Raw genomic sequence first — 72089 nt, forward strand, 5'->3', positions numbered from 1 at the left:
GACGAAAAGGAAGAGGGAAGTGTAGGGATAAGTCTGGAACAACAGGGAAGGGCGGCGGGGAAATTTCAGGAAATACAAAACTCAAGGTAGGGGGTGACAAACCGGAATGCCTGTTGCAGAAAGGCAGGTCATGTCAATGGGTAAAGCCAGCCTGAAGCAATAAACAGGAAGTGGCAGGGCGGGACTGCGGTGACTGGCAGGGACAGGTTTCCTCTGAAAGAGAATGTTGTGGGGTGGGGTGGGGTGGGGTGATGCGGGGGTCCTTCGGTGCCATGCAGGACCGGGAGCACCGTGCAGCCAGACCTTGCCTTGTTTCCAGAAAAGCCAGAAATCGAGATCTTTTTCTGGAAGCTCCTGATTTTTAAATGTTGGTATTGAATTCACATTTTCGAAAGGCACGGCGTGAACCCACCAAAATATATCCACAAGCTGCCTTCGGTCTTTAGGCCACATGGCAACTTCTAACATGGCCATTTGCATACAAATTGTTTTAATTATTGACTAAATTAAGCCAGTAAATTCCAACGTAGTTATAGCAGGTATTTCTTCTACATAGGAGAAACCATTTTTAATATAATATTAAACCTGAAGCTTCTGTTTCCATATGAAGTCCTAATAGTCAAATACGGAAGAGTGAAAACAACGTAATAATATGTACAACGATCACTTGCCTTTTCAGATTTGTTCAAAAGGCAAGTTACTGATTTTTGGCACTCTTTGTGCACAAATCTTCTCAAATGAAAGTTGTCTACTTATGATCAAGTTGTCTAAGTATGATGTTGAATAAGGCAGAGTCATGTTCCGCTACTTCCAAAATAGGTTGACATTTTACAAGATTCTCCTGGAATTTCTTTTTCAGGGTGTTCGGCTTCAGAAATTATACAGGCTGACGGGAAAGAACTAGTTCTGGCTGGAATGAACAAGTGGAAGGAGAGATTTCCATTATGATTAAGGCTAGTCTTCACAGTTTTTCATAGTAACTCATTTTTCTCCATCATTCCATATAGACATTTTCACTGAAAAGCAAGAATATGGATGATTGAATAGATTTGGGGGATGCTTGAACTCAAGTCGTTTGGATCCTGTGATAACCTCTAAGCCTAGGAGAGTCTAAGCAGGCTGCTGGCCCCTTGTTCAGGGGCTGTGATTTGAGCAGGGGTCTGGGAAGAGTTCCGTCTTCCCGGGAACTTTCCTAAGAGACTCTTGCCTTATAGTGGCTTCATTTCTACTCCTACAAATAGATTTGGTGGCAGGGGGTGAGGGGGTGGGCAGAGAAGGAAAGTTTCCATTTATTTCTTTTTCTTTTTTTCTTTTCTCTCTCTTTTTAACATTTCTTTATTACTGAGAGACAGCCACAGAGCATGAGGAGGGAAGGGGCAGAGAGAGGGGGGAGACACAGAATCCGAAGCAGGCTCCGGGCTCCGAGCTGTCAGCACAGAGCCCGACGCGGGGCTTGAACTCACAAACCGCGAGATGGTGACCTGAGCTGAAGTCAGACGCTTAACCGACTGAGCCACCCAGGCTCCCCTCATTTTTTTTTTCTAAAATAATCAAGAGAGTGGATATCCCCAGAGTGGGGTAATATCTTAAAACACTTAACCAGCTAACACCTCAGGTAAGAGAGTGTCTTCTTCCCTCCTACTCCCCTAACAGAGGCAGCGAGCTAGGAAAGCAAGACCATAAGTAATGGCAGAGCTCCAGAAGTCTGGAAGGAGGAGGACGTGGAGGCATGAGGGTATCAGTAAGTTCTGCCTGGTGCTAGCTCCTGTTCCTAGGAGAGCAAGAGTGCCGCTGGAGTCTTCAAATCACTTTTCACCAGCAACAAATCAAAATGTCCTCAGGTTTTTGTTAGGGGATTAAGATAAAATCATCTATTGCTTGAGATGAAAGGGAAAAGCGACTTAGACTTTAGACAGAGGCATGACCATTTCAGTTAATTTCACCTACGCCCCCATCTTCTACATAATCCCCAATCCTTTCAGGAAAACTTTTCGTGACCAGGGACAAGATGCGTGGAAAGCCCTGGAAACAAGAAAGAGACTGGAAGAGCTGGGCTCAAGGGGAAGCTGACAGACCAACGTATCTTGGTCACTCACCCGTAAACCCAGATCCTACTTTGCGAACTGCGGAGCGATTTGCTGACATAGGTTAGGAGGGGTAAGCCCGAGGTCGGAAGCTGCTGTTGAAAAATGGGTGCCTTTGCACAAATAAGGAAGTTCTTAGTCTCGCTCTGGGTCCTGGTGCAAGTGTCAGCTAGCCACGTGTCTGCTCAGTGACTTCTTTGGCACTTTGTAAGACCTTGTCGCGTGTCAGGATAGTAGTGTTCCCCCCTGACCTACTCTTTGCCAACAGTCCCTTTAAGCACCCTTTGCTACCATTTAGTTCCATACGAGACTCCTTTTACTGAAGAAAAAAAAAAAAAAAACGGTGGGAAGAGGTGCCTTTCTCTTTTCCTTTGCCTTCTCGAAGTAAAGAATATTATCTCCTTCTAGAGGGGCATTGAATCCTCTTATTCTGGTCACATTTCATTCAGTCAGTTAATGAGATCTGACTGTGCTCACCACATACAACCCCTTGTTGCCTTCATCAAAAAAGTATGTTGATTTTTCATTTCTCAAGGACGAAAAACTCACCAAATACCGAGTCACAGACACTTCGGTTTTTTTCTTTTTTTTTTTTTTTCAACGTTTATTTTTATTTTTGGGACAGAGAGAGACAGAGCATGAACGGGGGAGGGGCAGAGAGAGAGGGAGACACAGAATCGGAAACAGGCTCCAGGCTCTGAGCCATCAGCCCAGAGCCCGACGCGGGGCTCGAACTCACGGACCGCGAGATCGTGACCTGGCTGAAGTCGGACGCTTAACCGACTGCGCCACCCAGGCGCCCCTCGGTTTTTTTCAAAGATCTGAAATAGACAGGAATTTCTTGCTGTTGGATAACCTTTCTCTACCAACTTAGATGACTAGTCAACATTCCCACTTACAAATATGTTGGTACTTGACTGAATCACATCAAGAACGTGGAATCCTGTCCCGGTTCACATACTTCAGAGATCATTTCTTTGCATACATTCCCTGGATCTTGCTTCCCCCTCCCCTCCCCGCCCCAGATGCTGTCTTAATAGCGCAGTAGTTAGAGGAAGCAATTCTGTTCAACACAGATAGGCACGTACAGAAAGGCAACATACGGGCTGAGCTGGAAAACAGCACCATGGAAACAGTACAGCAAATGAGGAAGAGACCCTAGATTTTGCTTGGGTTGAGCATGCTGATGTCAGGACTTCTGTGGAGGAGATTTCCCTTCCTTTCCACTCCCCAGCCATTGACGAGAATGCAGAAGTACCACTGTAGAAGGAGAAAACGGGGGCGCCTGGATGGTTCAGTCGATTAAATGTCCGACTCTTGATCTCGGCTCAGGTCTCGATCTCACAGTCTGTGGGATCGAGCCCCACGTCGGGCTCCGTGCTGACAGGGCAGAGCCTGCTTGAGATTCTCGCTCTCCCCCTCTCTCTGCCCATACCCCACTTGTGCTCTCACTCTCTCTCAAAAATAGATAAATAAACATTAAAAAAAGAAGAAGCAGAAGAAGCAGAAGATGCCACTGTCGGGTCAGATGGAATTGTGTGGGCATTCTTCATGCCCCAGAGCAGTCTGCAGATCGTTCTGGGTGGGTAAGAGTGAGCTTCGGCACCAGATTTCCCTGAATTCCCATCTGATTACGGCCCATCACTAACAAGTCACCGAACCATTTGCGGTCTCCGTCTTCTCTAAAATCAGAAAATAACATACCTGCCTCATTTGAGTGAGGTTTCAAGGACCCGGCGCAGGCAAAACAGCACAGAGCTTGACACGTAGCTCAAGGACAAAAACTGTCACAAAATTGTTTTCTCTGAAGTCCGCGTTGTAGGAAACGTTTGTCAGGTTCCTCACTCACCGTGGGTTAGGCAGAGAGGAAAGGAGAACAGAACACAAGTGTGGTGTGAGAGAGGGAGAGCACGCACAGGGCTCTCAGTGGAAAGAGGTGGTGAGCTCAGTTAGAAAGGTAAGCCATAGCTTTGTGTCTCCTGAGAACATCATCTGACTGAGCATTCTGGTCCTACTCCTGTTTTGTTTTCTCCCCTGCACCCCACGTGCAACCCGGCCTCAAACATTTCCTCCTGGTCCTTATAAAAATGTCTTCTTTTAAATATTTACAAGTGTTTATTTATTTTTGAAAGAGAGAGAGAGAGAGAGAGAGAGAGAGTGAGCACGAGTGGGGGAGGGGCAGAGAGACAGGGAGACAGAGAATCCCAAGCAGGCTCCTTGCTGTCAGCACGGAGGCCAGCGCGGGGCTCGAACTCACGAGCCATGAGATCATGACCCGAGCCGAAATCAAGAGTTGGACGCTCAACCGACTGAGCCACCCGGGCTCTCTCCTCACAAAAATTTCTGTAGAGTTCTTCCCACCTCTCTGCGTCTTGCTGTCTCCCCACCCCCATTTCCTTTCTCCTCTTTCTTACCGGTACCTCCACTATGACTGATCACTCTTCTGCTGTCGTGTGTTCAAGTGTTGCTGTCTGTAGCCTTTCAGCTGCTTTATTTCTGTTGTCCCTTCCCAGTCATGAGAAAACTATTTGTTCCTTTCCCAAAAAGCGATCCTCTTTTTACCGACAACTCCTTCTTAATCTCTTCTTTATGTATTTACATGTAAGTCGTTCATTACTTCCTGGGCCATTTTTATTTTTTGTGGCCTTTGGAAATGCCGATCGGGGGCCATTCACCTGCACCTGTGCTAAATGCACACCTTCGCCTACAGGCCTTTAGATTTTTTGTTTTTTGGGTTTTTTGTTTGTTTGTTTGTTTGTTTGTTTTTTGTATTTCAAACCTTCCCTAGAGAACATTGCTGTGTAAACAGTGGACTTGTCCAGCACCATCTGATGAGAAGTAACCAACAAGTACAATGCATTGTCTATAATGAAACTTCAAGTAGCTTTTCTTCAGTCAAAGCTATTTTTGACTACAAAAGTGTTCAAACTATCCAGGACTATTTAACAGTTACTCAGATTCATCCATCACCAAAAGTAATTTCTCTTACTTGCGCAGAGCTAATTGAAAACAAACAAACAAACAAACAAACAAACAAAACTGAGTTTGGGGCTTAGATTATCCGGGGAGTATTTATACTATCTTCATGAGCAAGCACACTGTCAACCCCTTTAACCTGAATAAGAGTGTGGCTATTTGTAAAAGCATAATGTAATGAGCCATTGGCCCAGAGATCCGGGGTGGTCTAGATGGAGTGGCCAGCTTGGTAGAGAGGACTCCCTTCTACTGCCAAAGACTCCTTGTCTTTTCCATTTGCTCGAGGCAAAGGGGCCGATTTGCTACAATGGGTTAAACAGGAAATCATTCACTCGTGTTTGGACTTCTTGTGAATCCAGTAAAGTTAATTCTTTAAGCTGGGTGTTAGTAAAGACCGGACTCAAATCATTCCTGGAAATGTCAAAACAGGAATTTGCCCCCGAAGTCCTGAGAGATCACAACTTGTCCGTTTTGTGGTACCTGCTTTTTTTTTTTTAATTTTTTTTAAGGTTTTATTTATTTTTGAGACAGAGAGAGACAGAGCATGAACGGGGGAGGGGCAGAGAGGGAGGGAGACACAGAATCGGAAACAGGCTCCAGGCTCCGAGCCATCAGCCCAGAGCCCGACGCGGGGCTCGAACTCACGGACCGCGAGATCGTGACCCGAGCCGAAGTCGGACGCTCAACCGACTGAGCCACCCAGGTGCCCCTGTGGTACCTGCTTTTAGGGAATCCCCATCCCTTCATCTCTGAAATTAAGGGAATTTTATAATAATTTGGTTTGGAAAAGAGAGAAAAAATTGTTAGCAGTCAACAAACCTGGGCTCTGACCCTAATGCCTCCTCTGGCTTCACCTGTGGCTCCGGGGGTGCTACTCTGGGCTTCCCGTCTCACTGTTCCCATCTGTGAAGCACTTTGCCATGAGTAATGGGTCACTGAGAATGACCACAGCTGAAGGACCATATAAACCTCAAAGCCTTCTCTGAAAAGTTTATTTTGTGACATGAAATGTAATTGATGGTGATGATGAGATTGAGGCAATCGTGGTGGCGAGCTGGTAAAATCTCCACGTAGCGCTGAAAGCGGTCACCGCACAGATTCTACAGCCAGAATATCTGCCTTGTCACGTCTTAGCTGTGTGACCTTGGGCAAGTCATTTAACCTCTCGGTGCTTCAGTCTCCTCACCTTTAAAATGGCATAATAGCATCTGCTAGGCAGATGGTTGTGGAAATTATGTTAGTTCACACGGGTAAAGTTCTTGGAATACTACCTGGACGTGTGAACGTCTTCTACAACTATTAGCTATTATTTCGAGGCTGCTTAGGTAGCTAAGGTGTTGCCAATGGCACCATTATTCTTGGGGAAGTTCCCTTAGCCTTAGACCCAGTGCTGCATTCTTTCCAGCTAACTGAGGTCTTAGAAGCCCTCAGAACTGGAGTCAGTTTAGCATCTTTGGGTTTCTCTGATGAGCAAGAATATACTGAACCAAACTCTTCTGAACTTGCCCTATAACAAACCTACATCTGAGGGGGCCAAAAGTTGTGTCCCCAGACTTGGTCTGCGGAGGCCTGTAGCTAGAAGGTCCAAAGATGCAGGAACGGCTCATGCTTGCAAGGTGTAGGAGGCCTTCACGCTGAGGGCTACCTAGCAAACTGGAGCATGGCTGATTCCAGATCCTCTCCTCTCCGTCACCTCTTTATAATACCTCTTTAAAAGCAAGATAATGAAAGGAAGAGGGGAGCGTCTTCAGATTTTTGCATTTTCTTTTAGTGGCAGGTACCCCTTAGTCCGAATGTGTTAAACAGTCTGTACCCGACGTCGGTCAGAAGCCAGTGCATCAGTCCTCACAATAGATGGGACTCCAGCCAACGAAACTGGGCTCTGGAACACACTATTTGCTCCTCGTTTATGATAACTCATTCTCCCTGAGTGATCAACAAATCCTGTCTCCAGATTACTGGGCGGGGAGACGTGATGGGGGAATCTTTCTGGATTCCAGGTTTCCCTGACTTGTTACCTCCTAATTATGTCTCACTTTAGCTGATCATTTTTTTTTTTAACGTTTATTTATTTTTGAGACAGAGCATGAACGGGGGAGGGGCAGAGAGAGAGAGGGAGACACAGAATCGGAAGCAGGCTCCAGGCTCCGAGCCATCAGCCCAGGGCCTGACGCGGGGCTCGAACTCATGGACCGCGAGATCGTGACCTGGGCCGAAGTCGGACGCCCAACTGACTGAGCCACCCAGGCGCCGCTAGCTGATCATTTCAATAGGCGTCATTGCGAAATTCCTTGATAAGCAGCTTTAAGAATTCTGTATGCTTCTGAGACCCAAAGGTAGCAAGGAAAGCACGTGGTGCTTCCATTACCTTTGGCTTCCCCTTACTTTCAAGGCCCCTCTCCTGGGCTCTGGAGAGAGCATCCAAATAACCAGTATCTGCCCCAGGCTCCTTGTGCCACCCCCCTCAGCCATTTCCAGAAACCACCTCCCAACTGGTCTTTTCTGTTTCTACTCCCTCCCCCCACTCATGTCTCTCTAACACGGTGCAGCCAGATTGATCTACATTCCTTGCTAAGCACTTTCTCCAGGTCAACTCACTGCTCAGAAATCTCCAGTGGCCTTTGTTTCCATCCACGCCATGTGGAAACTCCTTTCTCTGGCTTTCGTGGCCATCAGTGACCTGGATGTGCCCCCCACCCTACGACCCTGCTGTTCCCTAGGCCTCCTCAGCAACCCTCTCTGCTCCAGAGGCTGCCGCTGCGCATGGTTCCATCGGGCCTGGGGAGCTTTTTCTTCTGCTTAAGACAAGTCTCATTTTCTGAGGCCCAGATCAAATTCTGCCTTCACCCGGAGTTCCCCTCTGATTCCTCTAAGCCCTGAGTCTCCTAGCCCTCTGGGGTTCTATGGCATTTAGATTCCATAACCTACACTCTATAGGATATACAATATATGTAAGTCCGTGTAAGTCTGTATACGTCAGGATCTGGCAGAAAAAAAACATGGCACAAAGAGTTTAATTAAAGGACTACCTACGTGAGGATGGATGGGATAAAGGGAAATAAGCGAGGGAAAAATCAAGCCCATAGAACTAGCAACAGCAGGAAACCTTTACCGCCCGTAGGTTTGAAGGGGCAAGGGGTGTGAACAGGGTCCAGAACTCTAAGGGAGTAGCTACAGCTGTAGGAAAGGGCTGCCGGACATGAGCGGAGGTCTTTGGTCACGGGCCATAGCCAATCTGTGGTGAGCTGGTGTGGGGAGAACCAGGGAGATAGTCCGACCTCACTGTCCTCAAGACATACCTAAGACACACCTTGGGTGTCTTGACAAGACCTTCCAATGGTTAAACCGAACTAGACGCTAATGGGCAGGGAAGACCACCAATGCCTTCCGTAAATCTTCCTGTGGCACCAAGCAGGGTGGAAGAATGGATCCAAAGAAGAAACAGGAAAATATAAAGTAGCTGCTCTTTACTGTGTTGCTGAATGTTTCCTGGAACGTGAGTCTTCTCCCAGGCTAGACTGAAAGTTCCTTGAAAAGAAGGCGTGTTTGTGTTTTGCCTTCCACAGTGCCTAGTACGGTATGAATTAGAAGAGCGGTAGAAATTCACATCCATTGAAGCAGGCTCCAAGCTCAGGACAGAGTCCCGCACAGGGCTCAATCCCACGAACTGCAAGATCATGACCTGAGCCAAAATCGAGAGTCGGGTGCTCAACCGACGGAGCCACCCAGGCGCCCCGAGTCCTGACAGTTTGAACGGTGGATGGTTTTCCTTATCCATGGCTAAAATAAATTCATTTCCATTCAGTGAAGCAAACCAGCGGCAATACCCAGTGTAACCCTCACGATGCTCATGAAACGGTCTTCTCCTTCCCACTTGTCCCTTCCTAGCTACTAGACGACACTACTTGTGGTTCCAGTGACACCAAAGATCCCACGACCTGGAATGTCACTGACCCTCCTGCTCTTGTCTGGGTTGCAGAATCACGCCGCTCTTTCTCTTCTCACAGAGCCCCTAGTAGAGTTGCTCTCAGAGTTTCTGTTGCCACTTTTTGCTGGAGCGGGGCCCAGCGTGATTCCAGGGCACCTGCTCCTGGCTGGTTGCTCCCAGCACAGCCTTCTCAGCCTGTCTCCAGAGGGCTGAGAAACACTGGCCTGCTCTGTGAGTTGTGCCAATAGCGTGGCCAGCTGGTGGGGACTCTGTCTGGTCGTGGCGCTCCTATCCTCTCGAAGCTCCTGGACACACTGGCCACCACTCTGTTTGCATTTGTCCTGTTGATGCCGAAGACGGAGTTACTCCCCACTTCCGGGATGTAGCTTTCTCTTTCCTTTGCTTACTGGTTTTCACGTTAACTCGGTCCTTAGGGTATAGTTGGGAAAAGCAGATGAACTATCCCCAAGAAATGCTGAACAATATCCTCAGCCTTTCTAGATACCTAGCTTGCTTTCGGGGCTCTCTCCCCAACTTAGGGTTAAGGAAATTGGCTCTGTAAGGACACTAAACAAAACATGACCAGCCTGCCCAGACACTTTGGATCACCAACTTTCCATTGGTGTGGAAATCTCTTCTTGTTTCCACACTGGCCATGGCCACAGAGTTGAGTGGAAATACCCAGTGACCATTAGCTTATGACATCCATGCCTCCTACATCTGAGGACGTTACATCATGGACTTTGGGTGATAAAGGTCATTCTTTTCTCTAAGTGGTCCTGGACCTTGGTGACGGACATATGGAAGGTAACCATCAGCAAAAAGCGTTCTACTGAGGGGAGTTAGGCCTGACTAACCCGCAAGCCTATCTTCTCCAAAATGAGTCAGTTCCGGGGCGCCTGGGTGGCGCAGTCGGTTAAGCGTCCGACTTCAGCCAGGTCACGATCTCACGGTCCGTGAGTTCGAGCCCCGCGTCAGGCTCTGGGCTGATGGCTCGGAGCCTGGAGCCTGTTTCCGATTCTGTGTCTCCCTCTCTCTCTGCCCCTCCCCCGTTCATGCTCTGTCTCTCTCTGTCCCAAAAATAAATAAACGTTGAAAAAAAATTTAAAAAAAAAACAAAAAAAACAAAATGAGTCAGTTCCTTGGTGATTTACCTGATTGCTTTAAAAGACCTTGTACCTTGTTTTCACATTTCCACAGCTGGTAAAACTTCAGATGATTCTTAACCTGCCTCTACCATCCATAACCCTGACCTCACGAAGGTGACAGTACCAACCGTTTCCCTGCCACTCCAGACTTCCTCTATTTTGAATTGCTGACCCTTCTCCCAGAATATGCTATGCTTTCTTATACCTTGGTACCTATGCACACCCTATTCCTTCTGCCTAGAATGTCCTAGCCCGGTTTGACTGGCAAACTCCCAAGCATCTTTAAAGCCTGGATGACGGGGCGCCTAGCTGACTCAGTCTGTTGGGCCTCCGACTCTTGGTTTTGGCTCGGGTCATGATCTCATGGTTCATGAGTTCGAGCCCCTCATTGGGCTCTGTGCTGACAGCGAGAAGCTTGCCTGGGATTCTCGCTCTCCCTCTCTCTCTGTCCCTTCCCTTCTCATGCTTTTTTTTTTCTCTCTCTCTTTCTCTCTCTCAAAATAAATAAACAGCAAAAAAATTTTAAACCTTCACTGAAGCACAGATTCTTGGATTCCAGTCACCACTTAGGTACAGTTCATCATTCCCTCTATGTGCCGCCATTGTACCTCCTACCCGCCTGGATTTCTGCCCCATCATGTCATTAAATGTCTTGTCGCCTCTCCTGGGCTGGGAGCTTCTTAATAACAATGACCAGAATCAGAGACTATTTATTTAACTTTGTGACCCCAGAACTAATAGTGTCAAAAATATGTTAGGTGCTTACTGTTTCTTGCTTAATTAGATAAAAGAATGAGATCCTAATAGATTGCCAGACCGAAGCCCAGCGCACCACATCTGATGATTCATCATATCCTGTAGGCCTTACACATACTAAATTCTTTGTAAATGTTTCTGGGACAAAGGGGTTCAATGAGGGAATGTGTTTCAGAACCAACAATTTTCTTGTTCATTTCCAGTTTCTCTGTGATCCATCACTATTTTTCCCACTGAAAACAACTTCCTTCCACAAGGCTCCATTCTGAGTTCCCCAAAGTTTCCTTCTTTCTAATCCAGCCCCATCCTACCTACCTACTTGTTACTTGAATCTGGATTTGACCAACATACAAAACAGATGGAATTTTTCCAACAGACAAGAATCAAAGAGCAGACACACTTAACAAAGGGACTTGAGCCCCCGGAGGAGATTACTATTAATTAACTGAGGGACTTGAGCCTCCGGAGGAGATTACTATTAACATCAACACAACTCTGGTCAGGTTGTGAGTTGTGAAGATGAAACATGAGGATATTTGTGAAAGAATTTTATAAAGAGGTAAATATTCAGGATAATTAATAAGCTTGAGGGTAATAACTCCTAGCATTAACCCAGTTCATTCTTCTTGAAAGCTCAAGGAGTTTGTCAAATACGTTTGCACATGTATTTGACGTTAATTCAGGCTGAACTCATCAATATTTAACATAATGAGAGAAATCCAAGAAACTGCAAATACTCATTTTGAGCTAAGTAAGAATATAAGTTTGAAAGGTGTACCATTTATAATTAAAACAGCCAATGATTAGACTAATTGCAAATTTTCCCTAAGACAAGAAACAACAAAAATATAAAATTGAAATTATACCTGATCTGTCATAAAACAATTTACTAGGAAAAGTTCCCCAAACATGTATCTTTTTCTTTCTTTGATTAAAGTTAATGATTCTTTGTGTCCTTCTATTACAAAAAAAAAAAGTCCTCCCTTTCCTCATGTTTAATGTGTAGATTAATATTACTAACTTGGATTTTACAAACCATGACTTCGAGTAGTTAGCATTTTCCTTCTTCATGAAAAAGCAGTGCCTATTTCCTATTCAAGTATTGCAAGAATGATTTAAGTGAAAGGGTGTCAGGTTATATTAAAATTGATTTTTTGCTTCAAATTTTTTATTTGAATATGAGTTATATGGAGTACTCATTTACAGAAAAAAAGGAATACAGTATGAAAATAATCGTTTTGAAATGGAAAGAAGGAAGGAGGTGTGAGTTTAAAAATCCACGGTGGTAATAGAAAGCATAGCGAAATTAGACCAGGAGCCTGGGAATGGGTTCTGGCTTCCTCTCTGCTACTAAGTAGCCCCTTTTCTTTCAGTTAATTCTTTTTTTAACTTTTTAAAAATGTTTATTTCTTTTTGAGAGAGAGAGAGAGAGACAGAGTGTGAGCAGAAGAGGAGCAAGAGAGAGGGAGACACAGAATCCAAAGTGGGCTCCAGGCTCGGAGCGGGCAGCCCGGAGCCCGTCTGGGGGCTCGAACCCTAGAGCCAGCCAGCCAGCCGTGAGATCATGACCCCAGCGAAGTCGGAGGCCCAACCGACTGAGCCACCCAGGCGCCCCTCTTTTAGTTAATTCTGAACACTGCATGTTTCCCCAAGTGAATCTGAATGGGAAGGTAGGCAAAAGGGAACAGTTCTTGCTGGGGTCAGATTAAGCATATTATTAAATTGATTATTTCACTGTGATTCTACTTGATTAGGCAAAGGCACCAAGAATTTTTTTTTTTTTTTTTTTTGGAGGGACATACCATTAGGCAAAATTCCACTCTGCCACCTGTTCCCTCTGCCAATGCTCCCTATCTTTAATGCCCTGGAGACTCTTACAGGGTCACATTGTATCTTTGAAACACTCCATGTTTTTGGCATTTGTATAAAGTGAGTGTGATCTCTCTGGGAGGTTGCTATGACAATTTGCAAACAGTAGGGGCGATGGGACTCCGCAGGAGGTGGCCTCTTTCGGATTTGAGTCTGCGCTAGTTCAGGCCTGCAAACTGGGTCCAGCCAGAGGCCCTGCAGGATACTGGAGGCAGAGCATAATGGACCCAGGTCTCCCCGAACTTCAGAGACTGGGTACTACTCCGTAAGGAAATGCCCACCCCCCCGCCCCCACAGCTTTCTGGCCTGTCGTCCGAGATTGCCGGGCTCTTTCCTCCTTCCTAACTGTTGAGGTGACAAAACCTGTGACCTCTGTACAAAGGATGTTCCACACACTACAGGACGCGGGTGTGTGACGGGCAAGCAGTTTTTTAGTCTGCAAGGGAATGAGAGGCTGTAGATGGCAAGTGAAAAGGGCAGGGAAATTCTCCACGTGTCTTGGAAGGGAAGCGGAGAGAGACTCGGCCCTGGGAATGAGAAGAATTAAAGGTGTCCCTCCGGACGGCGGAGAGCAGAAAGGAAGGTGTGTCTCTCCCAGTGGCCGCGCCGGGAAAAGGCTCGGAGTTGTAAGGAAATGGGAGGTGTCTCTGATGTTTATTTTTGCCTAGCAACCTACAGACAACTGCTTCCCCAGCAGCCATCCACGAGCGCCTCTCTGCCTCCCCTGTCCTAGAGACTGGCAAGCGGTCACTTGGTGTCAGTAAATCGGGGAGGGTGTGTGTCGTGGAGGTGGAGGTGGGAGGGCAGCCCCCTCCCTCGCCCACGCTCGGGGGGTTCACCAAGCTAAGCTGCGGCCCTCCTTCGGGCTTGACTTACCGAGGTGACCCTCGCACAACTAAGTTTTTTTTACATGATAAAATGGGGAGACGGGGTGGTTAAGCCACTGGGACCAGGAAAGGGGGGACAGTATTGTCTGTGAGCAGCCATTGGGTTCAGGAAGCTGCAAATGCATGTGTTTCGGGGCGCTCGTGGAAGGGGAGGGGTCTCTGCAGAGATTTCGGTGGAGGGAAGCAGTGGTAGGTTGCGCTGGGGGGAAAAAAGGCGGGGTGCTGCAGGGGCTGGAGGCCGCGGAGGGGAAAAGGTCGTTGGGAGGGGAGCCGAGCGGGGCCGAGGGGAGCCGAGGGGAGCCGCGCAGATGGCCGGAGGGGGAGGCGGAGGCCGAGCGGAGACTGCAGACTTTTCCGGGGAGTGGAGGGGTGGCTATGCAGATGACTGGGTGGGGTAGGGACTCCGGAGGGTGGCTGGGTGGGGGTGGGGTGTACGTGAGCGTGTGTGGCTAAGCCGGGGGTGGGGGGGGGGGGAGCCCGGGGGCGGGGCCTGCACCCGCGGCGGAGGGGAGCGGGGGCGGGGCTGCCCTCCCGGGCCGCGCCGCGCGCGGGCGCCAGTGCGAGTGTGCGCGGGGGCGCGCGCGCGCGAGCCCGGGAGGAGGCTCCCGAGCGAGTCGGTCCTGGCGGCGCAGCCCGCTCCCCCGCGCCCTGTGTGAGGGACTCGGGGAGGCCAGCGGCGCGCAGGGGAGGGCGAGGCATGTGCACGGGCCGGGGGGTGCTGCAGCCGCCCGAGGAAGAGGAGGACGGCGGCGGCGGCGGCGAGGAGGAGAGCGGGGGACTCGCGGCGGCGGGCCCGGGCCGCGGGGATGCAGCGGACTGTGTGTGTCTGGCTGTAGCTGACGCGAGGCGGCGAGGAAGCGCCGGAGACCCGCGAGAGGGGCGACCCGGAGGCGGCGGCGGCCGCGAGAAGTAGCAGCAGGACGGGCGGCGGCGGCGGAGACGGCAGCCCTGAAATGCATTTTCTTCTCCAGCGGCCATGTTAACCAGGAAACCTTCGGCCGCCGCTCCCGCCGCCTACCCGACCGGTAAGGAGGGCCTGGCCGCCACGCCGCCCCCGGCGCCGCCCCCGGCGGCACCCCGCGCGCCCCGGGTCCAGCCCTCGTGGCGCGGGCGCCCGCTGCCTGCGGGACCTCGAACAAAGTCTGCGCGGTGGCGGGGCCCCGGGGCGGACGGCGCGCCCTCGCCTCGGCTCCGCTCATTGTTGCACCCCGGCCCCGGGGCTCCTCCGAGTGGAGCCCTCCGACCCGGCCGGCGAGGGCCGTCCCGGGCCTGCCCCCTCCCGGGGCCCGGCGAGGCAGGCCGTCGCGCCCTTGTCGGCGGTCCAACCCCTTTCCCGGCCTGTGGCCGCTTGCAACGTGGGCCGCCCGGCCCCGGCCCAGCCCGGCCCCGCCGCGGGGTCGCGAACTCGAGCGCCGGCGCCCGACTTAACTTTGCAGCTGCCCGAGCCCCGCCTGGGGGTGCGCGCCGGGGATCCGTGACCCGGGCGCCCTTTCATTTCCCCGGACGCCCGTTTTTACCGTCCCGTCTCTCTCTCAGGGAGAGCGGGGTTAGCTACCCAGAGGGGTGGGGCGGGGCGACGGGTTCTGGGTGACTTTCTCCCCCCTGACCCTCTTTTGTCTCCTCCCGTGCGTGGCTCCCAGGCAGAGGAGGGGACAGCGCCGTTCGTCAGCTTCAGGCTTCCCCGGGGCTCGGTGCGGGGGCTCCCCGGAGCGGAGTGGGGACCGGCCCGCCCTCCCCGATCGCCCTGCCGCCTCTCCGGGCCAGCAACGCGGCCGCCGCAGCCCACACGGTGAGACCCAGCCCCGCGGGAGGCCGCGGGGGGGGGGGCAGGGGTGCGGGAGGGGCCCGGGGCATAAACACCCGGACTTGTGGGGTTCTGACGCCGGGAGAAGAGAGGTCGAAGTGCGAGTATCTCCACGCCCCTGGCTAGTGGCCTCTCCTGGACGCCACCCTATGCAACTTGGGCGAACCGAGAGCTGCAGCCACAAAGGAAGATTCGTGGCGTGGGCCCCTCACTTCCCCTCCGAAGCCCGCCCACCCCTGCGCTCCTCTTCCTCGGAACTTCCTCCTTGCTGCTTTCCTTCTTTTTTCCCTCCTTTTTCGTCGTTGCTTTCCAGAGCTCCTTTCCTTGACCGGGTAAACATCCCCCAGCCCCTCCCCTCCCCCCAACCACTGGGTAGTGGGTATTTATAGAACAGATATGTGTTAGGGGACAGTCAGGCTGTCCTGCCCGGAAAATCGATCCCCCAAAGAGCCTCCCAGGCCTGGCTCCAGCCAGCAGGGAGCACCGCCAATTGTCCCCCGCGTGTGGAAGCATGTTTTATGAGTGCTACAGGTTTGAGCACAACAGAAATTGTAATTAACATTAACAAAAATAAGAGCCACAGCAGCAGTCAAAACAACCAGCCACCCTTGTAGGATTCTGCATTTGGATATTATTCAAAAGGAAAGAGCTGGCTTTGCTTTGGAAGTGAGAAGGGAAGGGCACCCGGCAGGTGCTGCGGTCCCTCTGTAGGTGGAGAGGGAGGGGACAGCCCATCGTGGGACTAGTGGCTGCAGATTGGCAAACTGGATTTGACTTCAGCATGTACCTTTTCTCAGCTCCCAGAGATCGCCCTTGGAAGGTGACTGCCAGCTTAGAGAAGGTGTGCACTTCTGGAGGAGCTGACGGTTTCCCAGGTCTTATTTCCGATTGGATCCTCCATAGGAATGGCCTAAGTGGTTCTATGTGAGGGATGCTTGGTAGGGATATGGCTTCATTTGCCTAGCGAAAGTTGAGTTCTTGTAGAAAAAGGCCATTTCCAGCCTACAGAGATGCAGCTCTGAGGGTCATGTGTTATGGGGAAACTTCTTTATTAGAGGAGACTTTGTGAGAGGATGGCTCCAGTGGGGTATCTCCCCTTAGACCTGGACAGATGGGTACAAGTTTTATAGGAAACCGTTCTGTTAGAGATTCATTCTCTCCCTCCCTCCCTTCTCTCTCTTCCTTCTCCCTACCCTCCCCCCTCCAAACATGTGACCAGGGGCTGAGAATTCATTACACAGAAGTTAACTGATCTGTGTTGCACTGTTGATGGTGGAAGAGAATTTGTCAAGTAGGCTGGTTGATACCTTATGGTTGAACGTTCCTGTTATGGTGACGTTTTAGTTGAGGAATTGCCATTCGTTTTAGGGGTTTGGGTTGGTTGGTTTGTTTGGTTTGGAATCATCTGAGAATTTTAAAATAGAACATCCACTTTTTTCCGTGTGTGGATGTAATCACGTGACCTGATGTGACCTGGGAAGGAAGTACTAGGTTTTCATCTGGATTCCAAGAGTGGGCTTTCTTAGATCAGAGCCTTTTTCCAATAGAAATATGTAATCAGATTAGAGAAAACAAAAGGTGTCCACTGCAGGAACAGGCCGTGGTGCACCAGAGATGAAAAAATGTGACGTTCCTTCTCAGGACTCCCAGCAATGGATGCTTGTGTTTTGCTGTGGTATCTGGCTGATTTACCTGTTTTAAACTTCCAGTTGAAATCCCCGTGCTATTATTGATCGTTGGACACTTGGTTTGGAAAGTGTAGAGTTAGATTTTGATTGTGGCTTAGTTTTGATTTTATTTGCACAACATTGCAGATTTTGTGGAAAAGGAAAGTTTTTTTAAAAAAAACAACACAGTATTTTTCTGGTTCTACTCCTTCATTTTACAGATGAGGAAACAGTCTGACAGGTTAACTGGTTTGGTCAAGATTCCCTAGGCAGTTCCTATCAAGGCTGGAGCTAAAGCCAGGCCTTCCTGAGCCTAGCTTCTACCTCTTGCTTGACATCACTTCTCCTAGGAAGTTGTGTTCATTTCATTACAAATGCAGGAACTTTTGCAGAGCCATAGTCCCATGTGTCTTTCAGGTGCTTGTAAGTTTTTAGTTGTTTCTTCCACAGCAATTACACTTGGGTTTAGAATAAGGGGGAAAAGGGTATTAAGGAGAGAAAAATGATCTTGTCACAGGAACTTGTCCACATTTCCGCTTGTAAAGTATATACAGGAGGGTAAATATATGATTATAAAGAGTATGAACTTTGGAATTTATTTAGTCCATTGCCCTTTTGTTCCCTGTCTCCATGGATATATTATTGTATATGTAGTTGTTCTGTTTATTTCTGTTTGTCTGAATAGTGTACCCAGTCACTGTGTGGATTCCTATTAAGTTTTTTTTTTTTCTTTTGATGTTGTATTGGAAATAATAATATACTTTTCTTAATTCCCAAATATTAGTATTTTATCACTTTCATAACTGTTCTAATGTTTACAGCAGTCTCTAGTTACCAGCTTTACCTTTATAAAATAATTGGGATTAAAAAAAGAATGAGTATTCTCATTTAAAAAAATAGTAATATTTTGAAGAAGAAAAAGTAGGTATTTGACTCAGAGCCACACAGGCTCTCTGTGTTTGAGGAGGAGCCAAAATTCCAACCTTTTTGCACTCAATTCTGTTCCCATAACACTGTACAGCATTTCTAAGATGACCTCAGGGAAGTTTTCAAATGCTCCAAAATGTTAACACAGTCTCCTATTTTCTACTTTATTATTGGAAGAGATTAAGCTGGTTAGACTATTGTTCTTATATAATTTTTAATACTGAACTATTTTATGGTCAGAGAAGGCTTTTGTAGGTCTCTGTTTTAACCCCTACGTTGTACATATCTAACAATTGCATTCGCTCTGTGTATATTTTTAAATGTGACAACCATGCTAGATGAGCAGTGGCAAACAGGAATAAGCCACGTGCTCAGACCTCAAGAGGCTGAGAGTAAGGGGCTTTTAATATTCTTACGGTTATGTAGGCCTGGCATATGTGTTCTGGAAATACCGTGGCTCCTCTAAATCTCCCCCCACCTTTTGTTTTTAATAAATCAGCTAATTGCGCTTCTGAATTTCATTGTGATTTTCGAGTCCTACAGTATTTGAGATCAAAGACCTTCTTTTCTATAGCCTCTCAACAGAATCTCCTTAACGCTGGAAAGTTGTTAAGATTCCACACATTGCTTTTAGGTGTTTAACTGACCTGCTACAGGTACCTTTTAACTGGCTATCATTTGCCTTTAAGTCTCTGCTGATGCACTGTGAGCCTAATCTAATGTCTTGTGACTTGGATCGCTAGGGACATCCCTAATTCCCTGGGCATTAACTTCCTGTGTTCTTATGAAGGTACAAGAGTAGTTCCCAAATACAATTCAGAGAGGTATCAGTTAACAAGGATTTATTGACCTGTGTTCTTCCATTCAACAGATATTTACCGAGTGCTTACTGTATGTCTGGGTTTATGTTAATAGGGACTTACAAAGATAAGAGGTGACCCTGCCCTGGAATTGCTCACAGCCAGGTGGGTACATTAGGTGTTAAAACACTTACAATAAGATGAAATAGGTGTTAACAGTGGTCTGAAAGAGAGCAAGGAAAGGGGAAGTTTCACAGAAGAGGTGAGAGTTGAACTGGACCCTGAAGGCTGAGTGGGAGTTTGCCATGGAGACATAGTGAGGAAGGAGATTCCAAGCAGCCTTTGGGAAGGATGATAACAGCTCTTCTTTACTAAGCACTTTATACATTTTATTTAACGTATTTAATCCTATAGCTCTGATGAGGAGCTCTGTTGCCTTTTTACAGACAAGCCTACTGAGGTTCCGAGAGATGAATTGCCCAAGGTCGCACTTCTAGTAAGTGACAGAGCTAGGCTTCATCCCCCGTGTGTTTAATTGAATAGGCCTCGACTTGTAACCATTGTGAAACATGACCTCACCAAAAGCAGAGGAGCATAAGAGGACATGGTGTTTCCACAGGTCTTGGGGAACCCAGCTTTGTTACTCTCAGAATTGTAACAGTGGTAGATGACATTGGAAGGAAGGACTGAGGACATTTATGTGCTACATTTTAGAACCTGGTGTCCTGGCCTGTAAATTCTTGGGTTAATTGTGGAAATGGGGTGCAGATGTGGGCCTTGAGCAAAAGGGAGGTCAGTGTCAGATTGACACTTTTCAATGACAACTCTCTAAGTACTTTGGAGAAGGTGATTTGAGGAATTCTAGACTGAGAAGCACAGGGCCATGTGAGGAGTCTGCTTGGGTTGTCCCAGTGAGAGACCTCAGGAGTGGGCGGGTGGTGAGGCCTGGTCAGCGGAGAGGGAGTAGGATAGAGAGACAGCAACGCTTATTGGGGACTCAGAAGGATTTCCAGATGTTCAAGCTTGAGTGACTGTGTGGAAGAGAAGCCTTTTGTTTATCAGAAATTGAGGGTATGGGAGGAGGAAACAGTTTTGGAAGGAAAATCATGAGTTCAGTTTGAATTGCCTGTGGGGAAGGCGGCTGATCTGTCGTTGGACACAAGGGTCCTGGGCTCAGGAGACCAGATCAGGCAGGCCTGAGCTGGAAGTGGAGCTGTGAACTCGTCAGTCCTTGGGTGCTTGCTGAAGCCCTGGCTGTGGTCAGGATCAACTAAGGAGAATTATGGGAATTAAGAGGCCAGGGGAGTTGAGGCTTGAATGCTGAGGAACCCCTGAACCCACCCAAGGGTAAGTGAGCTAATAGTTGAGACAGCTGAGAAGACCGAGAGAAGGCAGTCGGAGAGACAGGAGTTGATAGTTAATTGTCAAGCCCTCTTTGGCTCTAGTAATTAAATTTGTGTGATTGTATTTTAATTGTGCAAAACATTAAGATTGCTGTTGGAAAAATTGGAGTGAATTTCTGATGCTCAAAATGCTTTACGTTGCTATCTTGTAGGAGTTCCTAAAGCCTCAAGGTTAATTTTGTCCCTAGTGAAGCCTCATGCTTTTTGTAGCGGGGTTTTTCTTTTGAAGCACTCTTTCCCGCCCTGAAGAGAATGGTTCTCTAGAAGAGAGGTATTTCAAATTTCAGATCTTTCTATTTCCTGGTGCTTGAAAGATCACGGTGGGGAGGAGGGGTGCAGAGAGTAGGACTTGGGAACGAAAGCTGTGGACAGGCCTGTACTACTTTTCTATATACTCATGAGTTCCTAATTCATTTTTATGGACTGTTCTGCTTTTGGCATAGAATGGGCGTAAAATAACCTGTCCAGCTACCCGACAAAAGATCACTTAGCATGAAATATCATCAATGACTTTAATAAAAGGGTTTGATCAGAAGTCTTCAAAAAATTGGCCTGAGTAGTAAAATCTCTCAATCTAGGAAATCACACCTCAGACAGGCCCAGGTACTATACAGTATTCTACTCTGTTTTATTAGAAGCAAGCAGAGAGAAAGCCCACTCCTTATATAGTCACTGTGCAGGCTACATGTCAGTTAAAGAAAATTCAAAGGTCTTGGTCGGCTGCTAAGGAGGACTTGAAATTTCAGTTTATAATCCGGGTGATTCTGAGCCATTTTTTGAATTGCTGTGTTACCTATACAGACTGTTTTTATTCTTTGGTAGTATATAGAGCCCAAAAGGTAGGATTCAGAAAGAAACTAACAGAAAAAATACTGTTGGCAAGTGATTTCGCCTAATGGATTATAAGCTCCTGAAGGGCAGGGACTCTGCCACTTCTGTGCCTAGACCTTAGCTAATACCGGTTGAGTGAATGAGATGGGTTGTGAATGACAAATTGATCTTTAAGATTTACACAGAAATCACCAAGCAGGATGCATTAAGACTTCTGGGTGGTTGCCTGAGGCTGGGAAGAATTCCTAACCAAGGGGATCCTGGCTGCTAGTGCTGTCCCACCCCTCACATCTTTGCAATAATAATACTTGAAGGAAATCCCAAGCAGATTCTTGGTAGAAGACTGGGGGCCCCTTGGCTTGCACCATCAGTTTTGTTTAGACAAGAATGTTCAGGGATGGTATGTGTGCCTGAAATAGAAGTCGCTGCTTTGTGTTCCTTGTTGGAAAGCTGAGTATCCCAGCAGCCCACAGAAATACACTGTTAAGAGAGTGGAGCCATTGACCAAAGGAAGGCCCCAAACTGTGGTGGTTGGTTTGTTGGGCTGAATGGCCTTAAATGGTCATCACAGTCTATGAAGCCCAGAAATTTTTTAAAAATAGATTAGGAGTTTACAAGATTCTACAATGCATATCCACATGGGAATCTTTCAAGCCTAAAAGTGCACATTTTTTTGTCAGTGGATCATACATCTTCCTAGGTGTAGTCGGTTTTTCAAGTAGTAGAGAAGATCAAGAATGGAAGACACTAGTGTTTTCAGAATCGAACTAGCTAGACGTGGGAGAGAGAGTAGTGAACAAGACAGCCATGGTCTCTGCCCTCGTGGTAATAGAGAATAAATGAAGTGTGAAAGGGGCTGTGATCTGGAGGAGGTGGAGCCAGCACAAAGATGACATGTTCCAGCTTTTTCTGTATCCTGTTTCATTTTACCTACGGGTTGAGTGGAACACCTGGGGTGTGCCGGGCCCTATGCTAAGTGTTAGGTGTAGACCAATGAACAAGACAGATGCCTCTGCCTCCACAGGGAACCTACTGTAAAGATCCGGGGTGTGATAGGTATGGCATTTATGGGGTCCCTTTTTTCAGGATCCCAAGTTTCGTAGCCTTCCCAAGTCTACTAGTCTTTTTCCTTTACTTAATCAGAGACTGTCAGCACCATATCCACTCTCCCTGTCAGGGTGTTCATGAGGTCCCTCCTGGGCGTACAGCTCTTTCCATTTAGCGAACCTGATTTGGACTGTAAAGGTGGGGTGGGGCTGACTTAAAAAATACCCCATTTGAACAGACAGACCTCTTCCGTTGTATTCACGTTTGCTTTCTGAATTCCAGATTGGCGGCAGTAAGCACACAATGAACGATCACTTACATGTCGGCAGCCACAGCCACGGACAGATCCAGGTTCAGCAGCTGTTTGAGGATAATAGTAACAAGCGGACAGTGCTCACGACACAACCAAACGGGCTTACGACAGTGGGTAAGACGGGCTTGCCGGTAGTGCCGGAGCGGCAGCTGGAGAGCATCCATAGGCGGCAGGGGAGCTCCACCTCTCTGAAGTCTATGGAAGGCATGGGGAAGGTGAAAGCCACCCCCATGACACCCGAACAAGCAATGAAGCAATACATGCAAAAACTAACCACCTTTGAACACCACGAGATTTTCAGCTACCCTGAAATATACTTCTTGGGTCCAAACGCAAAGAAGCGCCAGGGCATGACAGGTGGGCCCAACAATGGTGGCTATGATGATGACCAGGGATCATACGTGCAGGTGCCCCACGATCACGTGGCTTACAGGTACGAGGTCCTCAAGGTCATTGGGAAGGGAAGCTTTGGGCAGGTGGTCAAGGCCTATGACCACAAAGTCCACCAGCACGTGGCCCTGAAGATGGTGCGGAACGAGAAGCGTTTCCACCGGCAGGCAGCAGAGGAGATTCGGATCCTGGAACACCTGCGGAAGCAGGACAAGGACAACACCATGAATGTCATCCACATGCTGGAGAATTTCACCTTCCGAAACCACATCTGCATGACGTTCGAGCTGCTGAGCATGAACCTCTATGAGCTCATCAAGAAGAATAAGTTCCAGGGCTTCAGCCTGCCTTTGGTTCGCAAGTTTGCCCACTCGATTCTGCAGTGCTTGGATGCTTTGCACAAAAACAGAATAATTCACTGTGACCTTAAGCCCGAGAACATTTTATTAAAGCAGCAGGGTAGAAGTGGTATTAAAGTGATCGATTTTGGCTCCAGTTGTTATGAGCATCAGCGCGTCTACACGTACATTCAGTCCCGTTTTTATCGGGCTCCGGAAGTGATCCTTGGCGCCAGATACGGCATGCCCATTGATATGTGGAGCCTGGGTTGCATTTTAGCAGAGCTCCTGACCGGTTACCCCCTCTTGCCTGGGGAAGATGAAGGGGACCAGCTGGCTTGTATGATTGAACTGTTGGGCATGCCCTCCCAGAAACTGCTGGATGCATCCAAACGAGCCAAAAATTTTGTGAGCTCCAAGGGTTATCCCCGTTACTGCACTGTCACGACACTCTCAGATGGCTCTGTGGTTCTCAATGGAGGCCGTTCCAGGAGGGGGAAACTGAGGGGCCCACCGGAGAGCAGAGAGTGGGGGAATGCACTGAAGGGGTGTGACGATCCCCTTTTCCTTGACTTCTTGAAACAGTGTTTAGAATGGGATCCTGCGGTTCGCATGACCCCTGGCCAGGCTTTACGGCATCCCTGGCTGAGGAGGCGGTTGCCAAAGCCTCCCACCGGGGAGAAGACGTCAGTGAAAAGGATAACCGAGAGCACTGGTGCTATCACATCCATTTCCAAGTTACCTCCACCTTCCAGCTCAGCTTCCAAACTGAGGACTAATTTGGCACAGATGACAGATGCCAATGGGAATATTCAGCAGAGGACAGTGTTGCCAAAACTGGTTAGCTGAGCTGAGTCCCCTGATGCTGGGTAATCTGAAAGATACGACGTTGCTGAGCCTTACTGGGTTGAAAAGGAGTAGCTCAGACCTGTTTTTATTTGCTCAATAACTCAACTCATTTGTATCTTTTCAGCACTTATTTTAACGTAAGAAAGTTGTTCATTTTGTTTTTATAAAATACATGGGGACAATGCTTTAAGTTTTTATACTTCCTGAAACTGTTTTTGTGTTCTAAAAGTATGATGAGCCTTACTGTATTTAGTGTGGCAGAGTAATAAACATCAGTGGCAGGCCATTGATTACTTCGTGACTGCTGCGCATTTACAGATTGGTGTCAAAGACATTCACTGTTTCTATGGTTCATAGTATATTCTCCCCCAGGCAGTTGCCCCCCGGAAGGTCCCCCTTCCCTCGCCATGCTCCTGGTTCACGCACAGGTGTAGCACGTCCTGCTTCCGTTTCCCATAAGTGACGTGGGTGGTAGTGAGGGTGGGAGAAGAATGGCCAGGACAAAAATGATTAATGAGCAGAACTGACCTCAGAGAATTTTTTCCTAAACTAGTGGTCAGACAAACACAAAGTCCCCAAGTTGACATGCCCACTTAGCATTCTGACTTTCTAAAAGCTGGCCAAGCAGACCTGGGTGGATAAATGGAAACATGTGCGTTCCTCCAGATTTTCTAATATGATCAGCGACCTGTTTGTAAAGAAGCCTCATAGTACGGAATTGGTTTTGCACCTAAATACAAAAATGTATTCCATAAACTGTTCCTCCTCTTTGCTTTTCTCCTCTCTGTTCCTCTTTCACTACACATCTGTTGCTTGCATTTAGTTTTTTTTTTTTCCTTCCTTCACATATATATCCCAGACTGTTAATACAGAAGAGAGACATTTCAGCTGTGATTATGACCATTGTTTTCATATCCCAGTTTAAAAAAGAACAGCAGCCTAGCTACTTAAGGTGGGGATTTCCATAGTTCCAAAGAAGGTTTAGCAAGTTAGAGTGAGTTCACACTTTTCAGGTGCCACTGTAAGGTTCTCTTCGCCTGGGAAAGCATCAACTCTTTCTTTAAAAAGAAAGATGCTTGAAAATCCTCTTGCTGAACAGAAGTCATTGTGACTTTTCAGTGAGGTCAATTTAAACAACGTAGTTAAAGGAGGAAAAGTTCAATCTCAAGTTAAATGGTTTGACTTGCATCATTAGGAAAATCACGGATCGCATTCCTCTATTTTACTTTCTTTTGGATTGCACTGACTGTATTTGTGGGAATGACACTTTACCTGGAAAAGTTAACTGAGAGGTAAAAGAATATTTTCGTCTCTGAATAATAATTATTTTCAAAGTGAAAAATTAAGTATTTTATCACTAATGTATGAGCAGTGATATTTATCAATTTCAAGGCACGTGGAAGAATTTTTTTAGTATGTGCAATTTAATATAGAAAGATTTTTTTGCCTGTTTGGACAATAGGTTTTGGGTAGTATAAATTAGGATACTCTTTTATATGCACAGATATTATTGTATTGCCTGTAAATTGATTTACAAGTACTTAAAGCATGGTCCCCAGCGAGACCAGGAAAGTTTCCGGTTAAGTTCTTTTAATATTAGTCCTACAGTTTCTCTTACTTAGGAAAAAAGAAAAAAGAAAGTAGTTTTGAACAAAACTCTTATCTTGAGGCTTTGTCATTTGATGGAGAAAACGCTCAGGAAATATTACAGATATTTGCCAAAAAACAGTAATAAGATTAGCTTATTAATAAGATAGTGATGTTGATATTTGCTTTACTATTTAAGGGTGTCACTGATAAATTAATTTGTACTTCTGTACTTAGAAATTATAGCTTCTTTCCCCTAGTCAGATTCTTTAGCCTGTTGTACACATTTCTGTGTAATCTGTGGAAGTGCAATAATATGTTAGTAAGTTGCTTTTTAAACGATGCTCATGTGACGATACCCCCAATCAGTGGCTTATAGAATTTAAAGATTGTGTATTTATTATTAAAATTTTGACTTAAAAGGCATAAGAAGTGTAAGACTTGGTATGGTGGCTTTGTAAAACCATAAGCCTCTGAATGATGGTTAGCTTCTTTAAAACAAAAACATAAAGGCTGTTTTTCCCTTGCAGTTCTCCTCTTCCATATCCACCCTCATTTTCACATTTAGGTTTACGTGAACCTGAGCCTGCCATTAATAGGAATTTCCCTATAAAATACATGTGAAAATTTATAAATGGACTAGTACTGCTTGTCTTTTCCCCGCCACATAAAACTGGTACTTAAGATGCCAACAGTGCATTTGTGATGATATTCACAAATGCAACCGGAAACTTTGAAGCCAAACTATAATGGGCAGCGCTATGCCCCGCCCTCCAAATACGGTGAGATTTACTTCATTCATAAGAGCCACTAGGTTCAGTGTTCAGTGGTAGGGCTGCTTTTAAAAAATTCTGGCTTATTTATATCAAAAAAAGAAAAACGTTGCATCTCTGTGATTTTAAAACAAATGAAGGGCTCTAATAGGCTACTAGGAGTTGGCTTGGAAACAGTCCTCGGTCTCACAGGTTACCAGTGTCTAGGGATGTCTGAGCTGTTTTCAGACTTCAGACTAGCACAGTGTCTTGTCTTCGGTTGCAGTCTCATCTGGCTCCGTTTCTGGCACCTCCACAGTGCGCATCACCTCTTAAGTGCGTTGCTACGACAGGGGAACAGCACCGTGATGCAGGACAGTGCAGATCAACAGTAGAGGAGAAGTTGTGCCCTTAGTGTTAACAATGTGCCTTTTGTTCTGAATGCCATGTTGTAGGGCATGCATTTTTTGGCCTCTTTAACTCTTTGAATACCCGGCAGTAAGGATGGAACCCAGCTCTGCAAAGATACATCTGTCTTAAATATCCAGTTACTTACAGGCCTTAATAGAAACCATAAGGCGTGAATCATCATCAGGCATTGAAAAAGGTAACCATTTGGTTAGTTACACAGGAAATTCCTATGTTTAAGGGGTTAAAGATGGTCTTTGTTGTATCTTAACATCAGACTGATTTTTTAAATGATATTTTTTTGTTATGGTAACACTAGACAAAAATCAACTGTATTTGTAAAAATTTACCTCAAACCATTTAATTTTATAGTGTGATTAATCCCAGGGCATTTGGTATGAACCAAAGTGCATTCCTTTTATATGTGCCTGGCTCTAGTACGGATGGCCAGGGATTTTTACAATTTGGGTGCAAGGCACTTAAGCCACTTTTAAACTTAATGGGTGGTTTGGAGTCGTGTTAAAGGACTCCATCAGGAGGTTAGGCAACACTTTAGGCATCAGTAGCATTGGGCCATATTGGAATCTTCAAAGTGTGAATTATTTTAAAGAGAGCATTCATTTTTGTAATTTTTCTCATCAAGAATATTTCTGGTAAGCAGAAGACTTAAAAAAAAAACTGATTTGGTTGGTAAAGGTTTTAATATCGCCCAACATAATGCTGTGGTAGCATTTAAAAAAAAAGTATTTGTCAACTCTGTTTCTTAGGGGCTTGTACATCTCTCTGCTATGGACATATATAAAATTAATTGTAATTATACTCAGCTCAACTGCTACAGTTCTGTCTAGGCAGTGGCTTGGGTTTTCATCGAGCAACATCTTAGACACGTGACTGAAATATGCTGCAACTGTGTGTACTGAAAATATGTGAAAATGGTTGAATGTGGACTGTGTACATATGTATGTAAACATTTCTGTGAGATGCTGCTGTCGCCACTTAACATGAAATATGTTCTGGTGGATTTTAATCCTAGTGGCCAGTTCTATGATACTGTATGTATTGTACAGCTGAAGACAGGAGTAAGACTGTTCAGTGAATATTTGTTACATTTTATTGTCGTGGCCAGAGATAATTTCAGAATAAAAATTTAATGTCCTACCTTACTTTTCTCCCCTTTTCTAACTATAATTTAACTCCTGATTTTTTCTGGTGATATTCTTGGTCTGGTGGCCTGGAGAGAGTTTAGAAGGCAAACATTGTCAGCTACAGTTGGCTTTTTTTGTTAGTTCAATATAAATTTGCAAATCTTAAGAATAAAGTTTTAGCAGGCAACTCTTGCTTTTCTCAGGATACCCTATTCCTTCACCTGTAATGTTTCTATGTTACTTTTCCTTTATATGGCCTCTGCGGCCAGGTTCTGTATCCTGCTAGAATTTCAAATCTTTTTTTTCTTTTTTTAAATCTTCAAGGTAACAAGTTGTGGGAGCAGAGTCTGTAAATTATTCCCCACCGGTCTTTATTCTTTTCTGTGCGCAAGTTCTGGCAAATTCTTCATATGTGCTCTCACCAGCTCCCCCACGTGCTTCTTCATGCTTATGCTTTTGTAGTTATTTTACTTGGTGGTCTCTATGGTTCATGTCTTTTGGGTGTTAGTGTCTTCGTTCTTCCATGGCTTGATCGGAAACAGCACCTAGCTCATGATTTGTCAGGTTTGGTTAATACCAAGCCAAGAGTTTGCTTACAGAAGACAGCGAGCAGATGCCCTAGTAATTTGTCAGACGTAGGGATATTATGTAGACAAAGATTTCCCTCTTGTGGAAAGAACTACCGCACACTTTTATTTACACCCCTCTTGCCACCAGCAGCCAAAAAATTACTTAGTGTGGCTTCCTTCAACAAAAGTGGGATTTGCTAAAACAAGGGGACACTATTCCCAAATCCAGACTCAGGCTTGCCATATCCTATGCCATAATTGCCCATTACTGCTTCTCTTGCTAATCAGAGTTCTTACCAATTGAAAAAAATACCAACTGACCAAGAAACTCAATATCTATGGAAAAAAAAAATTTAAGACACGTGCATTACGTATAAAATTGAAGGTTGATGCTAAAGCAGCAATTTAAATTTAAAATTGTCCAGATCTGACTTAGAGCAGATTATAATTCCCACTCATTCTCTTTTATCAGGTCTTTTTAAAGCTCTTTCTTAAACTGAGTAATACTATATTCTGTTTGAATTTCTGTAATCTTTTTGCTTTGGGAATCAACACCTATACAAGTAACTTGGGAACTTCAAAGTTGCCTTTAAACTAGCACTAGAGAATGTTCTTAGCTGGCATTGGTATTGGCCTTTTAAAGAAAGGGAAATTCGTTTATTTTCTTTTGGAAAGAGAGCATTAGGAGATTTGAAGAAAGGGTATTTGTGACTTTGTTTCGTTTTTTAAAAGTTTGAATTACATTGCTTCTTTTTTAGTCATTAGGCAAATAAACACTTGTCATTAGTGATGCTTAACACTGTCCAAAATGGAAAGCGACTGCCAGTGTGATACACATACAGAAGAAGATTGCATCTTACTGCAAAACTTTTGGTTTATTTGGTTTGACTTTGACTTACTGTTGTGCTGTGGTCACATCCTTAATATCTGTGCTACAGTTCATATGTATTGGGGAGGGCATAAACTGCCATTTCTTTGCTTCTCAAGGAAGTTTAATGAGCAAACTAATGAATTAATATTTACTCCTCCAAAGAAAGCTGACATTTTAGGAGCATTAACTAGTCATCTATAATAAGGAGCAGCAGGGTATAACTATGATAATGTTATAGAGCATTGTTCCCTACAAAGACTTAGCAGGTCTCGTGGCATTGTAGGAACATCAGTGCAGCCTTATACGTTCCTGTAAGCTATAATTATCCCTCACCTGATATTTGAGGAAACTGAAGTGACTTGTTCCAAAGTGACTTTGCAAAAACAGTTTGGGCCTCAGGTTGCAATCCAATAAGGAATTTTGGTCTCGGACAGTAAAGGAAAATCCCTAACTATACACCACACAGAAAAATTGAGAAGCGGGGGTGAGGGGAGGGCTCTGAGCAGTGAGCATGTCTAATACTTGAATAAATTGTGTATCAGTTCCCAGGAATATTTTTTAAAAGGGGAGAAACTGCAAAAAACTGAGGACTAGAGCATCTTTGTCTCATTGGTGCACCTGATAACTAAAAGGCACTGTGCACACACCTCTCAGTTAATTGGTGAAAGAGGGACTCCTTATATCGCCATATTCGGGGAGTATGATTAATTATAGTAGCTTTATTATTTTCTGTTCTTAAAATACGCTTTTTACATTTGAATGTATGAAAATATTTTTGACTCTACTAATTCTCAGGGATTAAAAGTTAAAATTTACTGACTGAAGCAACAGATAAACCTCTTAAATTCAAACTTACTCAGGTTTCCTATTTCTTTGCCTCCATATTTAAGAAAACATAGGATGCCTACCGGGCAAATATATAAAAATTAAAATTCCAAATACAATTTAAAAATACCAAATTGTAAATAAACCAATTTTACAAACTAAAATATTGTGTCTTTCCTTGCTTTTTATCCCAAATTATTTCCCCTCCTAAGTTTGAGGAGTTTTAAATATCCAGACTATTTCTTAAGTGGTAAAAATAGTGTTTATTTACAAAACAAAAACCCATGAACAGGCCCAGATCATTTAAATAAGAGCTTATGGAGTTGCTTTAAGCTGTTTGTGGGAAAATGTGATTAGTGTACCAGTAATTTGTGTATACATAGGAAATAAGGGTATGGGTAAGTTTGAGTTAATTTGTCAACCTTTTGTCCTAACAGGAATACCCAACCTATTTTCCCTTTCCCTAGAATTCAAGTCACTGGAATTGTGGCTTAGATAGGTTTAAATTAGAAAGAAAAGAAAGGAAGGAAGGAAAGAAGGAAGGGAAGGAGGGAGGGAAAGGAAGGGAAAAGAGAGGAAGAGAAAGAAGGAAGGAAAAGAAGGAAAAAGGAAAAAGAAAAAGACAAAAAGAGACAGACTCCATCTTAATAACATCTATTGCAGATGGCATTCATTTGTCAAATATTTATTAAATGCCTACTATCTGCCAGGTACCATTTATGTACTACAGATATAGAATAGTGAACAAAACAGATGTAGTTCCTATCCTTACCGAGTTTTTAGACTAGCTGGGAACACAAGGTGTTATATAAGTCATTGTATGAACAAATCATAATTGGAAATGTGATAAGTTCTATGAAGTAAAAAAAAAAAGCATGTGGTGCTGAGTGTGTGTGTATATAATGGAAGAGTACAGGTCGTGTTGTCTTGTATGAATTAAGAATGGCTTCCTTAGGAAAGAAATAGCTTGAGCTGAGGAAGGAGAGTATGGACTGAAATCCTGGAGCTGGAAGAAGCAAGGTGTCCACGAGCAATTAAAGGAAGGTCCTTGTGGCTGGAGCCCACTAGAACCACAAGAATGAGAGAACTTGGTGAGAAATGAAGCTGGCAACGTGGTTTGGCCCCAGACTGTGCCAAGTCTTGTAGATGCTGTTAAAGATTCTGGTCTTTATCCTGTTTGCAAGGGCAGCAACCAAGGGGTTTTAGGGAAATGCTGTGAACAGCCTGGCTCTCCCTGAATGTCTTCAGTAGAATGTATTTAGAAGGGCAAGAATAGACGAAGGAAGACAAATTGGAAGTGTTTGCAAAAGATGGCAGAATAGAGCAGACCAGAGAACAGGGATGGAGATTTACACAAGATGGGTTGAAAGGCTCTTTAAGATGCAGAAATATTAAGGTAGAAACAACAGTGGTGTTTCTTTGTATATGAAAAGTAGCTAGTGCTATTTTAGTGTCTGATTTGCTACACTGCATCAAAGGGAATTATAGTATCTCATTTGTTCTAGAAAAGAGAAGGTGAAAATTAATGCCTTTGGTTACAGAATGTGACATCTTAGTAAGCTATTTATCTTTTGCTGAAATTTGAAGCCTTGGAGTAAAATCTCATTTGTGAAGTCAGGAAATTATTTAGATTTAAAAGCGATTATAAAATAAATAAGTAATGAGGGAGAAGGGGGACTGTAGAGGTCATGACTAAGCCAAATACTCCATGAGGACAGCTACTCTCTTGGGCTCTGCTCCCTCTTTCCTTCCATAGAAAGCAAACATGTGCTCTGTAGGGCATTTGGGTATGCCAAAGCAAAAACCAAAACAAAATGACTTTTTTTTTTTTTTTTTTTTTTTTCAAAAAAAGAGGGAGAAGGAGAAGGAGATGAGTCTCTACTTTGAGGACTTTATGTTTCATTGGGAAGATGAGATTAGCAGGAAACATTAAACAATGTGAGAATGGTAAAAGACAAAATTCAGAGCAAGTAAAGGTCACTGTGGATAAGAAAAGCTTCAGGGAGGTATGTCTCTAGCCAGATCTTGATGGAATTCAGACTGGTAGAGAGAAAAAGAGCATTCTATGAGAAGGGAATTTCCCTAATCAAGACAACTCGTATCATTCATTCATCTGGTCATCTAATATTTACTGAGCACTTAGGTATATGATTTTTGGCATAAGGCAAAGAGACAGGCTTTTGCAGAGTAAAGAACTGGAGATAATTCCTTTGGAAAGGTAAAGGCTTTTGTCTTAAGGTTTCCTCAAATGTGCCGTGTTCTCACCATGTTCTCACAGCACACGTGCTTTGTCAAGAATGCCCTTTCCAATCTCCGCCTCTTCATGTAGGACTCGACTCAAACCAGACGTCACTTCCTCTACAAAGCCATCCGTTACCTGAGGTTGGGCAAAGTGGCCCTTACCAAAAGCTGACACTGGCAAGCTTTTCTTTGCATCTGGAAGGAATTCCAATGAGAAGGTGAGTGGAACTGAATGGAGGAAAGCAGTGGGATCCTTTCCCCTGTTTCCCTCCATCTTTCGCTTTGGACATATACTGCGAATAAAACAGAGTGGTGTCCAGAGATAGCACATTAGTAGGGGAGATAGATATTAAGCAGATAACCACAAAAATGTTAGTTTTAAATTATGAGAAGTGCCAGGAAGGAAAGGTAGCTAGATTTTGTGAGAAAGAACAATAGACTGGGCGGTCAGCAAATACCTCATCTGGTACAGTGCCATTTATGTGGTGTTTGTAAGGATGAGGCCAGCTCAAAAGCCCCGGGAAGAACAACCCAGAACATGAGTTTGAGGACAGAGAGAAGGCCTGTGTGTCTGGAATTTGGTGAGCCAGGGAAACGGTGGCACAAGATGAGGAGGGAGAAGAAAGCAAGACCAGCCCAGGAGAAGGCAACACAGACCATGTTGAGGGGTTGGAAACTTGTTCTGATTATACCAGGAAGCCGCTGAAGCATTTAAAGTAGATTTTGAAACAGTCATTCTGGTTTCCTGTGGAGAAAAACTGAGGGGACCAAGCGGAAATGGTGAGATTTCATGAGACAGAGAAGCCCTAACTGGCTCCAAGAAGTTAGGGAGAGATCATTTGATAGGATTAATAATAGTCCCAGACCATGTGTTCTGTTTCAGGCGAGGTGAGGTGGGGATAAGACCATGCATGATTCTGAAGACGCCATTTGCATTGTTATAAAACTCAAGTAGAATAGGCTGAAAAAATGTGTGTTTTAAATGTGACCATATAAAAATTACAAATGGGGAACCTGGGTGGCTCAGTTGGTTAAGCGTCTGACTTGATTTTGGCTCAGGTCATGATCTCCCAGTTGTGAGACTGAGCCTGGCATTGGGCTCCGCACTGGGCATGGAGCCTGCTTAAGATTCTCTCTCTCCCGTTGCCCCTCCCCCAGGCTCGCTCACTCTTTCTCTCTCAAAAAAAAAAAAAAAAAAAAAATTAACAAGTATTAAAAGTTTTTACCTGACAAATTGAGAGGACTATTTCCCTACAAAATCTTAAGATTTATGGATTCATTTAATAAATCTATTACGGACTTCTTAAATCAGTAAGAAAAGCACTAAGAAGTCAGTGAAATAAATGGGTAAATGACATGTTTAAAAAATTTATATGAGAGGGACATCTGGGTGGCTCAGTCGGTTTAAGCGTCTGACTCTTGGTTTCATCTCAGGTCATGATCTCACAGTTTGTGAGTTCGAGCCCCACATTGGGCTCCATGCTGACAGTGCAGAGCCTGCTTGGGATTCTCTCTCTTCCTCTCTCTCTGCCCCTCTCCCACTCATGCTCGCTCTCTCTTTCTTTCTCTCTCTCTCTCTCAAAATTAAATAAACTTAAAAAAATTTTTTTAAAAACTTAAAAAAAGTTTTATATGAGAACCATAAATTGACCCCAAAAAACAATTTATAAATGTGAATCAAAGTAATGTAAATCCAAACAATGAGTTTATTTTTAACCCAAGGGGTATCCACAATGAATAAAACAATGATGTGCCATGATAGCAAGGGTGTGTGGTGGCACAAAACGCTCATTCACTGCAAGTGGGGTGTAATTAACGGAGGGTAACTTGGCAATCAGCACTAAGAGCTTCAGAAATGCTCATTTGCTTTTACCTGACAAATCTACCTCCAGGAATCTATCTCACAATAATCCAGGATGTAAACAAAGATTTATGTATAAGGATAATCATATCTAGTATCACAAACACAGGGGAAAAAAAAACAACTTGTATCCCTCAACAGAGGATTACTTAATAGCTTATGATAAATTTATGTTTTCATGGACAAAATGTTCACAGTGTAATAGTAAGCAAAAAGCTCTTCCTCAAAAGAAAATAGGATACAACTGAATTCTGTCCCCTTCAAAAGAGGCAGAGACAGAGAGACGGCACAGGATAAACTACTAGGAGGAAATAGACCAATATGTTAAGAGGGAGTTGATTTTCATTTTCATTTTCTTTAGCTATTTTTCATCAATTTTCGTGAGCACTTACATTTTAATATTAAAAAAAAAACAATATGTCATTAAGCAGAAAAATATTTGGAAGGGATAAAACTAAAAGAAGACGGCTATGGACTAGGTGAGCAGAACACTTTAATAATGAGGAAAGTGACTTCCTGTATTCATTACCTATTGCTGAACCATTTCCACTCCTACTAGTTGCTGAGCTCTTTCTTATCTCCAGTTTCCACGGCCTGGAATGTGTTCTCTTCTTGGCCTGGCTAATTCCCACTGTGCTTCCTCTGTCCTTCCTGTCCCCCACCTCAGTCACCCTTCCTTGGACTAGTGGAGATGCCCCTGCTGTGGTCTCCCATAATGACCGCAAAGCCTGCCTTCATAGACCTTAAACTTCATTGTTAGAACTGGTTTAATTGTTAACCTTTGTGTACCATGAGGGCAGTGGGCTGTCTTTCTTGCTTGCTATGGTATCCCCAGTGACTAGTATAGACTTTGGGACAAAACGGAGCCTCAATAAAGACTTCTGACTGAGTATGTGGAAAGGGTCAGAAAAAGATGTGCACAAAAGAGGCCATCAGTGTCCTTTCAGAAAGAGGCTTCAAGAGAGTAAAGGAAATGGAATGGATCATTAAGTGGCTAAGGAGGCTGGCAGTGAGGAAATGTGGGTGCAGACCCACTCACAGCTCACACAGCACTTCCCTACCGGTGGTTTTCTCCACTCCCTGTCTCTCTCCATCACATCACCCTGTTTTATTCCTTTAAAGTACTTATCAGCATCTGAACTATCCTGTTTGTTTAATGATTACTTATTGTCTGTGTCCCCCAGTAAGTATAACCTCCATTAGAACAGGGATCATGTAAATTCTTGTTACCGCTGTATTTCCTATTGCCTTAAACAGCACTTGGCACATAGTATTTGTTTGGCACGCAAATATTTGCTGTTGAGAGTAAGGCCTATGTATATTTGGAGGAAGTGAGGAAGAAACTAGTAGGGAGGAGGACATTAGAAATGTTATATGCCAGAAGGCAAATAGGTATCAGCCCTGAATGCTTTAGAGTGACTAACTAGAACTCTGTCCTGGGATTATGAAGTTTCCTCTGGGTTCCATAGGAAATAATGCTATCATTGATTAGCAATGTCTGCCATGGGTATAAGAAGGGGCAGTTCAGTGGTTTAACAGACTTTTCTGTATTCCAGTGTGTACCGCTTCAATTCTAGTCTTCACACATGGACACTGTGCTCAGGATATGGCTGAGACTTAGTTAATATATAGGGGTTTGGGTTTGGGTGTGTACGTGTGTGGCTTTAGGAACCAATATAACATGAAGAGCATAAATGCTTTTTATATCTTAGAGTTTTTCATATCTTACTTGCAGCTTATTAATGTATTCCTTAATTTATTTTTAATGTTCATTTATTTTCGAGAGAGAGAGGATGAACCGGTGAGGGTCAGAGAGAGAGGGAGACACAGAATCCGAAGCAGGCTCCAGGCTCTGAGCTGTCAGCAGAGAGCCCGATGTGGGGCTTGAACCCACGAACTGCAAGATCATAACCTGAACCGAAGTCAGGTGCTTAACCAACTGAGCCGCCCAGGCATCCCTAATTTGTTCTTTACTAAGACATTTGGATGTATGTGTGTGTTCAGTAGATGAGAGAAGGACAAGAAAGTATTTCCTTGTTATCGTAATCTCCTTTCTTGCAACTTTCATTGCTCGATCTTTTGGTTGATGTCAGAATGGTAGCTAATTCTGAGTAAAAATTCATTGGCAAGCCTCAGGCCAGCAGAAAGTAGAGATGGTAACAGTACCAGATGAAAGTAGAGGGGAAGCTGCAGGTGAGTTGTTTTTGTTCTGATACTTGCCGTCTCCTTTTAGGCTTGGAATCTGCAAATCTCTTACTCCCTGGGCTAATTATTTCCTCTTGAGAACGGTAAGGCCTTTTATCAAGATGGCCACATCCCTGTGTGTCCTGGCACACAAATGATGAATAATGGGGCTGATTAACCCAGTGACCTTCATGAATGATAAAAGGAGAATATAAAGACATGAGGTTTTGCCTGCTCTCTGAGAATCAGCTTCTCTCTGGACTTTCCAGAGGCATACTCGTTTATGACAACTCATGCTCTGCACTTATTTCTTGCCTCTTTCATGCATCATGCTATCTCGAAATGTGATTTTAAAACCCAGTACGGAGTGCTTGACCCACAGGCTCTACACCAGGATCTGATCAGCGCAGGCCATTTAATAGTGTTCAGATTAACCTCTGGGCACCGTGAGTGGCCACTGTGTTGCAAGTGTCCTAGCCCCTAGGTTTAGAGGGCCTGCCACTCCTGCCACTTCCACCTTTTACTCTGAGTAAGTGCTCGCATTGATCTTCCCCTGAACCAGTGCCAGAGAAGAAGGAAGACTGGTTCTCTGTTTGGAAGTGGCTCAGGCAGCAATTACAACCACTTTAGGAAAAACGGCCCCAAATCCACTGTGCGATGCGGTATCTTTCCTCCTTCTTCCTGGCCCTATCTAGGATCAGGCTCATTGTTGATCCCTCATTTGACCTCAGGAGCATATCACCACAGTGGGTCTACAGTTCAAAGTGCAGCACTGTGTCTTGAAAAACAAATAATCCAGTGAAGAAATGGGCGGAAGACATGAATAGACACTTTTCCAAAGAAGACATCCAGATGGCCAACAGACGCATGAAAAGATGCTCAACATCAAATCAATCAGCACAAATACAAATACAAATCAAAAAGCACACTGAGATACCACCTCACACTGGTCAGAGTGGCTAAAATTAACAACTCATTAAACAACAGATGTTGACAAGGATGTGGAGAAACAGGAACCCTCTTGCACTGTTGGTGGGAATGCAAACTGATGCAGCCACTCTGGAAAACTGTGGAGGTTCCTCAAAAAATTAAAAAGAGAACTACCCTACAACCCAGCAATAGCACTACTAGGAATTTACCGAAAGGATATAGGAGTGCTGATTTGTAGGGGCACATGTACCCCAATGTTTATAGCAGCACTATCAACAATAGCCAAATATGGAAAGAGCCCAAATGTCCATCAACTGATGAATGGATAAAGAAGATGTGGTTTATGTATACAATGGAATACTACTTGGCAATGAGAAAGAATGAAATCCTGCCATTTGCAACAATGTGGATGGAACTGGAGGTTATTATGCTAAGTGAAATAAGTCAGTCAGAGAAAGATATCAATACGTTTTTACTCATATGTGGAACTTGAGAAACTTAACAGAAGACCATGCAGGAAGGATGGGGAAATAATAGTTTCAAACAGAGAGGGAGGGAAACCATAAAAGACTCTTAAATACAGACAACAAACTGAGGGTTGATGGGGGGGGGCGCGAGGAGAGGGGGAAATGGGTGACGGGCATTGAGGAGGGCACTTGTTGGGATGAGCACTGGGTGTTGTATGTAAGAGATGAATCATGGGAATCTACTCTTGAAGCCAGGAGCACACTGTATACACGGCATATTAGCTAACTTGACAATAAATTATATTAAGAAAAAGCATCAAAGAAAAAAATTAGAGTATAGCACAGAATGTCCTTTTTTAGCCAATCTGAACAATCTTTCAACAGAAAACAAAACAAAAAATAAAAACAAAAAACCAACAAAGTGCAGCACTGTGGCAGGCAGAATAAAGGCTCTATCAAAGATATCCACATCCTAATTGCCAGAACCTGTGAATATAGTAGATTATATGATGTTATAGACTGAAATGTGTGCCCACCAAAATAAATTCCTATGTAGAAGCTTGTGATATAATAAGAAATATTATTGGTCTTTGTCCCTAGTTCCTGACACAGAACTCCCAAAACTCTTGTAATTTCCCAAGTGATAAGGGCGATAGCAACATCTTTTGTTATAACATTTGGTCTTAGTCCCCAGTGCCTGAGAACAAGAGCTACTAAGACCCTAGAGTCCTCACACAGGTAAGAATATCTTTTGGTATGCTAATGAGATGTCTGGTGGCTGGGGGCCCATAGAGAGTGTCAGGATGGGGGCTGGTCCCCAGGGAGACCAAGCCATGAACTTGCAGCCCCTCTCCCCACCATCACCCACACGCTGACCCCCGGGAAAGGAAGAGTGGCCGGAAACTGAGTTAGTAATCAATCATGCCTACATGATGGAGCCTCCATTAGAAGTTCCTAAAGTGCAGGGTTCAGAGTTTCCAGGTTGGCGAAGGTATCCATGTGCAGGCAGGTTAGTGCATCCCCACTCCACAGGAACGAAAGCTTGTACACTTGGGACACTTCTGGAGCTTACCCTATGTACTTCTTCAGCTGGCTGTTCATTAATATCCTTTATAATAAATTGATAAATGTAAGGGAAGTGTTTCCCTGACTTTTGTGCATGTTTACAGCAAAGTATTGAACCTGAAGAGGGTGTTGTGGGAAACCCTTACAGCTGCTTGGTCAGAAGCATAGGTGACAATCTAGGACATGTGACTGACATCGGAAATGGGAACAGTCTTGTGGGATTGAGCTCTTAACCTATGTTGTTAATTAGTCTGCACTAATACTAACAGTTAGTGTCAGAATTGAATTAAATTCTAGGACACCTCACTGGTATCTGGAGAGTTTGGAGAATTGGTTGTTGCTGAGGGAAACCCCCATGCTTTTGGTGTCAGAAGTATTATAAGTGGGGAAACAGTTTTCTTTAGCAAGCCCTAACTTTCAATGTGACTGATTTTGGAGACAGGGCCTTCAAAAAAGTCATTAAGACTAAATGAGGTCATAAGGGTGGGGCCCTACTCCCATAGGACCAGTGTCCTTATAAGAAGGGACACCAGCGCTCTGTCTGCCCACAGACTCAGAGGAGAGGTCGGGAGAGGAGACAGTGAGAAGGTGGCAGGTCATCTGCAAACCAAGGAGAGAAGCCTCACAGGACACCAACCCTGCCGGCACCTGGATCTTACACTTTAAGCTTTGAACTTCCAGAACTATTCGAAAATACATTTCTGTTGTTTAGGCTACCCAGTCTATAGTATTTTGTTAAGGCAGCCAGAGCAGACTAATACGCATGATAAAGATGAATTAAAACTAGAGATGGAATTAAGTGTTACTCGACAGACCTTTCGATGGGGAGAGTATTTTGGCCTATCCAGGTAGGCCCAGTGTGATCACAAGGGTCCTTGGAAGTGGAAGAAAGAAGCAGGAGGAGTCAGAAGGAGATATAATGATTATTTATGAATTTAGAGAGATGCAGGCTGGGTTTAAAGATGGAGGAAGGGGCCATGCGCCAAGGAATACAGGTGAGATCTAGAAGCTGGAAAGGGTAAAAAAATGTATTCTCCCCTAAAACCTCCCAACAAGTAACACAGTCCTGCTGACATGATTTTAGTACAGTGAGACCTGTACTTCTAACAGAACTGTAAGATAACAAATCTGTATTATTTTAGGCCATGAAGTTTGCGGTATTTGGCCACCAAGAGAAAAATCAATATTAGCATGTTAAGGCATAATATCTATTAACACTTTTAAAATAGTATTTTGGATATGCACATATCTTTGGGATTCATTTCCTCATGAAAGAAAAATTGATGTAGAGAACAATAAGGTGACAAATTATCTTCCATCTATAACCTGAATATACTGCTGCTAGAACACTAGAACCAAAGAGCATATAACTTGCACTTCCACGTTCTTTTGTTTTCTTTGCCACAACCGAACCAACTCACCAGAGGCAAAAAGATGAAAGGACTCTGTATGTAAATGCAATTCACTATCTGAACAAAGCAAAATTTAAGGCAACATAATACCTGCCTGCAAAGGAACTTCTGAATAACAGATAATTTCCTCCTTTATCAGTCATTACTTTGGAGTGTGTGTGTGTGTGTGTGTGTGTGTGTGTGTGTGTGAGAGAGAGAGAGAGAGAGAGAGAGAGAACGAATCTGGGATCATTTGTGGTTTCAGGATGCCCAGCTACTGAAGGCAGCTTCCCATTACTGTATCTTGAAGAATGCCTCCACCCTTCTTTCTGGCTTTTCTAGTCTCTCTTGTCAGTACTCTGTTTTCATTCATTGTTAAAACAACCGTTAAATCTGTGCCTACCTCTGAAAAGGCCTTTCTTAGAACTGATCAACTTTCTGAGTTCTCCTGGATCCTAATACTTCATTATCTCTGGGAAAATAATAAATGAGAGTGTTTCTGGTCATGTGTACACATTCTCCTTTTTGCAGTTGGAAGGAGGTGAATCTCTCTCAGGCCCTTTCTGTTCTCTGGTCCTCTCTGGTCCTGCCATTTTAGATTTGTATCAATTGCTTCCATTTACTCTTTCAACACCTTCCTTAACAGCTCCTGCTCTTTCTTGCAGCTTTAGACATTAATGCTTTTTAAAGTTGCCTTTTCACAGAACATACGTTTTGAAAGACTCTAAAAGAAAATATCAGTCTTTAAAATCAAGACTTAAGATGATTATGTGCATGTAGGCAGATGTAAATATTGTAGTGCTTCTCTCCTGAGTATTTTCAAGCAGTGCTAGAAGTTTTAGCAGTGGTTAGAAGGGGCTTATGCTGCAAACGGTTTTAATGGTATCCTGAAGTGCCTTTACTCTGGACATAATTATTATATGTAAAGGGTAGCAAAAAAGCAACGATCCAATTGAGAATATGTCTTTCTCTAATTTTTACATCTTACTTATTTCAATTTTAAGACACAATTTGGCTGAGGTATTTAAGATTTTCTTATGGTTTTGAGTTGTTTAAATATTGATACATATATTTCCAAATGTGACCTCACTGGAGAGCCAGTGTTTTTGGCTAACAATTAAACAAGGTTTACAAGCTCATTAAAAAAAAAAAAAAAAAAAAAAGATTCCTACCACAGCCAAGTTAAAAAAGAATACTGTGCACAGAGCTACTTGGCTTACTGTCATTGGTTTGCCTGTTGTGACATCAGGTGATAATTTCATTATATCTTTTTATTTCTGCCACTGGGCAAATGAGCATGTTGTTGAGACTTAATCATGCATGTTTACATTTTTGTCCTCTGACATCAGCCATTCATGGAAACCACCTGGGTATCCAAAAATCTGTATTTATGGCTTCATTCTATTATGGCTGTACATTATTCATCCACTAAATATTTATTGAGTGCCTTTGTTCACCATTGCATATCAGTCCCTAGGATAGGCATAAAAGTTAACACTAATAGTTCCAAATCATTAGGAACATTAAGTATGTGCCGGGCCCCGCTCCATATAGTCCTATGATGTAGTTACTATTGTTATCACCGTTTTATAGATGGGGAAGCTAAACCACAGGAGGAGGAAGTTACTCACCCAAGGCCTCATAGCTACAGGTGGTAAGAGCTGGAATCTGAACCCAGACAACTCACTCCAGATTCTGTGCTTTTAACCACTATGTTTACAAACAGTTGCTGAGTGAGTGACTGAGCAAGGCAAATTTTTCAAATTTTGCCAAATTTTTCAAAACAGAGGGAGAACTAGACCCCAAAATGAAACTCTGTGGCCTATTGAGGACTACTCCATCTTCTCTGTCACTCTGCTCCACTGATGTGGAAGGGCATCTGCACACAGCCTCGGACACTGGGACAACCGAGTGATTCCAGCACCACTGAGCTGCCACAGAGGATGTTGTGAGAGGTAATGAATATGTGTAGAATGTTCGAGGCATGGATGAAAGACTCAGAAGAAATGGAAATTCTTATTAAATCATTGCTTTTGTAACATTATTGTATTTTTTGAGATCTTTGCTATGGATTTACTGTGCTCTTCGCCTAAGTCTGAGTTTGTAAAATAGTTACAAGAGCAGATGTGGTTGCTAAGAATATAGCATTGACCTCTATGTAAAATTTATAGGCCCGGAACACACAGTGCTGAGGCTTTTGATCAGAATCTTTCAGTTATTGCACACATGCACTTCAAGTAGAAGATCATTCTAAGTACTTTATAGTCATTCTTCACACAAAGCATCTTTGTAAGTAATTGGGAACTCTTTAATAAGCTTTGATTTCTAATGCTGTTTTTAACTTGAAACTATATGTTATTGTAATCCTATTGATTTTTGTAAGGACCATGGGTGATCTAAGCATACTTAAGTCCATGACAACTCCAAGATGTGACTAGAGAGAAAGGGATGGAAAGCAGCATTTATTGAGTGCTGTATGCCAAGCTCTCTGGTTAGGGACTTGACCTTTACCATTTTACTTAATCCTCAAAACAGCCCTGGAAGGCAAATATCTGTATTTTATACATGGGAAAAAGTAAGATTCAGAATGTTTACATAACTCCACATCTGGTAAAAGCTAGAATCAAGATCTATTCCCTGGTCTTTTTTCACAGTTGTTGCTACAACCTCACGAGTGGCTACAACCTCATGAGTGGACTAACCAGCCCGGGGGGTCAGTGAGGGCTTCCCAGAGGAAGCAGAGTTTGAGCAGAGCCTTGCAACCTGAGGAGGAAGACTCCAGCTGAATGAGGAGAGCAAGGGCATTTCAGGCAAAGGAAAGGAAGTGTGAAAGAGCATGGTGTGCGTGGAGAACTAAAAATAGCTCTGCAGGCAAGAGCACTGTGTGTTTTATGAGGCTTGCAGGAGGTTCAGTTGTAAAGGTAGGAGATCCCAAAGGCCCACCAATACCAGGTACAGCAGGTGCAGAAACACCTGTACAAACTGCAGTGCCCTCTCTCCGAGTTCCCGCTGATCAGAGGAAATAACCAATTGATCACATTGATCGGGTGGAATAACCAATGGATGTTTCCTGAGATGGCGTCTTAATTTCCAGCTAACTTTTCAGCTTTGATTTCTCATAGTCAGCATTCCGTGTCACTGACAGGGTCCACTTGGCTCAGACAATGGAAAAGATGCTAGGCTTTTTGCTTTCTAGAGGCTGTGGCATCATTTCATGTACAACTGAATCTATCCTCCATCACCAAAGTTGTAGAAAGAAGGTGCTTTAACAAATTTGAGCATCTTTCACTCAACTAAGCTCCATGAAAATAGAGACTGGAGATTTGTAGTGTATTATTGAACCACTACTGCCTAGTACACAGCAGTTTCTTAAATAATTCTAGATTTTGAAAACTTCTATAATGTTCCTATAAGATTTTTGTTCATTTAATACATCTAATTTATAAATCTTTCCTTATATATTAATATATAGTCAGAAACATTTTTTTTCTTTTACAGTTTTTAAATATGCTCTTCAAGGAAACAGAGGCAGGAAATATTCAAGCAAGTTGCACATATCAGAAAAACCTTTGTGCTAGCTGAGAACTATACCGTGTAATTTCATCAGACAACATTGTATTTAAATTTTAAAACTGTCTGCTATAAGGTGATGTCACCATAGCTGTGATGTTTTAGATGATATAATGCTTGCCTTTATCTTCTTTTTATTGATTTTTAAGTGTTGTACATATTTTAATTAGTAGTGGTTTTACCACAGTCTGAGGCTCTTAGAAAAAATGTTCACTTTTGCTAATGAGAAATGGGAAATGTGTTGGAGTTCTGAAGTTGCATTCCACATACTTGAAAAAAAATGTGTGTGTGTATATATATATATATATATATATATATATGTATATATGTATGTATATGTGTGTGTGTGTGTGTATATATATATATATATATATATATATATATATATATATAGTGAGTTCAGTTGTGTGATTCAGTCAGTTTAGGTACAATTTATCCCAAATGTCTTCTTCAGTACATAGTACTATTCTTTACAAAATGACTAAAATTAAGAGCCTTTAAATAACCTTTATTTAAGTGATAAAGTAATTGTGTATCAGTTGGAAGCTGTGGTAGACAGCCTGGAAATTCTTGGATAGAAATTCCTCCGGCTATCTTCCCCAAATTTTATGGCTTTTAAATAATAATCGCTATTGTGTAGAGTGCCTCCCAGCAGGTGTCGGGGCAGAGAAGAAAGAAAAACTGGACAATGTGGGTATGTGATATGGTAGGGAAGATTAGATCACTATGAAATAGCTTCCAGCATTAGTACCCTAGGCATTGCACTGGGTTAGTTTAGAGATGGAGGAAGTTCAGAAGAAAATGATGAGAATGATAGGAGGAGTAAAAATTCAATGAGGCATGGCTAATGGAACTAGAAATATTTGACCTGGAGAGGATAGGAGGATACAAAACGAGCTTCAAGTATCTGGACAGCTGACAAGTAGAAGGGAAATTTGCCTTGCTTGTATGGTCCTATGGCCCTATGTGGAAGCTATATGGAGTCTTGTGCCCCCAAATAAAGAAGAAATCACAAAGATGTCCAAAGATGCAATAGGGATTCTGGTTCAAGACGGCAGACAGAGCACATACATATATCTCTTTCCTGCTCTAAAACCCATAGAAATGTCAGTAAAGAGGAACAGAGAATAATAAATTAAAGACAGCCCTCAGAGCCGGAGAAGAGGCATCTGGAAACTAGAGATACAGACAAATTTCTTGAAAGTAAAAAATACTTGGAATTATATTAACAGATTAAATCATATTCACAGGAGAAGGCTGAAGTAGGGGCTGGAGCTATTTTTCCTGGCAGCAGACCCACAGAGGCTCTGTGGAGTGTGAGAGGGAAGTTGGAAGGAAATCAACTGTGGAATAACTGTGAGTCACAGCCCACATTCCCCTTCCCTGTGTCACATGCTCAGGCTAAAACCAGAGGACTAATCTTTAAAATAATTGAGACTAGCCTGCACGAGAAGGAGCCCTAAAAGGGGTGATGCCCACTCGAAATAAAATTCTCCTCATTTGGGCTGGCAAATGGGGGAGGCAGGAAGGGGGGCATCCTGCTTCCTCCTCTTTCACCTCAAGGTCTAAGGTAAAGCCTGCTAGTCAAAAGGCCCACCCATGTGGATAGAAGATGGGGCCTAGGCAAGGAGTGCTCTCTGTATTAAACAAGCTGGTCTGCCTCAGTCATAAGTATGAACTGATGGCCAAGGATCATAAAAATCTGGTGAAAAGTAAGGACAAAAATGAAGGTTGAAATAAACTGACCCTGGAAGAAATGGAAATTCAGGAAGTAGAAATTATCTTTAAAGTTATTCTATTTAGTTTCTTCACAGAATAAAATTTCAAGAAAAACCATTCGTAGAGCAAAAATAGGTTGCTCAGAAAAAGAACAATCAAGGCCAAAAGAACAATCAAAACCAAAATTAAAAAAAAATTATCAAAGTTAAAAATTCAATGGAAAAAAGATGGAAGAAGTTCTCTCAATATAGAGCAGAACGTTTTTTTAAAGGGATGGAAAATATGGGAGACAAATTAAAAGATTAGAGAATGGTCCAAAAGATCTAATACCTGACAGGATGTTTAGAATAAGTAAACAGACAAAAAAAAGAACAAGAGAGAATTTTCTAGATATGAAGAAACAGGACTTGAGTGTGTAAGGGCCTAGAAAATGCAGAATGGGATGAGTAAACAAACCTACCCCAAGACATGTTCTTTTAGACACCGACAAGAGAGGGAAGATTTTAAAAGCTAAAAGAGTACGTCACTCAAAAATAAATGAGAGTCCAACTGACATTAGGTAGATCATCAGCAATCCTAGACATTAGTCAAAAAAATTAAGAAGCATGACTACAAAATGTTGAGGGAAAAATGTTTTTGAACCTACAATTCTCTATCTGGCCAAGCTATCAATCAAGACCGAAGCATTTTCAAACAAGCAAGACCTCGAACCATTTACCACCCATAGACTATTTCTGAAAGAATTACTCAAGCAAAACAAAACCCAGGATTGTAGTGAAAAGTAATTCTGGGATGAGAACTTTGAGGCTGGCCTAGACAGCCATCAGTACTAATTAGAAGTCAGAAGCTCTGTGAAGAATGTTTCTCAGGAGAATACGGATTTCTTCTAACAAACAGAGTGGTTAAGAAGCCGAGTAATCTCGTGACAAGGCAAAAGCATACTGGGTCATTATGATATGGTGCCACCCTAACCCTCTCCCAACTTTAAGGTTCCTTTCCACTTCTAATAGCAAAGGTTTATTGATAAGAGTTACATCTCCTCTATAGGTTTAATGGTACTACTTGGTTCTGCAGTGGATATTTCCATAGAAATATTATTGTGAATACTACCTTTTAGTTTTCAATTAAAAGAATCAATTTATAGACGATGCATCAAAATTTAATTGTAGTTGCAGAACAAATGTAAAAACAATAGTATGCTAGAATGGAGGTTTAGAGAGGGGGTACAGAGGTGGAGGAAAATGTAGTGATTTTGGATTTCTTCATCAAACATAAAGTGAACTAAGAGATATTGTATCTATGGGAAGTCATAGTTTTAAACATATTGTTTCAATTTGTTTATTATATTGACATCACATGAATGCAGGATAGCATAGCTGTTAAGAGCACAGACCCTGGAGCTAAAACACCTGGGCTTGTAAGTTCCTCCATACTTCAGTTGGGAAATTGCTGATACATGCTATCAATTATCTATCTGTCTATCTATCTGGTGCTTGTATTAGTCTGGCACATTAAATCAATCAGTCTATCTATCTATCTACCTATCTGGTGTTTATATTAGTCTGGCATATTGAAAGTGAAAGTTTTCAATGAGATGATAATGATGAAGAAAAAACAACAAAGAACTAAAAGTTAACATTTCAATGGGCAGAGACTGAAAGGAGAAGATGCGGTCTGAGAAAGTTTATTTTCTCATATTTTTAAAATGAGATATATTTAAAAAAATTGATATGTTAAGTTGACAAATCTAGAAAGAGGCATACCCATAATCGGAGTTATGGAGGCAATCCTCAGAAGAACTACAAAAGAGATATAGTTAAAGCAGTTATCATTGGTGAGTGGAATTCTGCAGGAAGGGCAGGGAGAGTGACTTTTCTTTCTGTTTTGTCCTATTTGAGTTTTTTTTTTTTCTACCATATGCATATACTAATTTTATTTTGTTTTTTACCTTTATTGAGGTATAACTGACATAAAATCAGCTACACATATTTAAAGGGTATAACTAGGTAATTTTGGACATATGTGCATGCTCTTGGAACTATCACTGTAATCAAGGCAAGGAACATATTCATCATGCCTACGAGTGGCCTCATGCCCTTTGGGAATCCCCTCTTCCCATTTCTCCCCACTCCCCTGATCTCAGGCAACTGCTGTTCTACTCTCTGTGAGAATAATGTAGTTTGCACTTTTTAGAATTTTTTAGTTTAGTTTTCATTTAGTATATGAAATCATATACTATGTACTCATTTGTCCAACTTCTTTAATTCAGCATAATTATTTGGAGATTCACCCACATTAAAGTGTGTATCAACAGTTCATTCCTTGTGTAGATAAACCACAATGAACAAACTTACTGTTGATGGAAATGTGTTGATTTCCCCCCTAATTTTCAACTACTACAAATAGAGCTGCTGTGAATATTCACATACAAGTCTTTGTATGGATACAGGCTTTCATTTCTCTTGGATAGATCATAAATGTGGAATGGCTAGATCACATGGCAGGCATAAGTTTACATTTTTAAGAAATTGCCAAACTGTTTTCCAAAGTGTCCAACATTCCCATCAGCAGTGTATGAGAGTTCCAGTTCCTCCACATTCTTGTCTCAGCAGAGTCTTTTTACAGCCATTCTAATGGAAGTATAGTGACATCATATTGTGGGTTTTAATTTGCATTTCCCTGGTGACTACTGATATTGAGCATCTTCTCACTTATTATCTATATCTTCATTGGAAAAGTATCTATTCAAACATTTTGGTCATTTAAAAAATATTGAGGTGGTTTCTTATTGAGATTTGAGAGTTCTTTATATATTCTGGATACAAAGTCTTGATCAAATATATGATTTACAAATATTTTCTCCAAGTCTCTGAGTGTTATTTTCATTTTCTTAACAGTGTCTTCTAAAGAACGGACATTTTGGGGCACCTGGGTGGCTTAGCCAGTTAAGCGTCTGACTTCGGCTCAGATCATGATCTTGCAACCTGTGAATTTGAGTCCTACATCAGGCTCTGTGCTGACAGCTCAGATCCTGGAGCCTGCTTCAGATTTTATGTCTCCCTCTCTCTCTACCCCTCCCCCACACATTCTCATTCTCTCTCTCTCAAAAATAAACATTAAAAAAATAAAGAACATTTTTAATTTTAATGAAGGTCAATCTTTACCTTTTTCCATTTTATGGATTATGCTTTTGGTGTTGTTTATGAAATATTTGTGATTTTCCCTTGTGTTGTATAGTTTTAGGCTTAATATTTAGGTCTTTGATCAATCTTTAGTTAATCCTTATGGTGAGTACAGGGTGAGATGTATGGAACAAGCTTAATTTTTTTTGCATATATATTCAAGTGTTCCAATGCTATTTGTTGAAAAGACTGTCCCTTCTTCTTTTAATTACCTTGGCACTTTCATCAGATATGAATTGTCCAAGTAAGTGTGGGTCTATTTATGGACTCTCTATTCTGTTCTACTGACCTATTTGTTTATCTTGATTCCAATACCAAACTATCCTGGTTACTCTTTTTTTTTTATTGTTTATTTATCTTGAGAGAGAGAGAGTGAGAGAGAGTGAGCACACGTGTGTGAGTGGGGAAGGGGCAGGGAAAGAGGGAGAGAGAGAGAATCCCAAACAAGTCCCGTGCTGTCAGCACAGAGCTCCATGTGGGACTTGATCTCACAAACCATAAAATCATGACCTGGGTTGAAATCAAGAACTGGACGTTTAACTGACTGAGCCACGCAGACACTCCTTGGGTACTCTTATAAGAAGTCTTGATGTATTAGTCTGTTTGGGCTACCATAACAAAATGCCATAGACTGGTGGTTTAAACATCTGAAATTTATTTTCTCTAGTTCTAGTGGCTGAAAGTCCGAGATCAGGGTGCTAACATGTTCAGATTCTGTTGAAAGTCCTCTTCCTGGTTTGTACCTTCATGACTGAAACCTAATTACCTCCCAAAGACCCCATCTCCAAATACTGTCACATTGGGGGCTAGGGCTTCAACACATGAATTTAGGGAAGGGGACATAATTCACTCCATAGCACTTGAAAACAGTAGTGTTGGTCCTCTAATTGTATTCTTGTTATTCAATGTTGTTTTGGCTATTATAGGTTTTTGGCTATTATTATAGGTTTTGGCTATTATACATTTCCATGTAAATTGTAGAATCAACTTGTCAGTTTCTACCAAAAACTCTCCTCGGGTTTCATTTGGGGTTGCATTAGATCTTCAGATCTATTCATGTTAACACTGTGAAATCTTCTGACCCCTGAACAAGGTATATCTGTAATTCTCTTCCATTTATTTAGGTCTTCTTTAATTTTTCTCAGCAGTTTGTAATTTTCAGTGAATAGGTCTTGCACATATTTGTTAGATTTATCCCTAATTCATATTTTTGACCATATTATAAATGGTATTACATTTCCAATTATTTGTAGCTAGTATAAAAGAGATAAAATTGATTTTTGCATATCGATCATGTATTCTGTAAACTTGCTAAACTCATTTATTAGTTCTACTAGCTTTTTTATAGGTTCCATCAGTTTTCCTAATTAGACAATCAAGTTGTTGGTATATAAAGACAGTTTTCCTTTTTCTTATTCAACTTAGGTACATTTTATTTCTTTTTCTTTTCTGACTGTGCTGGGTAGAGTTTCAACTGCAGCACTGAACAGAAGTGGTTAAATAGAGTGAACATCCCTGTCTTGTTCCTATTTCTTAGAAGGAAAGCATTCAGACTTTTACCATTACACATGGTATTAGCTGTAGTATTTTGTATATGCCCCTTATCAAGTTGAGGAGTTTTCCTTCTCTTCCTAATTTGGTAAGAGTTTTCCTCAGGAATAGATGTTAAATTGTGTCAAATGCTTTTTTTCTGAAACTACTGATATAATCATATGGTTTTTCTTTTTAACTTGTTAATATGATGAGTTACATTGATTTTTGAATGTTAAGCCAATATTGCATTCTTAGGATAAACCACTTTTAGTCACTATGTATTAACCTTTTCATGTATTTTTGGATTTGATTTCTTAAAACATTGTTTTGAATTTCTGTATCTATGTTAATGAAAGATATTGACCTGTAGTTTTCTTTTCTTTTAATGTCTTTGTCTAGTTTTGGTATCAGAGTAATGCTGCTCACCTAGAATGAGTTGAGAATTATTCCTTTGTGTATATATATATTTGTTTTTTTGGAAGAGCTTGTGTAGATTTGACAAAATTTTCCACCAAGGCTGTAAGTATGGAGTTTTCTTTGTAGAAAGATTTTTATCTATCAATGTCATTTCATTAATTGATATAGGGCTATTCAGTTTCTATCTTTCACCTTTTCCTCGGCTTTCTTAAAAGATCGTTGTGGTAAGAACACTTAACATGAGATCTACCCTCTTAACAAATTTTTAAATGCATAATATGGTATTATTAACTACAGGCACAATGTTGTACAGCAGATCTCTAGAACTTACTTATCTCACGTACCTGAAACTTTATACCATTGAATAGCAACTCCCCCTTTCCCTTCCCTGAAGACCTTTGCAACCACCCCTCTACTTTCAGGTAAACCAAAAGAACCGTGAGATCATGACCTGAACCAAGATCAACAGTTGGACACTTAACCAACGGAAGCTATGCAGGCACCCCCCAAATGTTTATATTCTTAACAGAAGTAATTCAAAATATGTGAAGCAAAAACTCATAGAACTGCAAAAAGAAAACAGAAAAATCTACAAAGATCAAAGTATCAATGTTCCTCTCTCAATAATCAATAGAATAAAACATGAGTAAAGATATAGAAGACCTGAACAAAATTATCCACCAATATGACCTAATTGACATTTATAAAATACTTCAGACAACAGCTATCTGCATTCTATTTACTCCATCCATTATTCTCTTTTTTCCTGTTGCTACCTTCTTTTGGATTAACTGAATTATTTTTATCATTCAATTTTATCTCCTTTGTTTGGTTTGTTAGCTCTTTTTGAAAAGAGCTCTTTTTAAAAAAAAATGTATATATCAGTTGTGTTAGTGTTTATACATTTTAACTTATCATAGTCTACCTCCAAGAGATACATTTTATAATATGCTATATATTTCATTTTGGATAGTTTCTATTGCTATGTCTTCAGGTTCACAAATCTTGTCTTCTGCAATGTTTAATCTGATGTTAATCCCATCCAGTATTTTTTTTTAATGTTTATTTTTGACAGAGCACAAGCATGCAAGTGGGGGAGGGGCAGAGAGAGAGGGAGACACAGGAGCCAAAGTGAGCTCTGCACTGACAACAGAGAGCCCAAGGCAGGGCTTGAACTCATGAACTGCAAGATCATGATCTAAGCCGAAGTCAGATGCTTAACTGACTGAAACCCAGGCACCCCAGTGTTATTTTTTCATCTCAGACATATTTTTTCCATCTCTAGAAGTTTGATTTGTATCTTAAGATCTTCCATGTCTCTACTTAACTTTGTAAACATATGATATATAGCTATAATAGCTGTTTTAATATCCTCAGCTGTTAATTTTAACGTCTGCCTTTGTTCTGGTTTGGTTTCAATTGATTGACTTTTTTTTCCTCATCATGGTTCTTTGCATCCTTTTTTGTTTTGTTTTGCTTTTTTATTGGTTTTTGTTTTTTTACTATATGCCAGACAGCGGGTGCTTTTCCCTGCTGAGTGTTGGATTTTTTTACTCCTATAAACATTCTTGAGCTTTGTTTTGCGATGCAGCTAAATTACTTGGAAACAGTTTGATTCTTTCTGGTCATACCTTTAAGATTTGTTAGGTAGGGCCAGAGCGCGTTTAGTCTAGGGCTAATTTTGCCCCATTTCTGAAGCAAGACCCTTCTGAACACTCTACCCAATGATCCATAAATTATGAGATTTTCCAGTCTAGCTGGTGGGACTAGGCATTATGCCCAGCCATATGTGAGCATTTGATACTTTCTAATCCTCTAGGATGGCTCTTTCCCTGGTCTTGGGTTGCTTCCTCATGAACATGTGCTAACCAGTAGTCTGACAAACACTTGAGAGAACACTTTACAGATCTTGCCACCATATCTTTGAATTCACTTGAAGGAAATATCTTAGATTAGCTGATTAAAAGCTTTTTTTGTTGGGGTGCCTGTGTGGCCCAGTCGGTTGAGCACCAACTCTTGACTTTGGTGCAGGTAATGATCCCAGGGTCATGGGATCGAGGCCTATGTTGGGCTCTGTGCTGAGTGTGTAGCCTGCATGGGATTCTCTCTCCTTCCCTCTGCCCCTCTCTCTCATTCTCAAAATTAATTAATTAATAAAAGCTTTTTTCTTGATTGGGATCTGGCAATTCTATTTTTTACCTTTCCTATATATGGACCATTGCTACCAACTTTCAGGGTAGGTAAGGTGCAAAAACCTTTGACTCATTTGAAAAATCAATGGCTCTTTATCCCTCAGAAATATCACTGGTTATAGTGGTGATTTTTCTCTTCTCATGTTTGATTTGGTTATCTATATTTTCTAATTTTTCTAGAATGAATATATTTATTGGGAATATTTTTGAAATAATCAGAACAAAATTATACCTCCCCCCCCCCAAATCATCGTTCATATTACTTATTCCACTTTTCTGGCTGTCTGCCCATGTGTTGCTGGAAGGCATGGCCAGAGGTGTAGTCAACAGGGCTTGCAAAAGCTTGTATTTTAGTGGGCACTAAGGCCCCAGGATCAAGCTCACCTTCCTTTCTCTAAAGCATGATTAGTTGCTTCTCTTCTTGAGCTATCGCTGTACCACGTGTCTCTCTTCCTCTCTGAATGGACAGGAGGAGCCCAACACGAGTCCTTTGGATTCGGGTGTTCAGTCTTATTTCCTGTGCCTCAACTCATGTGCAGATTTTCTTCTCAGGATCCTACAGACTTACCCCTTCTTTTTTTTCTCGTTCTTGTTAATTGTACTGCTTGTTCCTACTTTATGCTGTACTTTACCATATCTGTGTCATTTTAATTAGTCCTATAAGACTTCTTTTGAACACCAACCCCATTACTTTCTATTGATGGCTGTACTGGCTGCCTCCTCTACTTCTCTGAGGCTCTATTACTTTCCCCTCCAGCCTTTCTTCTTTTGTGTCTGTAGTCTATTATTACTGACTGTGTTATTCCATTTTCCTTTTAGTTGTTCTTTTTCTTCTGTGGATGTCTTGAGATGCTCTCGCTCCTTATTTTCCCTGCTTGCTGACATCAGGAAAAGCTAAGGAATCTGAGATAAGACAACTTGGGCTTTGCTTTATCAAAGCAATCTGCTGTTGGCATCTCTCCTTCATTTCCAATTGCTTTACTCTCTTTGCCTTTTTTACACCCCAACTACAATCTATATTTTTCTTTCTTCATCTATATATTAGAACTGCTAGAACAGAGCCTGATATGTAGTACATATTGACTAAACATTTGTTGAATGAAAGAATAAATGAATGAATGGGTGAACATTTGGTTATTATACTTCCATTTGTGATTCTTGCTTTTATTTTAGTTCCTGGAAGCTGGTCCAGTTAGTTCATCATTGTTTATTATGAAGATTTTTACAGTTTGCCTGACCTCATGCCCCTTGCAAGCCACATATTTCTCATTCTCTACAGGAAGCACTGTTGTATCTTGGGCTTTTGCGTCTATAATGATTTTCCTTACCATGTGTGTCGATGTGTTTTTTTTTTTTTCCAGTGTTTGGGAAATGAGGGCTTTTGTCCGCAGAAAGGAATATAATATTTGAATAATTAAATAATATTTAATTAACATATGAGTTTGAATCTGTAATTTTCTTAGGACCTTACATTCACTTTGCAATTCTGATTTTACTTGTAAGCCAAGCAATTTTCATAAAATTTAAAACAATTCCTCCACTTATTTGATTAATACAATTCTAGCAGGTTAAAATCTTCTATACAATTAGTCATATTAGTAAGCCATCAATCAAAGTCCCCCAAACTTTTCAAAACATTTGTAAGTTACTAAAGCAATTTAGATGCCAGACAAGGCTGACTTGAACCTCAACAATCAACATCCAAGTACTTGTAAATCTAAAAATTCACCCTTAAAAACGTGAGTCAAAACTTTCAAAGTCTATTTACAAACATTATTAGATTATCAGATCTTTGCTATTTAAGATAATGAGAATAAAATTAAGCATACATTTCAAATTGAAATCATGAAGGTCAATTTATGTCAGATGTTCTTAAACATTATTGACACTTTAGGGGCGCCTGGGTGGCTCAGTTGGTTAAGCGTCCAACTTCGGCTCAGGTCATGATCTAGCGGTCCACGAGTTCAAGCCCCGCATTGGGCTCTGTGCCGACAGCTCAGAGCCTGGACCCTGCTTCAGATTCTGTGTCTTCCTCTCTCTCTGCCCCTCCCCCACTCGTGCTCTCTCTTTCTCTCTCTCTCAAAAATAAACATGAAAAAATTTTTAAAAAATTACTAACACTTTAAACAAATTATAACTTCGATTCCTATACCTATTAATATATAATATTAATACTATGGGTCTAACTTACTCCATGATCCTTACATTTAATTCTAACCCTCCTGTACTTGTACAATCAAATCCCAATAGAGGGGAGCTGTTTACCATTCTGGTGCATTAAGTTTACTTGGTTGAAAGACTTAGACTGTGATACAGTTACTTATGTATCAGATGTTCAAGACCAGGACATGGGTCATAGGGCTACAAACTTCTAGGATGATTCTACCCAAGCCACAAAGAGACACATTGCATACTGTTCTATCTGCCATGTCATTGTGGAAGCCAAGTTCCTGTCCTTTTTTGGGGATTGATTTGGCAGACTGTGTCCCTTGACCATTTTAACACTAAATTACACCTTTACTCAAATCTTTCGTAATGTCTTAAAACATTTCTTATCTTTTTTGGGACAGACTGAATTATGTACTCCTGTTCCAGTTGCCACAAATTGTCTTTATCAGTTAGATTCTTCATTTCCTTCAAACTTTTCTTAACTGACTCTTTTGGTTGTAAATTGAAAAATTCCAATTCAAATTGAAAGTAGCAAAAGTAGCCTGTTGGAATGAAAAGTCCCAGGAAGTGGCAAATTCAGGTATGTACGAATCAAGTTTAAACAAATAAATACCAGCAATAGGAATACCGCTGTCTGTCACTTGCTCCCTCCTGCTCTTTTTATTCTTCTTGTCTAGGTTTGGGCTCAATTCTTAATCTTGTTCTACATGGTAATAACAAGGCTCCAGGCAGCTCCAGGCTTATATGGTACTGACAGCAATCTCAAATGGAAAGACTCTCAGTCAGCATCCGTATCATTTCCCCAGAAAACCCTGACTGGGCAATGCTTGTGTCATGTGTCTTCCTCTAGACCAATCACTGTGGCCCAGGAAATGGGGTATTCTAAATGAACACCCTGGGTCGCAAGTCACTCCTGCGGTATGCATCTTGGGATCTCTTGACTGATAGGCTCAAAAGAATCACATAGAATTGGAGAGGGAAAGTATTTTGCAGTAAGAAATGCTAGACAGACAAAAAAGTGGCACATGCCCACTACGGTACAGAATATATTCAGATAGTTTTATGAGATTCATGTATATCAAGTCTTGGCTGTCCCTGCTGCCTGCTATAAACTTTGTCCCAAATGTAAAAGCACTTGGCAACTGCTTAAGTCAATCCCTTCTTCCTTGGCATAGCACTATTTCATTTTTGTATTGCTCAGTTACAAATCTGTCTTCTGCTTTTCCTGGAACTGCTAATACATTATAGTCTTTATAAGTCATCCAAGGTCTCTCATATTTGTTTTTAATGTGGAAGCATTACCAAGTTTTTCCAGAGTTCTGCCCTCTGTTCTATAGGTATATATTCTCCAGAATAAATCCTGTTTCCCAGATGAACCAAATTTCTAGGGACCTGAGTTACTGAAAAAATGTCCCTTTAGGCTTATCCCAATTCAAATGATAAACTGAATCCCAATGCATAATCACACTGCTAGTTGCTTCTAAAATGGATCCTTATGACAAGTTTTCCCTACAAGAGATCTTTCCTGCTTTTGTCTTCTCCTGTCAGAAGATGCGCGGCTGCTTCTATTTTCCTGTCCTCTGGGGATGATGATGATGATAATTATAATAGTAAAGTGACTAAAATGTATTGAGCAAATTGGTGCTGGCACTGTGCTAGGTACTTATGTGCAATATCTCTTTTGATCCTGACCACGAGCTGCAGGGCAGAGGTCAAGTCCTGGTTTTACACGGAGGAAAACAACCTCAAAGTGGTGGCTTGCCCAAGGTCACATAGCCAGTAAGACTTAAAACTGTATCAGTTTCTCTCTTCCCTGTGGTTAGACACATGGGACTATCACCTTTATTTCCCTTTTCTTATTCCTCATTCTCCATCTGACTGAATTTGCTTGCTTTCTTCCTGTCTGCTCCCATTCTTCAGTCGTTCTGCCCTCCACTCTGACGCACGCTGTACATGCCTTCCTGATAGCAGGCACTTAGTAAATACCTGTTGAGGAGATAGTTGTGTCACCAGCTCAATGAACAGTCTAAACTCACGCTCTCACAGTGATGGCCATTTTGTCCCTTCAACATTTCCTGTAAGGAAAGGTGTTATTTTTCCCATTAAAGTATAAAGAAATTAAATATAGAAAATGAAAGAATAAGCAGAGATCTGGGGGTCAACTCCGTGGGAAAGAGGTGGACCTACAATGAAATAGATCATATTCAGACTTTTGAAAACCCAGGGAAGTAACTGATATGTTTCCTTTAGAATAAATGCTTATATTTTTTTCATGGTCTCACCCTCCTCGGTTTTCTCCTCTTCACACTCTGGTCCAGGCCCAGAGCCTCAGGCTGTTCCTCTGAGAGGCACATGTTAAGCCAGGCCTTTGCCCTTTGCCCTTGTCTCTGCCTGGGACTGTCTTCCTCCAGAGATCCATATGACTCTCTCCCTTACCTCCTTCAGGTCTTTGCTTAAATGTCTCCTTCTTGTGACAACTTCCCCGGCTACCTATGTAAAATTTCATCCCCCTTCCTCCAGGATTCTCTTTTCTCCTTGCCTATTTTATTATTCTCCAGAGAACTAAGCATTTGGTAAATTAACATGGTAATTTTTAGTTTTCTGTCTCCCTTCACAAGGATGTATGCTCCATGAAGGCAAGAATTCTGCCTGTTTTGTTTATTGCTTACTCCTAGCATTGGAACAGTGACTAATATACAGTAGGCATCAGAGAATTGATGAACGAGTAAACAAAGATCTTTATTCATTCATTTATTCAGGAGACACTGACCACATGAAGGCTGAGTCTCCCCAAACTTCCCTTTGCACAAACACCTCAAGAAGGGGAGACAAAAATGCCCAATGCCAAATATGAAAATAATATCACAAGCATGCACAGAGTGTAAAAGAGTAGTATAAAACAGCTGCCATGATCACTATGCCATTGGAAAAGCCCAGATAGAGACAAGGAAAGGTCTTTGGGCCAGGTTCAGTCAGGGAAAGACAGGCAAGGAATTTCAGAGACCCAATCCTTCCCCTCTGCTCCAACCCCAAGATTCTGCCTCCTCTTATCTGAGTGATAAGAAGGCAAACCTGTCCCTGTCACCCTGGGAGTCAGCAGGGCAGAACACTTAAGTGCCAAACAATATACCACCTCTTGATTCATATGCAACTAACTTGCATATCTGGGAGTGAATTCTGTTAATATGCAAGACCTCATTTTGGAATACAATCATTTAAACCGTCTGCCAGTGTTTTATGTCTAAGGTGGAAGGTTCGCTGGCAAAGGGAATGGCACTGGTCTCCCCTGACGCTCCACAATGTGCCACCTGGCACAGGATGTTTTCAATTCGTGTGTTTGTTTGAAATGTAAATAAAATCCTTATTGGGAAGTGTCTGTCACAATCTCAGGAAAAAGCTCAAATAAAGAAAAGGACCGTCACCACTGACATAAATTGGAAAGTTAAGAGGTGCCTTGGAAAAATCATAAGCAGCTTTCTACAAACCTAATGCTTTGCCTTAATAAAAGCACAGTCAGTATAATCCACAATGCTATCAAGATTAAAGGAGGAGCTAAGCCTGGAAACATGTGACACGGACTTTGTATGTTAGCATTCCAAAAAAGGAAACTCTGGAGATGGGCAAGCCAGAAGGCTGAAGGTCAATGGTGCTCAAGGTTTCGTTGGGCATTGTTAGTTTATTCAGTGTATAAGCATTTAAAAAAAAAATCTGTTCATCCAATAACCTATTTTATATCAAGGTAATTGGTATGTAGGAAAATAACTGATGGTCCTTGAACACACTTGGAAAAAACCTACTCTTAAAAGTTTTCTCATGAGAAAATTCATTTTAACTTAAACCTTCCCCATCTACACACACACACACACACACACACACACACACACACGACTATACCTTTTCAGGTAATTTGTCAAACAGATGTTTATACCTTACTGTCTAGGATCTGCCTTTGAATGGTAGTTGCGAACATACCCAGCATCTAGATCAGGGGTCACCAAACTATAACTCCATGTCACAAATCTGACTGCTATCTGTTTTTGTAAATAATGTTTTGTTAAAACACAACTACATCTATTCCTTTATATATTGTCTACTATCTATGGGAGCTTTCCCTAGAATGGCAGAGTTGAATAGTCAAGACAGAGATAGTATAGCTTGTAAAGCACAGTAAGGTATAAGCTATTTAGCCCTTCACAAAAAAAAGGTTTTTGGACTCCTAACCTAGTAGATGCAAATTTCTGATATCAAGTCTATAGTTAACTTTACTCTTAAACTAGCCCATTCTCCTAGGACAGTTTGGATACTAGTGTATAATAAAAAATTGTTAATTCAAAAGTGGCAATGTGGTTTTATGACTGTATGTTGATTGTTATTTCCCCAATATATTACCTTCTCTATTAGATGAAAATGTTTTCTGTAAAACAGAATTATGAAACAGTTTAGACAGCACAGTGTGATGGCAAGTCAATGGCAAGACACTGCCCACAATGGAGTCCACATGCCCAAAGTGAGGAGGCTAATAAAATCAGGGGAGGGGCTAGCACTGCCTGAATCTCCTTAAGTGAGTATATTTCACAACTGTGGTGCCTAGAAAACAACTACTTGAAATGCCATGAGTAAGAGCTAAACGAAAAGGAGAGCATGAGGACGTCTTTCTGGTGAAACAATGTTTTTCTCTTACAAATCTGAAATATTTTCTCTTTTGTGTTATATTAATTTTTCCCCTTTTGAAATAACAGGGTTTCATCTTCTGCCGAATGATTTCCCCCTTTTGGTTTCTGCATCAAATGAAAGTTAATTCCTTCACCTGGTTCACACAGACAGTTCCACAGGCTTAAACTGCATGATAAAAGAGGTTCAAATGGACAAATTTTTTCAGCAGGGGAAAATGGTAAAATTGCCAAGCTGAAATTTAAAAGAAATTTTTGTGTGTGTAGTTTTCATGGAATTGAAGGCGAAGGAACTGTTAAGCCACACAATTTGAAGGCAATATGACGTATCTCAGTTCACGGGCTGTATGAAGTTTCCTCTCTCCATCCTAGGGGATGAGATCCATGCCATTTAGTAGTTCTGAGACCAGGGACAAGTCACTTCTACTTTTGGAGGGGGACTCAGTTACCATGACTGTCAGTAAAGAGTCGCAGCTGCTGTTGACAGGGCTCCTGAGAGGACTGAAAAGGACTGAAAGGAAAGGATCGTTGGTGTTTGCCTTTGTCAGCAAAACCTCAGGAGAACCTCCACCAGTAGCTGGTGATGGAGAAAGAAGGAAGTGAAAGTAAAATCAAGCATTTTTGTTGCTATTTAAAAGCCACCCTAGGAACAAGCCTTGCAGGGTAAAAAGTTGAAACTAAATGAGGCTTTCAGTTTTCTGTGGGTTTCAGTGATTCAAATTAGCCTGAGGGCTCCCCTTTTGTCTCTCTCCGTGTAGCAGTGGTTACACCCGGGGTTGGCAGGAGATAAAATGCTGCTGTGCACACAGAAACTGCTTGTGCATTAGCCAGGGTCTCTCCGAAGGTAAAGTGCCTGAGCCACTTCCATTTTTTCTTTTTTAATATTCCTGGTATGTTAAAAAGTGCAATGCCAAAACAAAATTACAAACATTGTGATGCATTTTTCCAACACAGACATTTATGTTTAAAAAAAAAAAAAAACACGAGTAATTTTAACACACACATTTAAATAAGTGCCACATTAATTATCTTGTTTTTCAAAAGATGATAGCATGCATAAGCAATATTTATTTAGGGTATGCAATAGAGAATGAGACGCAAACCTAAGTGTGATGTGTGTATATATATATATACAGGCTCATTGGGAGTGATGCCAAGCCTCTGTGTGACACCCTCTCAAATCTGAAAGTCTGGGTTAAAAGGCTCCCCTGCCCTCCTCCTCCCAGCTCCTCAGCCTCCAGCCTCAGCACTGAGACTTAACTGTTAGTATGCAATTATGACTGGGAAGCAGGGAGGAAGAAAGTAAGGGATTATGGGGAGGTCCATTATGGACTTCTTTCACAGATATTTTTCAAGTGCCTCCTACGTTCACAGTGTTGCCATTCAGCTCATATTCAGGGTTTGAATGTGGGCAGTTTTATTCTCTATTTGTGTTATCAGGCCTTTCTAAACCTCAGTGGTCTCATCGGCTACGTCATTTGTGAGGAACCTCACTGGAGGTTGTGAGGATTCGATGACATATACACGTAAAGTATGACAACAGTGCCTGGAATGGTGAACGAGCAGTACAAAAGTCATTGTGCCCAGAAAAGCTTAAATTCCAGTTCCTCACTCCATTCTCCCCTCTGCAAGCTGGTCTACCTGAAACAAATGCCTTGCAGTATTTAAAGATATTTGGTAAAATATAGATGAATAGTACTCCGCTGATAAGGGTGGGGGGAAAAAGCATCACTATTAACAAGACTCTTAAAATTCATTAATCAGTCACTCAACAAGCAATGTGTTAGGCATTGTCTAGGGGCTCCCGTTATCATAGTGATCAAACCAGATATGGTCCCATGCTCATGGCTGGGAGAGATATTACATACGTAAGTCATTTTGCATAATGTCAACTTTTTGTTAAAGTGTAAAGTACATACAGAAATTGTAGGAATAATAGGGGCGCCTGGGTGGCGCAGTCGGTTAAGCGTCCGACTTCAGCCAGGTCACGATCTCGCGGTCCGTGAGTTCGAGCCCCGGGTCGGGCTCTGGGCTGATGGCTCAGAGCCTGGAGCCTGTTTCCGATTCTGTGTCTCCCTCTCTCTCTGCCCCTCCCCCGTTCATGCTCTGTCTCTCTCTGTCCCAAAAATAAATAAACGTTGAAAAAAAAAAAAAAAAGAAATTGTAGGAATAATAGCACACAGTTCAATTAATTTTCATAAAGTGCACACACACTCATAGCCAGATCAAAATCAGAATCTTACCAGTATCCCAAATACCTCCCTCTGCCCTCTTACACTCATGGCACGCACACACACACACACACACACCGTCCCACCCCAGGTAAATATTATTCTGACTTCTAAAACCACGGATTACTTTAGCTTGTTATGTTTAGTTTATTCTCATTCCTGCATATTATTCTCCTGTATTAACGAATATACCATTATTTGTGTATCCACTCTACTGTTGGATATTTGGGCTGTTTCCAGTTTGGGAATATTATAAATAATACTACTGCACTTGATATTCTTGTACGTACCATTTGTTGGACATATGCATGCACTGTGTATACACTCCGGACTGAAATTGCCAAGTATAAGGCTTGGGTATAATCAGTTTTAATACACGCTAACAGCTTTCCAAAGTAGTAACAATTTGCACTGTGTGCAAAGTATGAGAGATCTGGTTGCTGTACATTGTGGTTGCTCCACAGCGTATGAGAGATCTACATTGTCTCATCTCTCTCACTTTAGCCATTTTGGAGATCTGCTAAGGCATCTCCTTTCTGATGTTAATCTGCGTTTCCCTAGTGACTGGCTAATGCAGTCCAATGCCTTTTTATATGTTTATCTTCTGTTTGGATATCTTCTCTTTTGAAGTATCTATTTTGACTTTTGCCCATTTTTGTATTGAGTTCTCTTCCTTTTTCTTACTGACTTGAAGGAGTGCTCTTTACAGTCCAGATAGTAAGAGACCTTTTACAGGAATATGTATTGAAACTCTCTTCTACTGGTCTCTGGCTTATTTTTTTTTTTTAATTTTTTTTTTAACGTTTATTTATTTTTGAGACAGAGAGAGACAGAGCATGAACGGGGGAGAGGCAGAGAGACAGGGAGACACAGAATCGGAAACAGGCTCCAGGCTCCGAGCCATCAGCCCAGAGCCCGACGCGGGGCTCGAACTCACAGACCGCGAGATCGTGACCTGGCTGAAGTCGGACGCTTAACCGACTGCGCCACCCAGGCGCCCCTCTCTGGCTTATCTTTTCACTCTCAGTGGTATTGGAAGAATTGATGTTCTTCATTTTAATGGAATCCAATTGATCAATACCTTTTCCCTTTATGGTTACTGCTTTTTTGTGTCTCAAGAAATCTTTGCCTGAGGCTGCTCTTGTGGAGGCAGCTAGTACAAGACTGGGAAATTGTTACGCACTCTGTTGCCTGGACCAGCAAACAGTACAGTCAGGAGAGCAAATGGTGTCCCCAAGAAACCAAAGGGCAAGATGCCTATTCATGCCCTCTTTGTGAAGATATGCTGGGAGGGACATATGAAGAAAAATCCAGAGACTCCTGTGAACTATGCATTCTCCAAATGCTCTGGGAGGTGAAATACAGTGTGTGGGAGACAGAAATGCGAATCTGATGAAATGGTAAAGGGCACGATGATCAGGAAATGAAGGTCAGTGACCAGCTAAGGGAGACAAGAAGAAAGATCATAACATCCCAAATGTTTTCATACCCCATCTGGCTTCCTCCTTTTCTGCTTAGACCTCTGTGCAAGATCAAATCTACACACCCAGGCATTTTCATTGAGGATGTGGCCAAAAAGCTGGTGATATGTTACGGTATGCAGGATTCCTAAAATTCCTCCACAAAGATATTCTACCTTAATCCCTGGAACCTATGGATGCGATGAGACGTAACTCACAATATGATTGTGTTCTATGGCAGAGTTGGTCTTAAAACAGGAGATTATCTGGATGGGCATGATGTAACCAAGAAAACCTTTCCAAGCGGAGACCTTTCTCCAGCAGGTGGAAGAGGAAGTCAGAGAGATTTGAGGAATAAAGGGGGTTTGCCTTCAAGATGTAGGAGGCTACGTGAAAGGAATCCAGGAAACTTTACAGAGCTGAGAGAGGGCTCTGGCCAAGAGCCATCAAGGAAACAGGGTCCTCAGTCCTACAACCACAAGGAAATGAATTCTGTCAGCCACTTGAAGGAGCCTGGAAGTGATGTCTACTCAGAGCCTGCAGATGAGGATTCAGGTTAGCTGATAACTGGACTTCAGCCTTGTGATTCCCTGAGCAGGGATCCCAGTCATAACATACCAGACTTCTGGTCTACACAACTGTGAGCTGATCAACGGGTGCTGCTTTAAACTGCAAAGTTTGGGGCGCCTGGGTGGCGCAGGCGGTAAAGCGTCCGACTTCAGCCAGGTCATGATCTCGCGGTCCGTGGGTTCGAGCCCCGCGTCAGGCTCTGGGCTGATGGCTCGGAGCCTGGAGCCTGTTTCCGATTCTGTGTCTCCCTCTCTCTCTGCCCCTCCCCCGTTCATGCTCTGTCTCTCTCTGTCCCAAAAATAAATTAAAAAATGTTAAAAAAAAAAAAAAAACTGCAAAGTTTGTAGGAATTTGTGACCCAGTGCTAGAAAACAAAGGATGCGGAATAATTTGAGTGATACTGAGAAGCCCCCTTATAATGAGGCAACAAAGTTGAAGGAGATGAGTGAGAACGATGTTGTCAAACAATCTAAAGGAAAATGGGAAGAAGGGGCCATCTAACATTCCCTGGGAAAAAGAGTGCAGGAGGGCGATGAAGAGTATGAGAAAGCGGTAAGAGGATGAGGAGGAGAATAACTAATAAAACCTGTGCAGTAAGTGACCCACCTCCTCTCTGAGAAGGTGTCTGTGGCTCTCCTTGAGTTTGGTTCCACAACTGGAAATGGTCACACCGTAGTTTTTGAAGTGCTCTAGACATTGCAGGTGGTTTCCCGGAAATGCTTATGGATGTCAAGAGCACCCAGAAGTCCCATCAAAGGTGTTCATATTTATAAATGTTTTTAAAATAAAAAGGCACTCTTTTGTTGTCTTCATTCCATCAACTTGAGATTTGTGTGAATGGGCAGTTAAAACCTTCCTGGGATGTAAAAAAAATGTATTTGGAAGGTAGTGCTATCCGTTAGAAATCCTGTTAGGAACCGTAGAACTCTAGTTTGCTAAAAGGACACAACAGACTAGACCTCACGTGGTCCCCGCTGGGTAGTGTAATGTGGGAGGTTGCACCTCGTGTGGGGGGTCCGGGGACGAGGACAAACCTGCTGATGCTGCTTCCGGTTGTCTTTTTCCACAGAGTGCCAACATCCCGCAGACGTTCTTAGTCGTGGAAAAGGGCTATCGGCCGGCAGGAGACGTGTTCTGGTTCTTTTGGTGAAATCTGGTAAGTTTGAAAACGAACTGGACAACTCTTCATTGTCAGAAAAGTGACCAGCCACTGCCTCCATGAAAGCGCAGAAGCCATCAGACCTTAAAACACAATTTGCAACGTTCTGTTATTTATTATTTGTTTTTTTCAGTACGTTGAGAATGCGAAGACTTTCTTTTCGTGTAAATGTTTCCACTGAAGCATAATGTAATACAGACGAGTGCATGCACAGCCGGCACGCAGCCGTACGAGTTTTCATAAAGTGAACACACCTGCATGACCACCAGCCAGGACGAGCCCCCCTCCCTTCATTCAGGCCCCCTCTCCGGTTACAGCAGCCCCTTCTCGCCAAAGATAACCTCACTTCTCACTCTTAATATGACAGTTTTCGATTTCTCCCAGAATGCTGAGGTGTTTTCGAAGCAAAATGGAGTATTACATTTTTTTAACTAGGAGGGGGTGGGGGGGGAGAAATTTTACCTCAAGTTCACGGAGACCTTTTCCTGTTTCCTTTGAGAAGTTTCAGTCTTAACCTTTCCCACCTTGGTCTTGACCCATCTAATTTAATTTCCGGTATGGTGTGAGGCCGGATAACAGCCCAACCCTGGCCCAATCGAGAGCGCCGCGTCCCCACCCGGCCCCGCCCCTCGGCTCATCCCGAACTCCCGTTTCGCTCTCGCGAGACGCTGCTCTGAGGCCGGCTGCGTCCCTTTGGGTCTGCGCTCCTCCTGTGTCCCCGTTTGAGGACGTGTCTTCAAGGGAAATGCAGATGTGTGTTTGCGTCCCGGCCCTTGTATCTTTTAGAAATGCTTGGTTTCTCTGTCCCCAGTTTCTCAGCGTCTGCCGGGACCAAGAAGGGAGGACTGTCCACGGGCTCGGGGGCTGCGGAGTCGGCTCTCCTCTTGGAGGGCCCCACGCTCTTTTTAGCGCTGACAGTTCTCCACCTTCTTCCAGCAGGCGATACCCGCCATGAAGTTGACCTTTCTCGTTTTGCTGGAGGGAAGGGCCGGTCAGCTGCAAGTTACTACGCACGCACACATCACTTACGACAACAGATACGTTTTTCACTGTACTTGTGATAAAATTATGAAGGAAAGCAAGCCCACGTGTCCTACTATATTAAGAGGGAATATGAAGAGTCTCTGGTTTAAAAGTTCAGTCTCTCTCTTTTTTTTTTTGAATTGAGATATCATTGACATAGAAGATGGTGTAAGTTTAAGGTGTACAGTGTGTTGATTTGACACATTTACGTATTACGATATGATTACCCTGGGAACATTGGCGAATACCTCTATCCCATCGCATAATTATCATTTCTTTTTTTGTGGCGAGAACATTTAAGATCTAGTCTCTTGGCAACTTTGAAGTATAGAAGACCGTATTGTGGACTATAATCACCATGCTGTGCGTTCGATCTCTCGAACTTGCTCATCTTCTGGTTGCCGAGTTCAAACCCTTCAACATCTCCTCAATTCTTTCAGCCCCTAGGCCCCGGTAACCACCATTCTGCTCTTTCTATGATTTGGGGTTTTTTAGATTCTAGATGTAAGTAACAGTATACAGTCTTTCCTTGTCTGACTTATCTCACTTCACGTGACGCCCTTAATTTCCATTTCTCCACATCCTCTCCAGCACTTGTTTTCTCTGCTCTTCCTCTTGATAGTCATTCTAACAGGTGTGAGGTGATATCCTACTGTGATTTTGATTTGTATTTCCTGATGATTAGTAATGTTGAGCGTCTTTTCATGCGACTGTTGGCCATTTAGATGTTTTCTTTGGGAAAATGTCCACTTAGTTCCTCTGCCCATTTTTTTTTTAATTTTTTTTTAACGTTTTATTTATTTTTGAGACAGAGAGAGACAGAGCATGAACGGGGGAGAGGCAGAGAGAGAGGGAGACACAGAATCGGAAACAGGCTCCAGGCTCTGAGCCATCAGCCCAGAGCCCGACGCGGGGCTCGAACTCACGGACCGTGAGATCGTGACCTGGCTGAAGTCGGACGCTTAACCGACTGCGCCACCCAGGCGCCCCCCTCTGCCCATTTTTAAATTGGATGGTTTGGTGGGGGTTTTTTGCTATTGAATTGCATGAGTTCCTTATATATTTTGGATATTAACCCGTTATCAGATATATGGTTTGCACATTTTTTCTTCCATTCCATAGGAATTTTGTTGATGGTTTCTCGCACTGTGCTGAGCTTTTTAGTTTGATCACTGTCTTCTATAGAAGCTGCTATAATTTCTCTAAGCACACCTGAGCCCTGAGCACATCAACAGTGTATTAGCAGAAGAAGCCAGCAGCTTAACATGTAATCCCACTTTCCCCATCAGTCCTTCATTTGGAACAAGTAATTTAGCCTCTCAAAGTCCCAATTTCCCTGATCCTGGCATTTCTTCTTCACCTTAAGAGCAGGATCCTATCTTTTAAGTGCTTTAAACCCTTGGAACAAAATGCAGTCTCTCACTGACTTGGGTAGTTTGAAAAGAGGTGCCACTGAAAAAAATGTTAACTTCTTTAAAATGGTGAATATATGCTTGAAAATCAAGACAGTATTTTTTTTTTTTAAGGTAGGGAGGAAGCAAAAGAAATTCCCATAAAGCTACATACGACCCAAAAGGTACTGAGAGACAATCCCTAGAGAAAGGATATCTAAGGCAAATGTCACTGCCTTCACACAGTTTCTTCTATGGTTGCTTCCAACTCCACTCCAGCAGCTGGAATATGGCCACAGATTTATAGAAGAACTCCTTTGTAGGAATGGTAATTAAAAGCCAACAATTAATATTATCATATGGATAAAGGCTGAGCTTATCTTGATAATATCCTGGGATGGATATTCAATGGCGTTCAGGGCACTTTGTTTCGTGCTTAAATTTGCAACTGACAATGTCTAGCGATCAAGAAAGTTTTCAAAAACAAAGCTGAGGAATGGATGAAGGCCAAGGAGTGAGTGGGATGATCCTTAGGTAAGGAGAAGGATGTGTTTGCTTCCTGGCAGCTGGCCTCCAGCTGATGAAACTGTAATACTGTAGGACAGTCAGGGACCTCAGCAAATCTGAGTGATCACCCCTTTGGGAAAAAATACATACATAATTAATTGAAATTCCCTTCTAAAGCAGGGTCAGAAGAAAATGAATGTTGTCAAAGGGGAGCCAACACCAAGAGATAACCTCAGCTAATAGAGGATGTGATGGCTCAGAAGATAAACAAAATAAAGTGTAGGAGAACTGCAAGAAAAACAAATGAAGGGAAATAGGGAGGGAATCAAACACAGGATGAATTGGAAGGAAGTGACTACTTGGGGACAAGCCAGGGGAAAATATGAAAAAAATAAAATAAAAGAGCTTACTTCTCTGGTGGAGGATGATGAAAATGGGGGAGACTCTGCAGGTGTGGGTGCGGGAGGAATATGGGAAATCTCTGTACCTTATGTTCAATTTCACTGTGGACCAAAAACTGCTCTAAAAAAATAAAACTAAATCTTTAAAAAAAAAAAAGGAACTTAGAAAAAGCCAATCACACACAACACTGATTGCTGGGGTTGGAGGAGGAGTGTTGGCATTCATTAGAAAAGCATCTTATTCAAAGGCTTGGACCTTGATCTCTTTTTGATTTAGCAGTAGGGACAACTCTCTTGGGATTTGGGCTCAAGGGGAAAAAAAAAAGAAAACACAGAAACAGCCATGCTGAACAGAGAAAGGCCACAAACAGGGGAGCGGACAAACTACCACAGGAAGTGTCTCAAGAGGGTCCCTCTCTTTCTCTATCCTTAGTTCTACCCCTACTCCTTCATATCCTCTCCTTCATGTTTTGCCATGCTTCTTCATTCTTTCATGAGACTGTCCCACTGGTCACTTCTGTTACTTTATACTCCTCATCCAATAGGAAATAGGACAATAGCAATAAAAGCAAAGGTTGATGATAATATATATTATTATATATTACATGTATTATATAATTTATAATATGTACCATTGCATATTATATATCTTAGTACGTATTACTATTGAGGATAAGCATATACCATTCTCAAAAGTCTTCTTTTGACTCCAGATCTGAGTTTTATCTTGGCACTTGAAGGCTCATAGTATTTTAAAAGACATTCTAACTCTTGCTGGATCTCAGAATACCCATTTCTGAACTTGTACAATTTCTATGTGACCATTATTTTCAAGTACATATTTCCTACATTATAGTACAATGAAACTGTCAAGCAAGTTATAAATATAATGATACTTTGTACTTTTAAGTATTGTATTCCTGGAGCCAGAATTTCCCAAGCTTCCTTGCAAGCCAGACAAGTACTATGTATTTGCAATTTTATAGCTGAGAAAACTGAAGTATAGAGAAGTTACGAGCTTGAGCCAGTGCCTTACAGCAAGTCAGAAATAAAACTGGAATTTAAGAGAAATAAGTCACACTCAACATTGGATTTCCTGTACAGAGAAACATGAAATAAGAAGGAAAAATTACAAATTAGGGCTGTGAAAGTTTTTAATCAAGTTTATATATTTACCAGTTAAAAGCTAGTATTTCATAAGCAATGACATTTAAGAGTACTACTAATAAAGAATAATGTGGTTTTATTTTCGTAATTTGCTTCTTGATTGCTGATGAAAATTTGTCATAAAAACATAAATGTTCATGCTTTTAGTGCAAGTGTGGAGAAAATGAAGTGAGCTTAAAAAACAATTATTAAATTTGTTTCATTCAGGTGTGGATTTACGCTGGCAGATTCCATGTTATCATCTAGCTTTGGGGGAGATGAGAAATCAGTTAAAATGATGTCTGTAATTTTCAAGGGTCCTTTAAGCTGCTATTAAAGGTAAAGCTGCATGCTTTAGATTAAAAAAGTCTTTGTCAACAGTCAAACATAGGGCATTTGCTTCAAATTCCTAGATCTTATAGTTAGGCAAACCCAAGCATGAGATTGCTAGGCTAACTGGCATTCCAATCCGGAAACTGCTAGAGAACTAAAGTCTGAAGCTATTGTGGAAGGGTGGGGAGGGCAGGGAGGGGTGGTGAGTAGGGATTTGGAATATGGAATTTGGTCTGGGGTTTGCTCCGAGGTTGTGTCAGACCCACCCAATCAGTGCAGTGTGGCAGTGCCCCACCTGTCACCTTCCAGCTTCCACTAGTGAATTGCTGGGCTGCACCCACGAAATTCTGCACCTCTTTGTAATGCACAACGCCTAGCACTAGGCTGTGTTGATTTCCTGGAAAGGAAATCAGATTTGAGGTGAGATGACCCACATCTCAATCCCGTGCAGGCTGAGTGGCTTTGAAGGAGTCACTTTGACCTTTTTGGACCCCAGTTTGTCTTCTATACAAGAGGGATAACAGTATCTCACAGAATTGTTTCTCTGTGTCACACTGATGCCTTCTGCTTCTATCTCCCTTTTGCTTCTAGCACTTAACTCCTGAGAGCTCTCTTTAACAAGCTATAAAATATATACTGTCATTGGAGCTGGCTCAGGTCACAGGCCTCTGTGCTAAGTTTAATGCTCTGCTGTTGTCTTCAAGTTCTTAATTTTCAAACACATAGCTTGAATTTTCCATTTTGCACTAAGCACTACAAATTATGTAGTCAGGGCTACCCATTACCTTTTTCTAACTTATGAAAAAAATGCCTGATTTTGGAATTTCTTGGAATTTGCTTCATTCCAAATCATCTGCTTTGAGTATCCCTATGTAGCACGTAGTTATAAATTACTATTTTTGGTTAAAATAGTTTGTATTCAATATATGGTTTATACGTGTGTGTGCTTTCCTGATAAAGCAAAAAGCAATATTCTGACCCAATGATTGATTCTCTCTAGACTATTTAGATCCTGAATTTCTTTTTAAAAATTTTTTTTTATTATTTATTTTTGAGAGAGAGACAGAGCAGGGGAGAGCATAGAGAGGGAGACACAGAATTTGAAGCAGGCTCCAGGCTCCAAGCTGTCAGTACAGAACCTGATGCGGGGTTCGAACTCACAAACCGCGAAATCATGACCTGAGCCGAAGTTGAACACTTAACTGACTGAGCCACCCAGGCACCCCTAGATTCTGAATTTCTGGAGGTAATACATTTTGTATTTTTGTCCTAGTGCCTGGCACATTGGGAATACTCAACAAAAGGTAGTGGAACGTAGGTATATCATATATACTCTATCAGTCTGTTGTGAGAGACAGTCTCTTTGGATGATGAAAGCATCCTTACAGGGTGATTTATGGTTTTATTTCCTTTATTGTGGCTTATTGTTGTTAAGGGTGTTTGATTTTCAAAATACCAGTTGCTGTATCTTTCTTCACGTACTTTAAAAAAATTTTTTTAATGTTTATTTACTTTTGAGAGAGAGACAGACAGACAGACAGAGCACGAGTGGGGGAGGGGCAGAGAGAGCTGGAGACACAGAATCCGAAGCAGGCTCCAGGCTCGGAGCTGTCAGCGCAGAGCCCAGCACGGGGCTTGAACTCACAAACTGTGAGATCATGACCTGAGCTGAAGTCGGACACTCAACTGACTGAGCCACCCGGGTACCCCATCTTCAAGTACTTTTTAATGTATCCCCTTAAAATCTTTGACTCTCTAGGAAAAAATGCAAATATACTTACTGTTTTATTCCCAATTATAATAGAGTCAAACCTGATATTTTTGTTAAAGCAGGTTGGGTTGTTTGACTTTTGGGGGGTATGTTATATGGTGATGAAATGACAATCAAATGATTTTAGAGTACAAAGTTGGTTTAGCTCATGGGTTTCAGGTATACATTTGGGAGAGGTGGGCATTTCTGCAGGGGAAGCAGTAGTAACAAATCAGAAGGCAGAGCTTGTGTTAGTTGCCTATTGCTACATAAAAACTTGCTCTGAAACACATCAGCCTAAGACAACATTTATCTTTCCCATAGTTTTTTTTTTGGGGGGGGGGGCAGGAATC

General features: G+C 42.4%; 1 protein-coding gene across 3 annotated transcripts; it reads left to right on the top strand.

Moving 5' to 3' along the window:
• Positions 1-14600: 14600 nt before the first annotated feature.
• Positions 14601-27927, top strand: DYRK2 (dual specificity tyrosine phosphorylation regulated kinase 2). Of its 3 annotated transcripts, none has more exons than XM_047065461.1 (3): positions 14601-14673; positions 15289-15437; positions 22410-27927. In XM_047065461.1, exons 1-3 carry the CDS (start codon positions 14625-14627, stop codon positions 24015-24017), a joined length of 1806 nt encoding a protein of 601 aa, XP_046921417.1. In that variant the 5' UTR covers positions 14601-14624; the 3' UTR covers positions 24018-27927. The 3 variants fall into 3 exon arrangements, with proteins under 3 accessions (XP_046921417.1, XP_046921420.1, XP_046921418.1); XM_047065462.1 differs by lacking the exon at positions 14601-14673 and adding an exon at positions 18962-19011 and having other exon boundaries at positions 15379-15437; XM_047065464.1 differs by lacking the exon at positions 15289-15437 and having other exon boundaries at positions 14610-14673.
• Positions 27928-72089: the final 44162 nt, after the last annotated feature.

This window comes from Lynx rufus, unplaced genomic scaffold, assembly GCF_022079265.1.
Source record: "Lynx rufus isolate CCGP_SWC_20201006 ecotype Redwood Valley unplaced genomic scaffold, mLynRuf1.p SCAF_7, whole genome shotgun sequence".
NCBI classification, from domain to species: Eukaryota; Metazoa; Chordata; class Mammalia; order Carnivora; family Felidae; genus Lynx; species Lynx rufus.

What these genes read in the sequence shown, in the direction of transcription:
- DYRK2 (XM_047065461.1), top strand. Translation starts at nt 14,625, where the DNA reads ATGTTAACCAGGAAACCTTCGGCCGCCGCTCCCGCCGCCTACCCGACC. An exon ending in TCCCGCCGCCTACCCGACCG is followed by an intron (nt 14,674 to 15,288) that starts GTAAGGAGGGCC and finishes CGTGGCTCCCAG; the next exon opens with GCAGAGGAGGGGACAGCGCC. An exon ending in CGGCCGCCGCAGCCCACACG is followed by an intron (nt 15,438 to 22,409) that starts GTGAGACCCAGC and finishes TCTGAATTCCAG; the next exon opens with ATTGGCGGCAGTAAGCACAC.